Here is a 69,103-nt window from a genome sequence, read left to right on the forward strand (position 1 = left end):
AATTAAATTGGACAATTAATACAAATTAATGTCCATTCATATGCCATTGCCATGCCTCAATTCTGTAGTTTTATATTGTGCAAGAAAGTCTAAGTTTCACAAGTTTTTGTTTGCTTTCTCTATGTATATGTATAGTCGAGTATTAGTAGTTATTCGAGCAAATTGTTTACTTCATTTTCAACTATTTTGTGTAACTAGGACAAGATTATAGATTATGTACAGGAAGTGGTTTATTTTTGGAGTCTTATCGCACGTTAATTCTCGATATCGAATCCAAAAGAAGAATGTTGATTTTTACTTTGCATACTCACTGTATTTTACTCTCTTTTTTCCTTTATAGAATCACAAATTGTCTTGTGAGGTTCATGCATGTGCAGTCTTGCCATCATATTCAAATGGACCATTTCCTTACGATGCAAAGGTATGGCAACGTTTTCGTTGAAAATTTACTTTTGAATTTCATTTTTTTAAGTATTTGCTTAATTTATCATATGTATTGACGAGTCTGGTGCACTTGGAGGTATATACCTTAACGTTGGATGCATTTCTTCTAAGGTAATTATATTCACTCTCTAAATTCATAATTTTTTTACTACTGCTTACTTAAATTTAATTTGTGTTACAAAGCATAATTTATTTTCCTATTAGATCTGTTTGGAAATACGATTAGATCTATTCAGAAATTGACACAGTGTAATTTTGAAAGCTATTTGAAACTTAACGATTCAAAAAATAGAGGTCAAAACTTAAATTTTAACGAGAAATGATGATTTGCCTAGCATTTGCTGTGAAATTAAAATTCATAAATGATGTATTTTCATCGTTGCACCCAACAATCATAGCCAACTTTTTTTTTCATCAGCAAAACATAATTCATAATACGTGTGGCAATTGAAAGATCCAAAAGCATATAATAAAACGAAATTGAAAAAGAAGAAAGTGACTACCAGCAGGAAGAAGACGCGCTTCGGATTAATATTAGGATTTTTTAAAAGAAAATGTTATACTTAAATATTCACTCATAAAAAAAATGTTAAATTAATTTATGAATATTTTGTTGGTTCTTTTCTTATTCTTAATAATTTGTTCTCTTTTCCTGTTCCTGGCTACGTTGATTCTCTTTATATTGTCAAAATAAAATGAATAATTATTGTGTGATAATATATATACTTTTTCATATTCTATAAAGTGCTTTTTGTACTACTTTTTTATATATTCTTTTATAGTTTATGACGAGACTTGAGAATATTATCTTTTTGGTTACTTATCTTTATTATTAGGAAGTTAAAGAAGAAAGAAAAATAAAACTTGAGCGGCTAAGTAAGAAAGGAAAAGAAAGAAAATGAAGAAAGAAAAAAGTTAAAGGTTTAAACAAGTATAGGACAAAAATTAGAAAAAGATGCTTGCAGATAAAAACTTATATAAATGTATTAGATGGATTAGAAATAACTATATTTTAAAATTGTTATATATGTGCCAGAAACAGATCGATTTTTCATAAAATTCTTTCTCTCTTTATATTTTTTTAAAAGAAAATAAAGATAATGTTTCACTTTACATAACACAAGTATTTCTAGAAGACCAAAAATATTTCTTAAGTGACGGAAAATCATAGAAAAACATGTAAACTAACCGTTAGTAATATTTGGTAAAGCTTGAAATATTTGACTTTGAAGACCAATCAAAATTTTGAAAAAGAAAAAAAAAACTATATTTGAAAGTCTAATTAACCCGCGCGAAGCGCGGTTAAATTTACTAGTGTTTAATAAATTTTTACTACATGGACAACCTACTTTTGACTTTAAAGATTTGCTTACGAGGCAAGTGGGGATGAAAAGTTCAAAACCAATTCGAGCTCACTGCTTACTAAGTTCATATACTAGCCACATTTAGGTTTTCAAAAAACCCCCTTTTTAACTATATTTTGAGTTTCTAAGGGATCCAAAAAATGAAACTTCCAAAAATATCATGTACTTTAAAGTATATATCCTCTTAATTAATCTTTATGTGATAATATTTCCTTTTCGAAAGTTAATATGACTAATCTTTAAAATTAAATTAGATTAAATTATCTTAAAATTTAAATATTCAAACATATAAAAGATACTGTAAATTGATGTTAATATGATGGAAAAATATATTTAAATTATTAATTAAAATTTTGCATAATTTAAGTTTCAAAAATAAAAGGCGTCACCTAAATTGAGATTAAGAGCCCATTTGGATTGGCTTATAAGTTGGCTTATAAGCTGTTTTTAGCTTTTTTGAGTGTTTGGCTGACCGGCTTAAAGTCATTTTGTGTTTAAAATAAGCTCAAAAAAATAATTGAGTCAATTTGACTTAACTTATCTAAAGCAGCTTATAAGCTGAAAACAACTTATAAGCCAAAAAAAAATAAGTTGGACTATCCCAACTTATTTTTTTTGACTTATAAGCTGTTTTCAGCTTAAAGCCATAAGCCCATCCAAACAGGCTCTAAGAGACTAACATAAGTTGAATTGGAGTATATAAATATGAGAAAGGTTGACCCAGACCCGCTGGCCCTTAACCGACCCATTCATCTTTGAAGCGGCAACAACTTCTCCTCAATATTCCCTGTTTAGGCGTGTACCAAAATTCTCAAAGTTTCTTCCTTGATTGATTCTTGAAAAGGGTGTTGTTTTTAGTCATTTTGGATCAGTAATGGCGACGTTGGTACGGTCAGTTGCTCGTAGTTTGAGGAGAAAGAATTTGTCCTCAATGTATTCCCCCGCCTCCACATTGCAGTCCCATGCCACCAGTTTTGGTCTGTTTTATCCTTCTTCTTCTTCTTCTGCATAAAGCTTTTAATTTCTCTTTTGGGTTCTGTTTGAATGTACTATTGTTGAATTTTGTGTATGCATATTCACATGATGTCTTACTTTTGGTGTTTGAATGTGTTTGCAAATGAATATAACTACGTGAGCTTGCTTATGCTTGTGTCTCACAATGGCACAGTGGTTATTCAACTTAGATTTGGTAAACTTGTTGTGATACCTAATAAAGAGGACATGGTTTTATCAGTTCTGCTAGTGCTCCCCAAAAAGAAAAGAACCTCCTTTTTGAAGAATTAGTAATTTGAATGTACTGTTTTTGAGCATAAACAAAGCTCTCTTTTCTTGTTCAACCATTTGAACTGGGGATATGAATTTTTGCAGCTTTCTGCTGTTTGAGTTAGCCATTTTCTTGAAGATGATGAATAGTTTCTTTGGTAAAGTATTTACATTTCACTTGTTGGAAACACATTACAGATAATCGTTAAAAGAAGTTGGATGTCAAAAAATTAGTTTTCTTTTACTGATTATTAATGAATAGATGCAAACATTGAACTATTCAAAACACAAGGCATAAATACAAGACAAAGAGCCTCCTTTACTGCCACTCTTCAAGGTGATGTTGCAAAACAAAGTGACTGATGACTGTACTGAAGTTGGGTAGTCCCTCTCCCTATGTCCCTACGAATGATAAGGGGGTATCAGGTTATGGGATTATGTTGCATGGACAAACTTTTTGATCTTTCCGTTGGCTGATTGAAACAAATCCCATGTCGACATTACTTTATTTGAGATTTATATTTGTGTTGTATGGTATAGTTAGGAATTTCATGGTTTGCTTTCCAGGTTTTAAGGACATAGCAGAAGAAGATAAGAGCAAGATGGTTGGGAATGTATTTACAAGTGTTGCTTCAAACTATGATCTCATGAATGATCTAATGAGTGGTGGACTTCATCGTTTGTGGAAGGACAGGTTAGATTCCAACCCACAGACAGGAAAAAGTATCATAGTTGAAATGGCAACCATTTCCTGATTATATTTTGCTTCCTTCATTCCTTGACTCAATTTTCAGATTGGTTTCAAAGTTGAATCCATTTCCAGGAATGAAGCATCTTGATGTCGCTGGTGGAACAGGTAATGTTTTAGAATTGAACATCGGTCTCTACTATGTGATTATGTGAAGTTTGGATTAAAATGATAGTTTTAGCGGATCCAATGAAGGATCTAGAAGTCAAAAAGTTTTGCCTTTGAAATTTTCTATTTTAATGTTCAATGGAGGAGCGTGATGCAATAAAACCTCCACCTAGCTGCTCTTCTTCAGCTAATAAGTCTAATTAGAATTTCTCGTCTTTATAGATGTGAATATCAGAACTATAAAATTTGAACCCTGGACTTATTTGTCCATTTTTCTCGATTCACTCAACCTAAATTAACTTAGACGGTACAATGCTTCTGGAAGTCCTTTTATGTATTTCCTCTATTTTTCTTTTATCTGTTTCATCTATTTGTTCACTAGGTTCTTTTTGTGTGTGTGTTTTGGGGTTTTTTTTGGGGGGGGGGGGGGGGGGGGGGGGTGGGGGTGCGCGGTGCTGGGGTGCTGGAGATAAGGCTTCATAAGCAATTTAACCCAAAAGGTCCTTTGGAACTTTGTTGTCAATGACTGAACTTGTGATTGGTGGGTCATTTGGAAAGAGAGGAACAATAGGGTTTTTAAGAACAAGGAAACAATTGTATATTTTTGCTTAGGCTTTGGTGCAACATGGCTCCATTAGATGTATATGATAGTTCAGCAATTGTTGACCTTATTAGCTCATTACACAACTTGTAATGTTCACATCTTTGTTATTGTAACTCTTCCGAGCATTTCCTTTAGGCTGGTTCTATTAATAAATGTTACACTTAGTGGCGGAGCCACAGCCCGGCAAGGGTGTTCAACCGAACACCCTTCGCCGAAAAATTATACTGTGTAGACATGTCAATTATTACATATTACAGACATATATTACATATTGAACACCCTTAATATATAGATTATATGAATTCGAACACCCTTGACAAAATTCCTAGCTCCGCCACTGGTTACACTTACCACAAAAAATCAACACTGAACATTGTGATTGACTGGACTACGTTGATTTGCATTCGAGCTGTGAGTTACATAAAATACACACTGGGATGCTCTAAAAGATTTGATTTAGCTTGGATGCTTAACTAATGGGATTTAGAATTTTATTGGGTTTTGTATGGTCTTATCCCTCTTTTGTCTTGGACGCTAAATTTTCCTGCCTGTTTTACTTTCAGTATGTTGTCTTCGTGGCAGTGATAATTTATTTATGTGTTTCATATTTTCCACTTGAGTGAAAAATTTCCCTAATTTTACAGGGGATGTTGCTTTCAGGATCCTTGAAAATATAAAAAATGTCAAACGCAGAGCTATACAAGATGCTCTTGATGATGACCTGATTGAAGATACTAGAATTTATGTATGTGACATCAATCCAAACATGTTAGGTGTTGGTAAGAAGAGGGCTGAAGAGAGAGGTAAACGCCTGTATTTTTGCTTTATCTTGTTTGCATTCCGCAGATAGTTGGATGTCAATTTGGGGTTTCTAGTAGCGAAAATCAAAGTGAATAAATAATGCTATTCTATTGTTCGACATCTTTTTAGCTTTTTTCTTAACAATATGCAGGTTTTGGACGGGATAAGTCTCTCGTTTGGGTGGAGGGAGATGCAGAAGCGTTGAGCTTTGAAGATAACTCAATGGATGGTTATACAATTGCTTTTGGTATCAGGAATGTTACACACATAGAGAAAGTTCTTGCAGAAGCATATAGGTAATTTCCCAGAAATATTCCAGTAATTCGTAATTATACTATATGGTTATCGTTGTTTTTTGATAATTTGATAAATTATCTGATGCAAAAGCAAATCTCAAGGTACTTATTTTTGCATTTTTACCATCTCTTGGAGTACTGATGCATAGGATTTAAATGCAACTCATGTGAGTGCTTAGTGACAGTTTATATGGTTGATTGCTGCTATCAAAATAACCTTTTTTCTTGTCTCAAGCACCCATCAAGTGGTTATTATGTTAAACTTGATGGTTTTGGTTTGTTTGTCAGGGTGCTTAAAAAGGGAGGAAGGTTTCTTTGCCTTGAACTAAGCCACGTTGATATCCCGGTTTATAAGGACTTGTAAGTTTTTCTTGTCATAGAATGGTTTATGCCTTCAGTTATCTATTATCACCGTGCAATTGTTCAGCACATCGATAAGAGGTCCATGAATATTGTTTGACCTACTCACTTTTATATTCAACTTTGTCCCTTTTTTACCTTCTTTGTTTGGATAAGTTGTAACTGTGCTCCAAAGATTATTTTTCTTTTAATAGCGTCGCCCAAGACAGCTTAGTGGGATTCCTTTGTTTGCCAAATTGTTGACCGAATATAACCCAAGTACGGGGAAAAGGGAAAAGGGAAAAGAAATAAAGCGTTTCCTCAGGGATATTTTGAAGTTTAATAAGCTATGCATTCTGCATTGCTTTTCAGCGGATGCTGCTTTATATACAAGAACTTCTGCAGCCTGGCACCCCCCTGTGCAACTTAGACAACCAATAGAGTTCTCTTGCTCAAGTGAAACTGAAGTTCTTGTGATATTTTATTTTGAAGTCGAAAGATCTAATCCTTGCTCATACGATCAATATGTAGATAACGCGATTAGCAACAGTTCTCTCTGTCAATGGATTAAAAATCAGGTTGTGCATGAACTTTGTTTGTACTACGCTTGCCTTACTTCCGTAATATATGCTGGTTTTCCTTGGGATTGGTTAATAGAAATTTGAGATTTGTGAGTTCATTACTTATGGTAGCGCTAGTACGAATTTTCTCCTGCAGGCTTCTAATTTGCATGTTCTTGTTTTTTCCCCTTTTTCTTCAGGTATGATGTCTACTCATTCTCAGTCATCCCTGCAGTTGGTGAGCTTGTGACAGGTGATCGAGAGTCTTATCAGTATTTGGTTGAGAGCGTCCGCCGTTTCCCTCCACAGGTATCAAGCATGGAACTTACTTTCATTCGTTGCAGCATCAGATAATTTGTTGACAGTAATTGCCCCATGGTGAATCCCGGCTAATGACCTCTACCTGGGGATTGCTAACTATCACCCTTCTGAGAACTCGTATGCATAATTTTGCTTTTTGTGTACTTTGTCTTCCTAGTACGACGAGACTGTAGTTCTTATGATCATGGATGATGTCTTTTCTAAAAGAAAGTTAAATTCTTAAAAGGTGCTTGGATAAGTGAAAAAGTATGGTCAGCACTTCCACCTGCAATAAAAGGAAATTCTTATATGTTGGAGAACTTTCCTTCTCTGCTACTTCTCTTTGTCCTATTTTTTCTTTTTATTTTTTTAAAATGTTCTGCATAGGATAGATAAGGGCATCCAAAGGAGTATATAAATGAATTGGACGATCCCAACCATTGCCTTAAGGTTCTGGGGTTGGATGATTTTCACGGAGTATATAAATGAATTGGACGATTCCAACCATTGCCTTAAGGTTCTGGGGTTGGATGATTTTCACAGATTCCTTCATATGACATCAAAGCCAGCCTTTGGTGCCTGTACAGATTCTTTCATATGACATCAAAGCCAATCTTTGGTGCCTGTCTCACATTGGCATTTAAGATCATGGGTGACCCACATCATGAGATGTATAAAGGAGAGTACCTAAACTTTTGAATCTCTCCACTCACTGCTTTAAAGTTTTTGAGTTGGTTTTTTTAGGAACATTACCAAAGATTCACGTACAATTTGTGCAACTGCTTCAGCTTTTTCACTACTTTTTGCTTTTAATTGTATGCAGGAGCAATTTGCCAAAATGATTGGAGAAGCTGGATTTCAAAAGGTAGAATACGAGAACCTTGTTGGTGGAGTTGTCGCAATCCATTCAGGGTTGAAGTTTTAGAGTCGTTCTCAAAGTTAATGTGGGACTGACTTGGTTTTGGCCTTTATGGCACCTGGAAGATCTCACAAAGAAATAGTTTTATGGTTCACACTTGATAGGTCTTAGCCACATAGATTCAAATTGAGAAAGATGTATTCAATGTATTTTAACATGTTTCTGGGGATGGCTATGCTTTTCATAAGCAGCTGTAGCATGGCCTTTCTCATGAACTGTTTAGAAGAATATAGTAGCTTACAGCAATATTACTATTATTTGCAAGTTTGTGACTTCATAGGAGTTATTTTCTTCTAGCTTCATTAAGTAGATCTGAAGCTCAGTTGTGAATAAGTTGACTGTTTTAGTCAACAATACTCGGTGTTGTAGCTTGATTACTGAAGTATCAACACAATTTTGAAATCAGTTTACAATGAAAAATAGGTTATTTGGCCCCTCTTGGGGTAGTGTCTTCGTAATTATATGCTAATAATTTCATTCTGGGAACTAGACATAATTTTCTCTATTATGGTTGTTCTTACGTCATAACAAATAGTATCTTCATATTTGCTCAATTTCTTCTTTTGCCTTGCATCTTGTCGTGAAAGAAGTAATGAAAGAGAAGTTCGGGATCAAAGCTCATTCGTTGTTCCCTCATCCCTGTATTACTTTCTAGAGTAGAGACAGCTTATGAAACTATTGGACCTGCAGCTGCTACTCAGAAAAGCTTGCCCAACAAAAAGAAAGGAAAAAAAAACAGCATACCCTTGTAATCCTACAAGTGCAGGTAAAGATAATGTTTTCGATAAATTCTTGGCTCGAGTAAAGCATCAACGCAACAAGAAAAAAAAAATAGCAAGACAAACAAATATAGTTTCAGATTGCAAAACTCAAATTTTATTTTTGCAGGTTCAGTCGTTGAAAATTTTCAAATAAACACCCACACTAAACTTTTGCGAATACCAAAAATGGCATTTTCAATCAACACAACTACATCTAAGTGATACTACAACAATTGTTCCAACAATTTCTTCCTGAATTCCTTTGCTTTTCTCGCGCCACTTCAAAAGTCAAAAGAGAGAATTTTTAGCACTTAAATTCTTGAGGCAAAATAAATACATTTTCTTCCATTAGGCATGGTAAAAATAGCTCATGAAAATAAGATCATGGAGAGTTGAGCTTGCTAAGTCAATTTTGTGACAATTTTTTGTGCGGAGTGCCCTTCAAATGCACTGGTCTTTATTTTTTGCCCCTCAAATTGGTGGTCTTTAATTTTTATTCCTTTCGCCTAATACCATGAGGTTTGTGTTCGAATCTCAGCTCAGTAAAAAAAAGATAATTTCGCAAGATAAAATTTTTAGGCCTTAAGGCAGAGTTTTGCCTTCAGTTGAGGTAGAGTTTTGACATGCCTGAAGACAAAACTCTACCCGACTCAAACTCTGTGTGTGATGTAGAGTTTGATTTGCAAACTCTAGCAAAATTCAGAGTGAAGAAATCTTTGCTATATTTATTTTTACCTTTTTTATTTTATTATTATTTTTATTTCTATATATCTATCTCTCCATCCTTACAATGTAGTAGAAAAAAATAGCATTTGTTGGGGGCTCTCCAGCAGTAGCCATGGCTTACTCGTTATACTGTAGCATACCCAAGAAACCAATAAGCTCAATCGTCATTTCATCTCCCCATATCATGTTCAACTCTGTTCACAAATTCGTCCCTCCGGTAACTCCATCACTTTTTCCCTCTCGGTATTGCACATGGTCGTCCGTTTCATCATCTGTAGCTGAGACAGATGAACACTATCGACAAAGTCCTCGACTTGTTGCCAAAGAATATGCTGACCTTAATCTTGCTGACAAATTTACTGAGGTTTCACAAATTTAAATACTCTACTTTTTTTTTTTTTTTTTTACTTCTTGAATTCCAATGTACTACTATGTCTATGGTGTCTATCATTCATACAACATTATCTTATGACATAATTACATACACTCCATGAAACAATAGTTTAACATAAGTTTTTCTGTATGAATGTGACATAATTTTGCCTAATGTTGGGTCCAATTCAGCTATTATTAATTCATTTTGGATTTAACTTATGTACACGGACAATAATATATAGATTTTTTACTCAGTGTAGTTTAACCTGAAATAACATGTTAGTTACCATTTTTATCGGGTTTCTAATTGATGCTTATATTATAACTTACATGATTGTGTAAGTATGTTTTAAACAGTGGGTGCATAAAACTTAAACTCTTCATTTTTTGTACTCCCATCACATAATTTATGGCAAAATTGTGCTGTTGTCGTCATTCTCATTTTTAATATTCCTATCACATAATTATTGCCAAAAGTTGGTCAAGTTGTGCTATTGGTGTAGTCGTTTATTTGGATTAAATTTCATAATTTAATGACGAGAAGGTAAAATGATGGGTTGACAAAGTTGTGTCATAATGAGATTTGTTGCAATATACTTGTGCATTTTTATACTCACATTCATCAAATAATGTAATAGGATGTTGGCAATCTTCGAATAAGGCAGCATGTCAACCCTCTGCGACGTGCTCTCATGGTACACATTATGACTCTTTATATATGTGAAGCTTTCTCTCTTCTTATTACCCCAGCTATAATTTGTCAAACTTCACTTTAGAAAAAAAAAATAAAAAATCAGGTTGCAATAATAGAACATAAATTTTCAACTCAAATGATTTCTTTTTGTTTTGTTGTATAATTTATGAGAAGATTCCTGCAGAAGCACCGAACTGGATGGAGGTGTTCGGGGATGCAACATTACCTCTGATGGTGGATATTGGGAGTGGTAGGAACCTGTTTGCTTTTTGATTTCTTTTCCATTCTGTTTCTACTTATAGTTTATTTGTTTTAGTTTAAATGTTTTCATTTTAAGCTGCAGTCGTTTATTATGGTCCAACGGTTATCTGTGACAAACTTGCTTCAAACTGCCTGAAAGTAGCTGGCTATACAAATAGAATAGCAATTTATGGCTAAACCTTCAGAGGTGGTTAGCTGTGAGGTATTAGAAAATGTAATCACAGTATGAAACTTTGCATAATTTATTCTTCATTTGTTTGCTGTCTTATTTCCTGCATTAATTATAGCGGCAAAACTTATACGTTAATCTTTGTTTGTACTGGAAACATGGTATAAGAATAAGGCACCTAAAATGACAAATGCACCGTTGACTTCTTGGATATTCTATGTATACGTTTTCTGTTGTGCGTCCGATCACAACTGAAGAGTGAACAGTAATGTCTGTTGTAGCTTTTAAGATCATCCGAACGTTGTTCATTTGTAAAATAATAAGAAAATACAAATATTTGAATAATCATTTATTTGGACATCTTTCATAGAGCAAATTGATATCAAATGTAATCCAAGATGACAAATAAGTGATATATGTGTCTATAATGTTAGAGACGACATTCCCTCTTATCTGATGTCCTTAGTGACCATTCCCAACAAAGTAGTTAAGCAATTAGACAACCCGAGGAAGAACTTTCTGTGGAGAGCAACAGTGATAAGAGAATAGGTTTCTAATCAAATGGGAGACTTTAATGAGAGATGACAGAGGGAGGATTGGGGTTTAGGGAACTGCCTATGCACAGTAGATCTGTAATTGAGATTCAGTAAAAACAGAGAGGAGCTATGCAAAGAAGTCTTGACAAATTCCAGACCTAATGTAGGTGTAACCACAACAATGAAGCATTAATTGCAGCTGGTTGGTATCGACTACATGGATCCTTTACTTCCATTTTTTTATGTTCTTACCTAAAATCTACAATGACTCGATTTAGGCCTTTTTAAACAATATCACCCTTTCATTACCTTCAATCATGTTGCACTTACGTACTAGAGTATCTCAAGGTCTATGTACCATCTGAAACAACCTTCATGTTATCCTCTATGTGTTCTATTTGCATCCATCTGTCAGTTGTATCCATTTTTAATTTGTCCAATCTCATATGGCCACACTTTTATCTAATATCTCTATTACATTCATCTTGTGGATATTAGAGATCCAATATTCACTCCCATAGGATATTGTTAGTCTTTCAGTTTATCTCATATATTTTCTATTTTTTTCTCTTGCGTTGATCCTGTAGATTCCATTGTCCTATGGTCTTGTAATTTCTTAGATCTTAGAAAGGAGATTGCAGGTAGTGGGAGATTTCTTATGTGGCTTGCTAAAAGAAATTCTTCATCCATGAATTATCTGGGATTGGAAATTCGGCCTAAGGTATGTCGACACCAACCTTGTCTTGTTAAATGTACTTTCATTCTGCTTATATATTAGTATTTGTTCTCACTTGGCTTCTGAAAATGCGGTATTGTGGTACTTATGGTTGGGACTATCTTTTCCTTCTGCAGTTGGTCACACGGGCTGAGTACTGGGTAAACGAGCTGGGTCTGAAAAATGTGTAAGCCTTGGAAAAATCCTGATAGTCCACTTAGGAAATGTTCATGAAAAGCTGTTAATGTTTATCTAAATGCAGACATTTCATCTCTACGAATGCCATGGTTTCCTTCCAACGACTTGTATCTACATATCCTGGACCACTGATGCTTGTTTCGATCTTGGTGAGTTCCTTTTATGCTGAAAGTATGCAGAAAAGGTTTTTCTTGTGCCAATGACCCTTTCGTGTATTCTTGAATTTTGGTTGACTTAAAGCCTTATAGTTAGTTGCTCATGTCTGCAGTGCCCAGACCCGCACTTCAAGAAAAAACATCATAAAAGAAGAGTGGTGCAGAAGCCTTTGGTTGATTCCATAGTGAATAATTTAGCACATGGCGGACAGGTACCTGCTCGGAGCTTCTAGAGTGTAGATTAGTTGACCATTCTTCTGTGTGCATAGAGCCATAGATTACTTGCTATACTTGTTGATGCTTGTCTCTGTGCATTGTTCAGTTTGCCAACTTCTATTTTGGCTTTTTAGTGCCTGTTTAGTGTATCATTAGGTAGTGCCATAGTGTTTGAACTTTTAAGTGATTCAAACCTAACTTGTATAGTATAACTGTTTAAACATAATACTATTTGATCTTCTTGTGGAAAAAGAAGTACATGATCTGGGACGTCTTAGAATGTGCTGAGAACTATTTTGCGGATGACTCTGATTCCAAGATCATATACTTGCTCCCAGCTACCAGCTCTATTGGATGTTTGGCCCTAGTTACTTCCATCTAGCACCACTGTTATCAAAAGCGAAAAGCGCAAAAAAGCTCTAGTTCGTTGGGGCTTTAAGCACAAAGCGAGCGTGGGCTTTAATTAAAAAGTCTCAAATGGAAAAAAGAATACAATATGTTTAGTCCAAAAAGGATAACAACAACAACAACAAGCCCAGTATAATCCCACCATGTGGGGTCTGGGGAGGGTAGAGTGTACGCAGACCTAACCCTCACCTTGAAAGGTAGGGCGGTTGTTTCCGAAAGACCCTCGACTCAAGAGAGGAAAACAAGACAAAAGGTCAGATAGGGCCAAGTATATCGAAAACAATATGAAAACAAGGAATAACAAAAGCGAGAAAGTCATGGTAGAACAGTCCGGAAAGAAAGGATCATTAACTATTATAGATAAAGAAGATAATCAAAGTACAACAGCCCAACAAATATAAGCAGCAATCAAATGCAGAAATCAAATGGCAATAAACAAATGAGCAAAACTACAACTACTATGGTGAAAGGATAAGCCACCTAGTTCTATCCTAATCTGAGTCCTCCACAACCTCCTATCTAAGGTCATGTCCTCGGTGAGCTGAAACTGTGCCATATCCTGTCTAATCACCTCTCCCTAATATTTCTTCGGCCTCCCTTTACCTCTCCTGAAACCGTCCATAGCCAACCTCTCACACCTCCGCGCTGGAGCATCTGTGTCTTTTCTCTTCACATGCCCAAACCATCTCAGTCTCGCTTCCCGCATCTTGTCCTCCACCGATGCCACTCCCACTTTGTCTCGGATATCTTCATTCCTAATTCTATCCCTCCTAGTGTGCCCACACATCCACCGTAGCATTCGCATTTCCGCGACTTTCATCTTCTGAACGTGAAATTTCTTGACTGGCCAACACTCCGCCCCGTACATTAAAGTCGGTCTAACCACCACTTTGTAGAACTTGCCTTTAAATTTTGGTGGCACTTTCTTATCACACAGCACTCCGGAGACGAGCCTCCATTTCATCCACCCAGCACCAATACGATGTGAAACATCGTCGTCGATATCCCCATCTCCTTGTATAATAGACCCAAGATACTTGAAACTTCCTTTCTTTTGAATGGTCTGGGTACCAAGCCTCACTTCCTTGTCAGCCTCACGCGGTACGCCACTGAACTTGCACTCCAAGTATTCTGTCTTGGTCCTACTCAATTTAAATCCTTTAGACTCCAACGTCTGTCTCCAGCCCTCCAGCTTATCGTTAACTCCGTTGCGAGTCTCGTCAATCAGGACTATGTCATCCGCGAACAACATACACCAAGGCACCTCACCTTGTATTTGTCGCGTCAATTCATCCATCACCAAGGCGAATAGAAACGGGCTAAGAGCTGATCCCTGATGCAACCCCATCAGAACAGGAAAGTGCTCCGAGTCTCCTCCTACCGTCCTTACCCTGGTCTTAGCTCCATCATACATGTCCTTTATCGCTCTAATGTACACCATAGGTACACCTTTAGCCCAAAAAGGATGAATAACAAATATATGGACAAAAAATTGAAAATAAAATAAAATAAAATAAAGTGAAATATTAATTGTTTAGTGTCAAGGAAAGAATGTTTTAGAGCCTTTTTTTTTTTTGGGTAAAGTAATAAAATTTTATTAGTAAAGCATCAAGAAGATGGAAGGTTATAGATGGGCAAAAAGCTGCTTCAAACAAAACATGAAGCAAACATAGTAAAAACCTGTAGAACAGTCTAAAGATATCCCATCTCTACTGTACTAGAGAAAGGGAGCTAACAAAATCCAGAGAGTTATCCCATCATACATGTCCTTTATCGCTCTAATGTACACCATAGGTACACCTTTAGCCCAAAAAGGATGAATAACAAATATATGGACAAAAAATTGAAAATAAAATAAAATAAAATAAAGTGAAATATTAATTGTTTAGTGTCAAGGAAAGAATGTTTTAGAGCCTTTTTTTTTTTTTTTGGGTAAAGTAATAAAATTTCATTAGTAAAGCATCAAGAAGATGGAAGGTTATAGATGGGCAAAAAGCTGCTTCAAACAAAACATGAAGCAAACATAGTAAAAACCTGTAGAACAGTCTAAAGATATCCCATCTCTACTGTACTAGAGAAAGGGAGCTAACAAAATCCAGAGAGTTATCCACACTGTTTATAGGGGCAAAAAAATGCCAACTGAAAAGACTAACTAAACACCTAGCCTTTAAAATGCAAATAGGAGTTGAGATTCCATCAAAGTATCTATTGTTTCTCTCCTTCCATAGGGTCCAAAAAATTACTGCTGGGATCATTGTCCAGATTCTTTTGATGGATTTGTCAACTCTCCAGAGCCTTGTTGACCACACCAAAGCGCACATTAAGCGAGGCAAAGCTCTCATGTTTTGAGCCTCACGTCAGAGCTTAAGCGTGCCTTTGACAACACTGTCTAGCACATGAGGCACTTTTTATCAACTGACTTGTGATTGCACCGACCCCCCCCCCTCCCCCCCCCCCCCCCACCAAAACCCAAAACAAAAATATGAGCTTTCTTGTGTGCAGGAGTTATGTTCTTACGCATTTGTGGCTGCAGTGCTTCGATCTTTATTTTTTTAAAAAAAAAAAAAGGTTCAAGATGTAGAATTACCCCCAAACCTCCTATTTACAGCTGACTGTAGTTGCTTTAGCTGATGATTGTTTTATTTTAATACAATCAAAGAAGTTGTCGTATTAAAAAACAAGATGAAGAGTTGCCGAGATTTATCATTTCCGGTTGTGAAGTGGGGTTCACCTTGGTCTATTAACAATAATTTGAAGCTAATTGCTACAGTGCTTGAAGATGATATTATTTATCTTGGCTTTAGTGGACCATAAAGATTTTGGCAAAAAGAAAATATTGCTGCAAATGGAAAAAGTCCATAGTCCAAGGAGAGAGATAATGATGGATGATACAGTTCATATTAATTACCTAAAGCACAAATGATATTCTAATTGCTGAGGAACGAGAAGCTATGTTCATTGTTGGCTGTATGTACCTTTGACTGCAATGACATCTATATCAATGTCCATTTAAAAAAAAATGACATATAAATCAATGTCAGTCCAGTTAAAGTTGAAGCATCATCAATTGCCCAACTACACATACATTAGTTCCCATTGGTGTCAGGGACTGGACAAGGGAGAGTGAAGGGATATGCGGCATAAGGACTTGGATCCATGGTTATGCAAAGTAGATGACCCAAAACTTGTACCCAAGGTGTTAGCTTCAACTGTCTCAGATCCTTTTAGGCTTTGACCACTTTCTCCAAACTTGTGATTTACTTTGCTTGACATCACCAATATCATGATGTTAATTTCAGTGGTTTCAGTGGAGTAGCATAACACAATGCTTTAACAGGTCGTTATCTGCTCTATTATATGGATAAAATGGTTGCTTTAACAGGTCGTTATCTACTCTATTACATGGATAAAATGGTCTATCATTACCTAACCTTCATGTCAGGCCCTAAAATAAGTCCATTTTGATTTGAGAGCAGTGTACATGGCACAAAAGTGACACTAAGGCCAGCTATTCATCTGATTATAATAACATATAGGTTGCCTTTTTTTCCCTGAATAAAACATGTTTGTTCCATGAACGTACTGCAAATCCTTTTCATCTTATTCTATGTTTTTAAGAAAATAAAGCCCAAAAGGAGCATGCGCTTGTAATTTCTGCTGAGCATCTCATGCATAATCTTTTGTGTTGTATTATTGCCTGAGCTTTCTAATTGATGGTTGGCAGGTCTTTATACAATCTGATGTGCTTGATGTGGCACTTGACATGAGGGATTATTTTGATACTGTGCCTGATAAACTTGTACATGTAGATAGTGTTGATCCAAGTTTACCTTGTGATGGTGATGGATGGGTCTTGAACAACCCAATGGGGATAAGAACTGAAAGGGAGATCCATGCAGAATTTGAAGGTTGCAAAATCTACAGAAGGGTTTACAAAAAAGTTCAACATTAATTCTCTGGTTCATAACTTGCTATTTTGGAGTTAAGGATCACTCAATTTTGTTCTTAGCCTTCTGCTGGGATTAGAGTTTCTAGGATCTTTGAAATGCCCTTCAATATACAATTCTATCTTTGTACAACTCATTCTAAAGCATCCCACAATACAAAGTTATAACTATGGAGCTTGAAGTTCATCAGTTTGACAGTTGAGGGAGTGGGCTTGATGGCACAATGAGGCCCCTTCAAAAGGAGGGCATGTAACCTACATCTCATATGAACACTAGCTCTCTTTTTTCCTTTCTTCTCATTTTTTCTTCATTATATCATTGTAGTTTGTACGATGGAATGTAGTCTTTAGTTGGAATATTAGAAGTTTCTTGGCTAACTACGCTAAGATACTGGTCAATCTGTCATAGTTCATGTTGTTTTAATTTCGCATCTACAAGAGGAACTGTAGGAGCGGACAAGTTCAATTATCTGATCTTTTGATAGGACAGAATATGAAGCTTTCAACGAAGGAGATTCTAAGACATGGCATTTTGGGGCAAAGAGCCCATGTGGTCCTGATTTTGGTTAAGAGAATATTGTGTTTGCTCTGACCATCTGAAAAAGAGGTGGGATAGTGGTGTTTTTCTTTCATTACGAATGATATGCTTCACGTGATTTGTAATCAGAATCGGGGTCAAAATTTGAAGTTTCTGGGTAATGAACTTGCGACAGCATGGCTTGTTTTAGTTGCTAGGTGCGATAATTCAATGTTTATACATATTTAATGAACTTAATACAAATACAGAATCTAAGTAAAAACTACTACTTATTAGGTTTGTTCAAATTCGTGCCTAATATTGTAGCTCTACTCCTGACTTTATTAGTCAAGTATGTGCCTTCAGGACCAAAAAGCTTAAAGGGCCATGCTATGCCGAACCCATGACGCATCAGTGTCTGAAAAGCCAAAATTGCTACATTTTGGCATCACATTCTATATTTGAAGAGAATTGGGATATATCATTCCTTTCAATTAATCTTCACCTTTTTCTTTTTTCCTCTTTTGAATATGCCACTAAGCCAATTATCACCCTTTTGTTTATGTAGCGTTCTTTCAAAGTTGTGCAACTTTCTAATCAAAGCATACAACTTTTATTTATTCTTAAGTTTTCTATTTTTGCCAGAAAGTGACCACTTGCTCAGTTTCACGAGGGTAAAAAACTAAAAATCATCCCCGTTTGGTCAAAAATATTTAACGATGCCACACAAATGTAAATCGCTTTTTCGTTTACGTACTTCTAGACCACTTATGCTTGTCTAAAAATTTGAACTTAATGCATAATAATATTGTCTTATTATAGTTGACAGTTGAAAGTCAAGTCTCGATACCAAAATTTTGGGACAAGTTGTTATACAAATACATCCATATATATCTACATTTTTTGGCACTTGATGCTTTCGCCTCAAGTAAACTTCAGTTTGCTTTTTTAATTTGAAACTCTTAGTTGAGCTAATGGAGATTAACTTTTTGTAGGAAGTTCAAGAGGAAGGAGAAGAAATATCCTCCAATAATGTTTTTACGAAAGTAAAGTTCTTGGTGATTAATAACTTCTCGAAATTATTATTCTAAAATTTCACTTTTCATTGTTCTTTTTAGGTTGGTATAATATAAAGAGAGTGTCAATAAATATTAGACGAGACTTAGAGGGAAAAATTACTGAGGCTTCTCATTCATACAAATACAATGTACAACTCATATATAATACAAGTAAGAGGAGGAGCTCTAGGTGAAACCAACTCCTAGAAAGTAGTTACAAAGGAGTCCTAACTACAAGAGGTTGCTGGTGATCCCTTATCGAATAGGGTAGGTCCAATACCCCCCTTGCAAACCAAAGGTGGGTTTGTCACTTTGAGTTGTCCCGTAGAAACTGGAATCTGGCAGTAGACAGCGGCTTCGTGAGTATATCAACTACCTGATCTTTAGAGGAAAGAAACTGAATCAGTAAGTCACGTCTGGCAACTTTGTCGCGGACAAAATGAAAGTTGATCTCGACATGCTTGGTGCGAAAGTGAAAAATCGGATTAATAGATAGATATGCAGCACCAATGTTATCGCACCAGAGAATAGGAGCACGAGGCAGTTGAAGTCCAAGCTCAAACATCAGTGATTGAGTCCATGTTAATTCAGCAGCAGCATCTGCCAATGCTTTGTACTAGGACTCTGTTGACGAACGTGCCACTGTCCGTTATTTCCTTGAGGACTAGGAGATTAAATTTGGACCGAAGTATATTGCATAGCCTCCTGTGGACTTCCGATCATCAATGCTACCAGCCCAGTCGGAGTCAGTGAAATCCTGCAATTGAAGAGTGGAAGCTTTCGAAATAAAAAATGCCATAGACTTGGTGTGTTGAAGATACCGAAGGATTCGTTTCACTGCAACCCACTGATTTATCGAAGGATGATGCATGAACTGACACACTTTGTTCACTACAAAGGAGATGTCCGGTCTCGTAAGTGTGAGATATTGAAGAGCACCAACAATTTGTTTGTAAAGACTCAGATCATCAAAGTCGGGGCTATCACCCTTATGAAGCTTCACAGTAGTTGCCATAGGAGAGCTCAGTGGTTTGCAATTAAGCATACAAGCTCTAGTGAGAATACCAATAATATATTGTGATTGAGAGAGCCAGAGACCATGGCTGTTACGTTGCACCTGAACACCAAGAAAATATTGAAGCGGACCGAGATCTCGTATGGAAAAGGCACTGCCAAGTGCTCGAGTAAACGAGTCAAAAAATGAAATGATATTCCCTGTGAGTACAATATCATCTACATAGACCAATAGATAAGCGATAACATTCCCATGAGAGTAGATAAATAAAGAGACATCAGTTTTAGATGTTGTAAAACCAACTGTGATGAGAAATTGATGAAGCTTGTTGTACCATGCTCTTGGGGCTTATTTAAGACCATAAAGAGATTTGTGAAGCTTGCAAACGTAAGTAGGAAATTGAGGATGAACAAAACCTGGAGGTTGAGCCCTGTAGACAACTTCTTGAAGCTCACCATGGAGGAAGGCATTTTGAACATCCAATGATAGAATGATGCGGATGGTGGTGGGTTTAACAACCAGACTGAATGTTTCATGATAATCTTGGCCCTCAACCTGATGAAATCTTTTGGCAACTAAACGAGCTTTATAGCGCTCAATGGTACCAACAGAGTTCCTCTTTATGCGAAAAATCCATTTGCACCCTAATAAGTTCATGGAGGAATTAAAGGGAACCAACGACCATGTTTGATTTTTGAACAAGGCTGTCATCTCGGATGACATAGCATCACGCCATTCTTTGAACCTAGAGGCCTCTGTGAAGGTGGTAGGCTCAGTGGAAGGAGGAGAAGATGTAGTAGTGGCAACTGTGCAAGCAAACGAGATGATGACTTGCGTTTGAACACCGGACGTAGCTGCATAGTGTGAGATCGTTGAGGTGGTTTGGCAGATTTTGGGTTACTTTTGGTCATAAGGTACGGAGTTGTAGGGGAAGGTTATGTGAGAGTCGTAGAGGAATCAATGACTGGAATAGAGAGAGTAGAGGAATCTATACGTGCAGGACTCAAATTATCAATAGGAGAGGTTGAGGGAGAGGAAGGTGAGCTTATAGGCACTAGGGAGTTACCAGACGATAGGTGAGGAGTAGGAACCTAGGTGGTAAAGTGACCGGAGCTGAAGCCCAGGGATGCATAGTGGTATGCGGAGGTGGTCCAAGAATAGACTTGTTGGCAAAGGGAAAGTGAGATTCGTCGAAACGAATATGTCGTGCAATATATAATCTTCCTGTGGCTATGTCAAGACATCGATAACCATGATGTGATGGACTGTACCCTAAAAACACACAAGGTTGACTCCTAAAATCCATTTTGTGGCGATTGTAAGGACGGAGGTACGGGAAACAAAGACATCCAAACGCTTTAAGAAAATAATAATTTGGTGGAGTGTGAAATACAACTTCAAATGGTGATTTCCCATTATTAGTGGGCATGGGAAGTCGATTAATCAAATAAACGGCAGTATCAAAAGCAAAGTGCCAATACTTTGTGGGAGTGTAGCTATGTGCCATGAGACTTAATCCAGTTTCAACAATGTGTCTATGTTTGCGTTCAACCTTGCCTTGTTGTTCATGAGTGTGAGGGCATGAAAGACGATGAATTATGCCTAACTTTGCACAAAGGGTCGATAAAGGACGGAACTCACCACCCCAATCGGTTTGAATGACCATAAGTTTTGTGTTAAATTGCCTTTCAACAAGAATATGAAATTGAGAGAAAATGGACAAGACATCAGATTTTCTAAAAATTGGATAGCACCAAGTATAACCAGAGAAATCATCAACAAATACGAGAAGAAAATGATGACCTTGAGATGATAGAAAAGAGGAAGGTCCCCAAACATCTGCAAAAATAAGTTGCAAAAATGAAGTACTTTTATTAATACGAGACGGAAGAGACAGTTTATGGGACTTGCCAAGTTGGCAAGACGTACATAAATTATGTAATCTAAAACTAGAACTAGAAAGCTTATGCGTGGACAACACTTGACTAAGAACTTTCTAATGCGGATGACCCAATCGAAGATGCCAACAGGAGGATGAGACTTTTGCGGCTGTGAGAGCTTTAGGATGACTTGAGGACGGTGGCTTGATAGACATAGTGTAAAGTCCGCTATCACTCTGACCGGAAAGAAGTGGAATCCTGGTGTCCCGATCCTTAACAAGAAAATGAGCAGGGTGAAATTCAAATAAAGCGTTATTATCTTTAGCAAACCTTTGAACAGAGAGAAGAGGCTTAGTTATAAAAGGAACATGAAGAATCTAATTTAAGAAAAATTTACGATTTGAAAGATTTGAGAAAGAGGCACTACCAGTACTTTGGATCGGCAAACCTTGTCCGTTACCAACACGTAGTTGATCCGGACCTCTGTATTCTCAACATGAGTAAAGCTTGATAGATTAGGTGCAACATGATGAGTAGCGCCAGTATCGGGGAACCAGTTTTGTGTCAACTGAATTGGTGCCTGATAAGTGAGATGAGCCGAAGGATTTATAGTGTGATTGTAGCGTTGGAAACAAGTCGCGACTTGGTGATTTGTACCATTACAGATTTGACACTTGACTCGTCCATCATTGTTGGTATTCCAAGATTGACCCATAGGAGAATAGTTATTGCCATAGTTAGTTCGTTGATATTGATTTCGGCCACCACGACCCCCTCGTCCCCTATGCGATCTGCCGCGACCTCTTTGAGAGTAATTATTAGTGTGTCTAGGGTGTTGTCTATCACCATTGAAGAAGCGTTGAGCAACATGGGCTGCTGGAGTATGGGATGTATCAGTAGAAGCAAGTGATAGGGAGGACATGGAGGAGCCGTGGATAAACTCATGGTTCAATAGTAGGCTATGGAGCTCGGAGTATGAAACTGGTTCAGATCGCGCAGATAATGCAGTAACAATATCCTTGAAATCAGAGCACAACCCTTTAAACACATAAATATTGAAATCAGAAGTATTCAACTGTCTCCCTGCGACCGCTAACTCATCAGACAGAAGTTTTGCTTTTTGTAGAAATTGTGAGACAGTGAGGTCATCTTGTTTGAGGTTTTGCAACTGCATATGGAGGTTAAGGACTCTAGTGTTAGAAGGAGAAGACAAGGCTGCTTCTAATGCATCCCAAATATCTTTGGATGTATTCAGCCAATGATGATGGGTATGGTTTCTTCGGAAAGAGAAGATATGAGGAGACTCATGATTATTTGATCTTGTTGGATCCAAGTGGTATATTCAGGATTGTTTGTAATAGTTGTCGAACCTTCAATTGTAAGAGAAGAAGGTGGGCATGGCATGGATCCATCAATGAAGCCATGAAAGTTTTGACCTCGCAAGAACGACAACAATTGCATTTTCCAGAACAAGTAATTGTTGGAAGTGAGTTTAATGGAGATAAAGTGGTGTGCATGATTAAGAGGATTGAAAGAGGGAGAAGAGGACATGACAGGAACTGTTGAAGAGGGTGAAGCGCCGGAAACAGAGGACGTCGAAGAAGAGTCCAAACTGGCTTCTGATACCATATTAGACGAGACTTAGAGGGAATAATTACTGAGGCTTCTCATTCATACAAATACAATGTACGGCTCATATATAATACAAGTTAGAGGAGGAGTTCTAGGTGAAACCAACTCCTAGAAAGTAGTTACAAAGGAGTCCTAACTACAAGAGGTTGCTGGTGATCCCTTATCGGATAGGGTAGGTCCAATAATAAGCAACACATACCCGTCATACTTGAAAGAAACTTCTCAACATATGGTCCAACAATCTGATATATGTAGGATGTGAAACTATACAAGAAGAAAATCTCATATATCATTATTAGTAACTTTTATTATTTCTTACCTGAATTGTTGACACACATATATATTCACACACACACACACATCTTCTGCTTGATCTTCTGCCCCGTCATGCATATACACATGTTATTTTCTTTGAATCATTGTTAGGCGGGAAAGATTTGGTGAACTAAACCATTGCATGAGTAGTACTAAAAGTTTGAACGTTAAATCAAGTACCTATCTAAATACAATACTAAACAGTTTAATAAGTAATTTTTATGTTAAGATGCATTACGCGTTTATTAATAGTCATAACATAATTTCTTTATTATTTGATAGAAACTAAGAGTCCACCAAATAAACAGTATAGAGAACCAGGTTCTCTATCTGTTCCCTCAAGTAAACGACAGAAAGTAAATAACAAAAGATATTTACGTGGAAAACTCCTTGCTCAAGGGATTAAAAATCACGACCTACCCCAGTAGTATTTCCAATTTCACTAAACTGAGCAACTTCAGATTACAACCTATTGCAACCTAGGAATTAACCTCTTAATCCCTCACCCCTTACAATAAATCTATTGTAAGCCCTTTACAATGACTCTATTGCAAAGCTACAAACCTTGACTAACTCTAGCCAAGAAACCAGAAAAAAAAGGTTGAAAACTGTCCTACAATGGCATTTCTTGAAAATTGTGTAGGATTACAAGTACAAAGCAAAATGACAAAGACTCAACAAACCTAAGGACTTAAGACATCTTCAGTGTCGGGATCTGGTCCTTAATCGTGGCAGCTTTGTTCTTGAATGACCCTTGAGCAGAGGCGGCTAGCACTTGAAAGAATCTGATTTTAGGTTTTGTAAGTGTTAGGTTGATCCTTGTAACATGTTGTGTATATAGGAGGGAGCATGTGAGAAGAGATAAGGACAATTCATCTTTTGGTTTGGCCACTAGCAAGCTGCAGCAGTGCTGCTGCAGTGCTGCTGCAGTGCTGCTAGTCAATACAGTGCAGCAGCAACTTTACAGCTATAGAGTTGATTGTACGACAATCAAGGAAACTGATCAAACCTGATCCCTTATCTGGTTCTTCAGATATGTTTGGCAAATCATCAAAACATGGAATAACATAACATATCATATTCTTTTGTTTTTTAATGTACGTATCAGTCCATTTTAAAGATGGTCATTTTTGTACTACATATTTTTCTTCTTTGTTTGTTTGTTCGTTGTTGTAACTGGTTTTTGGATAAGTGTGTAACCATATATTGCGTGTACCTACCAAACTCGTCATTAAGATGTATTTCTTCCTTTGTTTTATAAAGTGAAAATTCTCATTAAAGTATTAACAATTTACAACTTGGACTAGACTCCTTTATTATTAAGGGGAAGACATCTTTTCTTCTCTTTCGCTATCATTTCTTTTTGCTTTTTTCAACCTTTTGACTTGACTAAATTCGATTTTGTGCTAAGCAATTTACGATAGGTTAGAACGCTCCCTGCCCAAAAAAAATCTGCATTTCTGAAATTTGAGCTCAATGTTTTTTACTAAGAATGGAGGGATGTAATTATTATCTGTCGTGAAAATATTTCATTCAATGATAAGGAGATAAATATAAGTGACAAAATCCTTTTAACCAATTGTCACAAGCTGGTCTTTGTCCAACAAAATCAGTCGATTCTAGTAGCCTGTTTGGCCAAGCTTCTAAAAACAGTTTATTTTAAAAAGTACTTTTGCCTAAAAAACAGTTTGTGTTTGACCAATTAATTTAAAAAGTACTTTTGAGCAGCAATTAGTGTTTGGCCAAACTTTTAAAAAGTGTTTCTATGTGTATTTTTCTCAAAAGTACTTTTCAAAAAAGTGCTTTTGGGCAAAAACTATTTTTTTTAGCTTCTGAAAAACTGCTTCTGCTACTCCCAAAAACACTTATTTACTCCCAAAAGCTTGGTCAAACACCTCACTTTTTTTAAAATAAGCACCTATTAAAAAAATAAGTATTTTTGGGGGAAAAATAAGTTTGACCAAACAGGCTATAAGTCAATTTTGATGTTTTGGAATTTTTTGTTAATTAATTAAAAAAGAATTGTATATTTGTTTAATATTCTATCCATTTAACCAAAACTTTATTTAAGTATAAATTTTAACCAGTAAGATCCGCTTACTTTATTCCTTGGGACACTCCATGCATACGTGTGCAATCTGAATTCTCTAATCAATTACCATTACATAAATATATTAGTATACAAAATTCCACAAATACTCCCCGTTTACTTTTACTTATCCACTTTAAACTTTTTACGCTGTTTAAGAAATAATAGATAAAATATATAATTTACCAAAATACTCATTAATTGGTGCATAGTTTTATTAGATTTCAAAAATGATTTGAAATGAGTAATTAATATTATGGATAAAATAAAAATAAAAAAATTATCTTATCTTGATATGCTAAAAATTATAAGTAAAAATAAAAATTTATTTTTAAAATACTAAACAAGTAAAAGTGAACGAGGGAGTAAATAAATAAACCAATAATAAATGAAAGAAGAAAAAGAAATACCCCATAAAAGGTGACACGCAGAAGTAACGCGTTATAGGAAATTGTGAGAATAAGATTCCTATATATATATTTAGAAAAAAGAAAACGTGTAATTTAAAATTTGATTTGTATAAATTTACAAAAAATTCTGAAATCAATATATTACAAGTTTCAAACTTCAGGTGGTCTCTGTGTTGAACAAGATTGAACTACATACTTTATCACCAAATTTCAACAAGGTGATTCCTTTCTTCTTCTTTCGTTAATTTAATGTATTTTTGGTATTTGGGTTTTGAATATAATCTCTTTGCCAAATTTGTGCTTTATTTTTGTGATAATTTCAAGATTTTTATTTTGTTTCTTGGTGGGGTTTAGCCGTTTAGGTGATAGAATTTGTTTCAGTTTTGATTTGGTAAGGTTTTGTTTTTCCTACTTTTTTTTGGCTTGAAGTATGCAGTATTAATTAATTTCCTGTATATCCATGTTTGTATTTCTGTGTTACAGTATAAGATCTTTCTTTGTGTTCTGCATGTGATCATGTATTTGTTTTGCTGCATTGATCCTTAGTTATGCTTAAGGGATATGCTTATTCTTGTTTTTCAGCATGAAATAGGCCTAAATCTGGTGGTTTTAGATCTTTGGTCCTGTATCCCCTCCAGAGACGGATTCCAGAGCCGGATCGAGGATTTATATTTTATGGGTCCAATCTTAAGATTTTTCGTATTGGGTAAAGTTATAAGTTCATATATACTAGTTATTACAATTTTAATAATCTTTTACACAAATTTATGCTCCGCTTCAAAAATTAGGGGTTCAATTGAATCCCCACTTACAATGGTAGATACGCCGCCACCACCTCTCTCTCCAGAGGTGGATGCAGGATTTAAATTCTATGACTTCAACTTTTAAGGTTCTTAGCATTGAATTCTATTACATTTTTAAACTTATGGGTTCATATATACTCTTTATTGCAGTTTTATGAATTTTTACATATGAATTTATCATCCGCACTGAAGAATTGGGTCCATATGAACCCCGTACTGACAAGCTCCATTCGCCAGTGTCTCTCCCCTAAACTCCCATTAGAAAATTGGGGGAAAAGAACTACCCAAATCTCTGATTTAGCATGGTAGTGTTATAGTTGTACTAGTTTGATGATTGATCTTCTGTCTTGAGGGTGGAAGAGATGGAGCTTTTTCCTCCCAATACCGGGCAAACAATTTGTGTTGGTATAGAAAAAGTTGATCTTGTCCGAGGATGTAGTTTTGTACAGCTTCTTCGTTGTGTTTGTGTAATTATGCTCTCTTTATAAAGATTCAATTAGATATTCAGCTTATCAAGTTGTGACATCCTGAGTTGTTGTATAAAATCAGGTTAGTTATTCATGACCTTTAATAAAAAGTCAAGATACAGTAATGAGTTTAATGATAGCATATAATCCAATTGGCTTCAAGGACAGTCTGAAATTTGTTTGCTGTTCGCCAAAATTTTAGTTTATTTGGTTGAAATACACTCGCAGAAAAAGATTTTTGACTTTCTAAGGGATCTTTCCCCATCTGCGCCAGTTAGATTGATTGACTATAAGGATCATGCTCTACTTGTATTAAATGTTCTCCTTGATGAGTGACTAAGTAAATTCATAGATTAAACATAGATCCGATTGTGAAACAAGGTTATTGAAGTTGCTAGTCGATGGAGGTTGGGTGGTATTCAATTTATGGGAATTAATAATCTCCTTTTTATCTAACTAAATTATCCAGTCTGAATATTTACATCGTTATTGTTCTTGTTACGGTCCAGGCTCTGATAATCGAATTAGAAAAGAAAATGGGGGACAAGCATGATGACAAAGGACTGTTTTCTCATCTTGCTGGATATGCTATGGGTGGTCACCACGGAGGCTATGGCCACGGGGCATATCCACCTCAAGGATATGGATATCCACCACAAGGGTACCCGCCTTCTGGCTATCCTCCTCACGGTGGATATCCACCAGCAGGATATCCTTCTCCTCACGCTGGATACCCACCACCTGCATATCCTCCACATGGTGGATATCCGCCTGCTGGTTATCCTACCGCCCACTATCCTAGTCCATCACCTTCACATCATGGTAAGTCATTGCTTCTCTGCTTTTAAATCTTTTTCAAGATGTAATTTCCTCTGTCTATTTGCATATCCCGTGTTCTCTTTCACGTTGATTTTCTGATTAATTGCATTTTTTTTGTGGTACCTTGACTAAGTTAGTGAATTATATGTAAGGAGTACAACGAGATGATCTGAAATCTCAAGGGTGATAGTCCATACTCCATAGGGGATTGAGAGCGGAGCATTAGACCTGGCCCCTAACATTTAGATCCTTAACTTGCATAATTGCAAGGGGAGGGCAATGTCCCTGGCATGTAGCTTACGAGTGGTTTGCTGCAGATGGGTTTCACATGACCGCAAACGCATGATCTGATGATCAGATTTTAGTTTTAGTTTGGATGTGCTTTTGTATATATGCTTCCTTGTTTTGTTTTCACATGGATCTTCACCATGGAATTGATATTAATTTTACTAGTACTTGACTTATATATATATATATATATGTGTGTGTATATATATATATATATATATATATATAGATATAGATATATATATATATATATATGTATATATATATATACACATATATATATGTATGTTTTCTTATGTTTGATGATCAATTATTAGTTTTGGTTTTTCTCAGCTTTGATAGACTAACATGAACGATACCCCAAAGAGAGTACTGGCATCTCGTGTATATTAGTAATTTGTTTTTCTCCTTCTATCTGTGTATGTCTTTGCATTTTCCTTTTAGAATTCATTATTTGACAAGTGAATCAGTGGCGGAGCCATGATTTTCACTAAGAGGGTGCAAAAATACAAAGAAGTACACGAAGTAGCCAAGGGGGTTCAACATCTACTATATATATATAAAAATAATTTTAACCTTGCATATACAGTATACAATGTAATGAACCCCCTTGCCTTACCTGGCTCCTCCTCCGAAGCGAATGCTTGCTTCTTTTGAGCCACTAATGAGTACATGAACTTGTAGTACTGTAAAAACATATTTTATTAGTACTATCTTTTACGTTACAGTTGTTTAACTCTTCAGAACTTTTACAGGGCATGGACCTCATATGGGTATGGGAGGAATGCTAGCTGGTGGTGCAGCAGCAGCTGCTGCTGCATATGGAGCTCACCATCTCATGCATGGTCATCATCGTCCTTATGGCCATTTCGGCCATCATGGCAAGTTTAAGCACGGAAAATTCAAGCACGGAAAGTTTGGCAAGCGCTGGAAAAGCCATGGCATGTTTGGCAGGCACAAGTTTGGCAAGAGATGGAAGTGATTCATTGCCCAAAGTTACAGGATTGCTGCTATTAGTTAATTCTTGCTTGTTATTTTTCTGTTGACGATAGATTTCTGGTTCATTTTGGGTGTCTATTGACTGATATATGTGTATTATCAACACACTCAATATGGTTTCGTGTATTAATAACTCTCAGTTGAAGTTGATGACTTGCTGCGAGGTGTCATTCATATTATTACATTTTTAAAGTCTAATCTTGATAGTGAGGAAGTCAATGATTTTAGCTTATAAGCTTGTTCTCGTAGCTTAATACATGGGGCATGTCTGAGCATTTGTCATCCATATTGGATTGGAAGAATTAATTGTTTGTTAATTACATCTCAAACCGAAGAAGATATCAATGGAACAAAAATGACTTCTGTTTTATTAGTGATCTTGCATGGCCCGAGATGATTTATTTACCATCTACCCAATTGATTTTACTCTGTATTTGCTGCTTAGTCATTAATAATTTCAAAGGTTAAAGTTATATACATTGACAATTTAAATAAGGGAAAGGGTCAAATATACTCCTTTACTTTACTTTATTGGTTAAATATACCCTCCGTTAGTCAAAGTACCTAAATATACCCCTCTGTTAGCTAAATATATCCCTACATAGATGGAAATGCCCAAATCATATGAAATTAACCATTTAACTTACAAAAAATCATGCCCCCTAATTTTAACCCGACCCGAGCCACAAACCATGCCCTAGATTGGCAGCTTATCTCGGCTTTATTCATTAAATCTTTCGAAAATTTTTATGGACTAACTAAACATTTATGCTTCAAAGAATTTTTCAAGAACAGTGGTTTAAAGATTTTGCAATATATCAAATTCCTTGGAACTATAATAAGATAGACCCATCAGTTTAAATAAAACAGTAACTCAACAATTTTTAATCATTGATTAATTAAGTTATAATAAACGCTCAAACTATTGTTAATTTTTTATGTCATTCATTTAATTCACTTAAAAATTGACATAAAATTCCTTTACAATAGTATTTCCTAGTTCCCGTGCACAATGCATCTTTTCAAAAGAAAAAAAAAATTATCAACTTATGTACAATATAAAAAAATTTAGTCATATTCAATTGACTCTTTATGTCTAATTGCAAAAGCCGAAAGTCATTTTTCATCGTTCTTCATTGTAGCTTTAATATGCGTCAACAACGCTAAAGCTTCACCAAAAAAGAATTCACATATAAGATTCTCACCCAATTAGAAAGTTGATTATTAACGATGTTTTTAGAAATGTTTAAAGAATAAAGTCGATATAAGCTGCCAATCTTGGGCATAATTTGTGGGTCGGGTCGGGTTAAAATTATGGGGCATGATTTTTTTAAGCTAAATGGTTAATTTCATCTGATTTGGTCATTTACATCCATGTAGGGGTATATTTAACAACTTTGATTAACAAAGGGGTATATTTAGGTACTTTGGCTAATGAAAAGTATATTTAACCAATAAAGTAAAGTAGAGGGGTATATTTGACCCTTTGCCCATAATCGTTAGACTCTTATTTACCATCTTTTGGATTACTATATTAGACATGTTGTGAATAGTTACACGTTGTAGGTCTAAAAGAAAAAGAAGATTGTCAGTTTATAGATCAAAGCGTTATAGTCATGCATGAATATATATATCATTTAATTTTTCAGCCTTACCCCTTTTGTGCAACATACAGATTAAAAGGTATCAAATCCCCTTAAATATAAATGTTTCATCATGTCAAAGAATCCTCAACAGTAAAAACCATTTAAAGGAACAGAATTCTTTTGCCTCACAGCGACTAGTGTTGGAATTCATTTTCCCTTAACGTTCTATGTTTCTATCGCTTTAAACCCTAGTATACAGTTTTTTTTTTCTTTCTTTTAAACCTCCATCACAACTTGCCCCAAGGAACATTATGTCAAAGAAGAAAAAGTTACCTAAGAAGAGGCCTCGGCCAGCCCCTTGAAGATGGTACATCATAAATTGTTCCATGTGATATTCTTTTTTTCATCCTTAGTAGGCTACCCATTAAATCTTTGTTACGTTTTCAATCTGTTTCTGCACCATGAAATGCTATAATCTCTGACGAAGTATTCACGAAAGCTTTACCGTGGTCGATCCAGAGCGTTGGGACGTAAAAAGCTCTTGTTACGAAGGAATTTTACTGGCGAGTACGAGTTTGTAGACTTGGAAATTAGTCCCCGAGTTGCCACATAAAGGCCACACTTTCCTCTAAAGACATTTGGACGTGTTGATCATGATCGCTTATGCTCACATGATGACTTGCTATTATTAAGAAAACTTTGGGGTGACAGGACGTTAATTTTGTGGAATTCATCAATCAGAAAACACCAAACTCTCAAAGCTTATGCCTACACACCTCCTCATGCTTGTGGGTTGTATTATGATTCTACTACTCATGATTACAAGATTGTATGGATCTATAACTTGTTTTATGTTGTTTATTCCGTCAATAGAAATTGTTGGACGACAAAACCGACTCTCCCTATACTAAAGCGAAGCCTCCCTAGAATACCACAAGCAACTAATAATTCATGGTCATGTCTATATAGTCCGGGTTTTAACACGGAGGAAGGTTGTGTCAGAAAACTGTGTTCAGAAAGTTAGAAACAGAAATCAGAAATTGGAAAAACTAGAAACCAAAAAAAAAGCAGATCATTTGACCAAATCTGAATCCGAGCCGAGCGACGACGGCGGCGCGAGGAGAGTCCCTCCTCTCAACCCTTTAAGAGCTAGAAGAAGTGCTTTCTAATATAAGCACATAACTTTCCCTTTCTACCACCAATGTGGTACAAAGCTCCTTTTTCAAAGGAACTTTACTTTAAACTTCATTTTCCTTCCATTGTCTTTTTTCCCTCCATTTCTCATTCACACCAACTTAGCTAGCTTCAATCATTAACTAGCTTTAACAATCCCCCACATGAATGGGGAATGGCTATATGATGAAAAACATGCATGACAAAAAACTGTGTGATTCGTAAGCAAGGATTAATCGCATCTGGATAAGTAGATTTCTCTTTGACTTTCCATAGTGAACATATGTCGGATATACTCGGTCAATCGGTAGATTTAATATCTTTGAACCGTCGATCTTTGGTGTATACCTAGACAACCACATGTCACACAATTAACCCTTTAACCATTTTTGGTTCTCATTGTTTTGTTCGTTTCAGCCATGAACACTTACATAGGTGATTCCTAAATGTGTCATCCCGTAGATACACTATTTGATATACCCCGTATCAAACTTAGAAACCATTAAAAAGCCTTAATGCTTTATCCTAGTACTGAACATTGTCTCATCACGAGAATGGACCAAAAAAGTTACTGTGACAATGTTGAACCGTCATCAATGACTTTGTTTGATCTCTTTGAACCTAGATCTTGGGATCTCCAGTCTTCTAGGTAGAGTTACCGCCACGATGACTTGTCCTCATCCATAGTCCCATTCCCCTTGATGATCTTTCAACCACCTCTTTAGTTAGGCCTTTAGTTGGTGGATCCAACACATTATCTCTTGACTTAACGTAGTCAATTTTGATAATTCCACTAGAGAGTGTCTAACGGTATTATGTCTTCGTCATATGGGACGAGACTTTTCGTTGTACATAACGCTCCCGGCCCTTCCTATTGTCGCTTGGCTATCGCAATGTATGCATATAGGAGCCAATAGTTTGGGCCAAAATGGAATGTCTTCTAAGAAATTCCCGAGCCATTCAGCTTCTTCACCGGCTTTGTCTAAAGCTATGAACTCAGACTCCATTGTAGAGCGGGCGATACATATCTGTTTGGATGACTTCCAAGAAACTGCTCCTCCACCAATGGTAAAAACATATCCACTTGTGGATTTTGTTCAGTTGATCCAGTGATCCAATTTGCATCACTGTATCCTTCAATAACTGTAGGATACTTGTTATAATGCAAAGTAAAGTTTTGAGTATGTTTCAAATACCCCAAAACTCGTTTCATTGCTAGCCAATGATTTTGGTCGGGATTACTAGTGTAGTGACTTAGTTTACTTATAGCACATGCAATATCAGGTCGCATACAGTTCATGATATACATCAAACTTCCCAACACTCTGGCATAATCCAATTGAGAATGACTTTCACCTTTATCCTTAGCTAGAGCAAGGTTCACATCAATTGGTGTCTTTACAACTTTAAAGTCCAAATACTCGAACTTTTCAAGTACCTTTTCAATATAATGAGATTGAGACAATGCTAGACCTTGAGGAGTCTTATGGATTTTAATTCCCAAAATTAGATCGGAAACTCCTAAGGCTTTCATATCAAACTTACTAGCAAGCATGCGTTTAGTAGCATTTATGTTAGCAATGTCGTTACTCATTATCAACATGTCATCCACGTACAAACAAACAATGACGACGTGGTTTAAAGTGTTATTAATGTAGAAACATTTATCACACTCATTTATCTTGAATCCATTTGACAGCATCGTATGGTTAAATTTTGCATGCCACTGTTTAGGTGCTTGTTTTAGTCCATAAAGAGACTTAACAAGTCGACACACCTTCTTATCTTTCTCGGGAACTACAAACCCTTCGGGTTGTTCCATGTAAATTTCTTTCTCCAAATCTCCATTTAAGAAAGTTGTTTTCACATTCATTTGATGGATTTCAAGACCGTACACAGTTGCTAACGCTACTAACACCCGAATAGATGTAATCCTCGTTACCGGAGAGTATGTATCAAAATAATCAAGACCTTCTCGTTGTCTAAACCCTTTAACAACTAGTCTTGCCTTATATTTATCAATAGTGCCATCAGCTCTCATTTTCCGTTTGAAAATCCATTTGGAACCTAAAGGTTTGTTCCCTGGAGGAAGATCAACCAATTCCCAAGTATGGTTGTTCAATATAGATTCTATCTCACTATTGATTGCCTCTTTCCAAAATTGAGCTTCCGATGAAGACATAGATTCGTTGAAAGTTCGAGGCTCATTTTCCAACAAAAATGTTAGAAATTTTGGTCCAAAGGAAGTAGACGTCCTTTGATGTTTGCTACGTCTTGAATTTTCCTCATCAGGAACATTTTCCTTTGTTTCTTCCCGAGGTCATTTAGATTCTTTGCTAGACGAATCACATTCCCTTTTATACGGATATATGTTTTCAAATAAGTCAGCTTTATCTGATTCAATTACCGTATTCACTTGAATGTCGGGATTTTCTTATTTGTAAACCAGAAATCGATATGCCTTACTATTTGTGGCATATCCTATGAAAACACAATCAACGATTTTAGGTCCTATTTTTACCCTTTTGGGTTTAGGAACTTCCACATTAGCGAAACACCCCCACACTTTGAAGTATTCCAAATTGAGCTTCCTTCCTTTCCACTTTTCGTATGAAGTAGATTGTGTTTTGCTATGGGGCACTCGATTGAGTATTCGACTAGCTGTTAGGATAGCTTCCCCCCACAAGTTCTGGGGTAAACCAGAACTTATTAACAGGGCATTCATCATCTCTTTTAGTGTTCTATTTTTCCTTTCCACAATTCCGTTGGATTGTGGGGAGTAAGGGGCAGTTGTTTGATGAATAATGCCACAGTCCTAACATATTTGTTCAAAAGGAGATTCATATTTGCCGCCCCTATCACTCCTTATCATTTTAATCTTTTTGTTAAGTTGAGTCTCAACTTCACTTTTGTATTGCCTGAATGCTTCAATTGCTTCATCTATACTATTAAGTAAATAAACGTAGCAATATCGCGTACTATCGTCAATAAGAGCTATGAAATACTTCTTTCCACCACGAGATGGGATTGACTTCATGTCACAAATATTTGTATGGATTAAGTCTAAAGGACGTGAATTCCTTTCAACTGACTTATAAGGATGTTTAACATACTTTGATTCAACACATATTTGACATTTTGATTGATTGCATTCAAACTTAGGCAATACTTCCAAACTAATCATTTTTCGCAAGGTCCTATAATTGACATGTCCTAAACGTGAATGCTATAAATCATTTGACTCAAGCAAGTAAGACGAAGCAGAAACGTTATTATTATCAACGACCATTACATTCAGTTTGAAAAGGCCCTCTGTAAGGTAACCTTTTCCTATGTACATCTCGTTCTTACTTATTACAACCTGGTCAAAAATATAAACACACTTAAAATCGTTCTTCACTAGAAGCCCCGTAAATACTAAATTTTTCCTAATTTCAGGAACATGACAAACGTCGTTGAGAGTCACCACCTTGCCAGAAGTCATCTTCAGCAGTATCTTTCCACAACCTTCAATCTTGGCTGTTGCAGAATTTCCCATAAATATGGTCTCGTCGGGCCCGGCGGGAGCATATGAAGCAAAGGCTTCTCTAACAGCACAAATGTGGCGAGTGGCGCCAGAATCAATCCACCACTCTTTCGAATTTCCCACTAGCTTGCACTCAGAAACATAGCGCACAAGTCATCAACTTCCTCGTTTGTTTCAACCATATTAGCCTGACCCTTCTACTTTTCCTTTTTCGGAGCACGACAATCTACAGCTTTGTGTCCGATTTTCCCACAATTGTGGCAGTTTCCCTTGAATTTCTTCTTGTTGGGATAGTTCCTTGGTCCCGATGCCTTTTTCCTCTTTTTCAAATTCGTTAGATCCGTTTCAATAATATGTGCTCCCCCTATGGCTGATCTCCCATTAGCCTTCTTCTCTGCTGCCTTGTTATCTTCCTCGATTCTCAACCGGACGATGAGATCTTCCAGTATCATCTCCTTTCGTTTGTGTTTCAAGTAATTTTTGAAGTCCTTCCATGAAGGAGGCAACTTCTCTATCACTGCCGCAACTTGAAACGCCCCACTAATCACCAAACCTACAACAAACAATATGTAAGTAATGGCACATTTAATACTTTCTACAGAAGTATTAATTAGACTTATACCTTCAGCGAGGAGATCGTGGATGATAACCTGCAACTCTTAAACTTGAGTAACAACAGACTTGCCATCTACCATTTTGTAGCCCAGGAACTTAGCAGCGATAAACTTCTTCAATCCGGCATCCTCAGTTTTATATTTCTTTTCCAATGCATCACATAGTTCTTTTGAAGTTCCCACATTACTATAGGAATTGTAAAGATCATCCTCCAGTCCGCTAAGAATATAATTCTTACACAAAAAATCTGAGTGCTTCCAAGCCTCAGTTACAACAAAACGTTCATTCTCAGGTGTTGATTCTGGCAGAACCGGCACGACCTCCTTAATAAACTTTTGAAGGCTTAAAGTAGTTAAATAGAAGAACATCTTTTGTTGCCATCGTTTGAAATCGATCCCGGTGAATTTTCCGGGCTTCTCTGCAGGAGCCGGTGCTGGTGCAGCTCAACTGGAGGATGCAGCATTGCTCGTAGAACCAACGGCGGGGGTTGGTGTGGCAGTAGCAGTAGCATTAGCATTCAAATTTGGAGTTAGGTCTCCTAACAAAAAGCTTTAATAAACGGTGAAGTTTTTAAATCTTCAAACCGGATCAGTTTTGATAGCAACAAATTTAATACACAACGGTGAAGATTTTATTTCTTCAAACCGAATAAAGTTTACACAAACCAAATTAAAAACACTTCAAACCGAAAGCCAGAAATTGTATATTGTATACTTGATGAAGTTTTTATATCTTCAATCAGGTAATCAAATGAGTAGAAAGTTATTAAAACTTTAATCTCAACCGGAGTAGAAAATCCGAAGATTTTAGTCTCCAAACAACATACAAGTTTCTTTTTATTTCTAGAAAGCATTGTTATTTGTTTAAGAAAAACCCTTTTTTTTTCCTTTTCTGTTAACGTTCTGTGATGGTTAAACAAAAACAGATGAACACAAAAATAATATAAATTCCTTAAGCTTGTTAGAAAATTGTGTTCAGAAAGTTAGAAACAGAAACCAAAAACTGTGTAAAGTCAAAAAAAAATCAGAAACAAAGAAATATCTGAGACCGCATAATTCACTGTCTGTCCTTAAGGAATTTAATCCCCTCACTATACCCGAGGTTATGGATTACTTCTTTCCAAGATAAAACGGATATACCTGTCGCAAGAGTAGCAGTACCTCAAACGCCTACGACTCGAAGCCGAAGCCGAGCGACGATGACGGCGCAATGAAAGTCCCTCTTCTCAACCCTTTAAGAGCTAGAAGAAGTGCTTTCTAATATAAGCATATAACTTTCCCTTTCTACCACCAATGTGGTACAAAACTCCTTTTTCAAAGGAATTTTGCTTTAAACTTCATTTTCCTTCTATTGTCTTTTTTCCGTCCATTTCTCATTCACACCAACTTAGCTAGCTTCAATCATTAACTAGCTTTGACAGGTTGTGTATTTTGGTCTCTGAATCGAGAACTTGATCAATACTTATGTATAGCTTCTACAATTATATATTTCGACGTCAGACGAACTAAAGGAACTTCCAAGACCACATTTTGTAGGTGAAGATGATTTGTTTGGTTTGACTTCTTTGAAAGGTTTCCTAGGTTTATATGGTGGCAAAATCATGGGTAAAGAACTGGATATCTGGATTATGGAAAAAGATGGCTGGAGATGGTTTAATGAAACTTTACGACGTACCATCAGGATCTTTTGTAAAACAAAATAAGCTTTTGTGTTACACTGAAAATGGTGAAATTATCTTTCAAGAACCAACAAAATACCATCTTTCCATCTATGATGCTAAACAAAAACGATTTATTACAAAGGTATGTATATCCAATAATTTCGAGTATGAGTATCCTGCTGTCGCCGCATGTTTGGATAGTTTATATTTGCCCAGACTCAATGTCATACAGTAAATCTTTTACTATATTTTTAGTTTTGCAATCTTAATAGTATTCATCTTCCGATTCATATATAAACGGTTTGAAAGTTTATATTTTGTTTTCAGTGTTCAGCCATTTTCAATCTACTTTGCAAAAAATTGAAAAGGAAAACATTAGTTAATTATGTCGTTATGCCATAATAATTCATATAAAAATGTTAATTAGTAGTAATTGCTATCCTTTAGATATAGTAGTTTCTATCCAGTGAGAATGAGCTATATATCTATACCAACTCTATCCTAACATTAAAAAATTAAGACAAATTTTCCAGCATCATTTATTACATGAAGGAGTGATCCAACTAATTAGCAACCATGTACGTATAAAAGAAGATGGATGTGGAGAAAAATCATACATGAATTCAGAATTTAAATGGGTAATATGTTTTGTCCTGTTACCGTAAAAAATTGTGTGATGCTAAGAAGTAAGATCCTGGCTACTCCTCTCTCTTCTCTCTCTCCTCTACTCACCCTCTCCAACGGTAAGATCTGCCCTCCCCCCCCACCCCCCTACTCTATCCGTCCTCTCCTCTGTCGCTGACACCGACGACCACCGGCGGTACGTTTTCCGGCCGGCTAGAGCTTCCTCTCCTCTCTTCTCTTTTTTTTTTCCTTTCTCTTTCCTCCTCTACCCTGCACCAGGAAATCCTCCCTCAGTAGGTTTCCGGTCAGGTCTGCGCAGGTACACAAGTATCCGGCAGAATACGGCGACGAACAGTGATTCTCGGCGGTGAACAGTATTTTCCGGTGGTGAACAGTACTTTCCGCGCGTGAACAGTATTTTCGGCAGTGAAAAGGTTTTTTTACCTGGAGCTGGTACCTCCAGTGGGCAGTATCCATTTAGCCTTTCAAATTTTGCCTGCTTTACTTTATTGTATATCTGTTTCACTTTGTTGCCTTAGCTTACCTTGTGCTTTAGTATTGACCTCTATTTGTCTTGGATAAACCTTTGACTAGTGTTTGTTCGCTTTAGTGGCTTTAGTGAGGGATGGTAGACGAGGGTCATGTTCTCGGTCGGGGACGGGGGCTAGGGGTGGGGGGTTAAGGGAGCTTCTAGGTTAAGAGTAGGGTTTTGGAACTTTGGGACTTTAACGGGAAAGTCCATAGAGCTAGTTAAGATTCTTAAGAAGAGAATGATTAATATTGCTTGCGTGCAGGAGACAAAATGGGTAGGACCTAAAGCTAAGGAGGTGGACGGGTATAAGCTTTGGTTCTCGGGTAAGTCGGGAGATAGGAATGGGGTAGGCATCTTAGTTGATAGTGAGCTAAGGGATCAGGTGGTCAAGGTTAGAAGGGTTAATGACAGGATGATGACGATTAAGTTGGTCGTTGGAGGGTTCACCCTGAACATTATTAGTGCTTACGCGTCGTAAGTAGGCTTGGACGAGGAGGTTAAGAGGCATTTTTGGGAGGATTTGGATGAAGTGGTGGGAGGTATACCGCTTACTGAGAAGTTATTCGTAGGAGGATATTTCAATGGGCACATTGGGTCTGTTTCGAGGGGTTATGATGATGTGCATGGGGGTTTTGGCTTCGGAGACAGGAACGGAGGAGGAGTCTCACTCCTGGATTTCGCTAGGGCTTTTGGCTTGGTGGTAGCTAACTCGAGTTTCCCTAAGAAGGAGGAGCACTTGGTAACCTTTCGTAGCTCGGTGGCTGTGATGCAGATAGACTTTTGCTCCTTAGAAAGGATGATAAAGGCCTTTGTAAAGACTGCAAGGTCATTCCGAGTGAGAATCTTGCGACCCAACATAAGCTATTGGTGATGGATTTGGAGATCAAGAGAAAGAAGAAGAAGAAGAGGGTCGCCGATGACCGGCCAAGGATCAGATGGGGGAGTTTGACTTTGTCTAGTGCCCAAGAATTAGGGGAGAAGTTGATGGCTTTGGGGGCGTGGGGGAGCAGGGGAGATGCGAGCAGTATGTGGGATAGGACGTCCAGTTGCATTAGAGAAGCAGCTAGAGAGGTTCTAGGAGTCTCAAGAGGTCGTCGTGGTGGGCACCGAGGGGATTGGTGGTAGAATGGGGAAGTCCAAGGTAAAGTGGAAGCAAAGAAGCAGGCATATGCGAAATTGGTAGACAACAAGGATGACGAAGAGAAGCGGACGAATAGGGAAAAGTATAAGATGGCGAGAAGGGAGGCGAAGTTGGCATTATCGGCAGCGAAAACGGCGGCGTTTGAATGCCTTTATGCAGAACTAGAGGACAGAGGCGGGGATAAGAAGTTATTCAGGCTTGCCAAGGCCAGAGATAGGAAGGTACGTGACCTGGATCAAGTGAAGTGCATCAAGGACGAGGATGGCAAAGTGTTGGTGGTGGAAGCTCTCATTAGACGGAGATGGCAGTCGTACTTCCATAAACTCTTGAACGAAGAAGGGGACAGAGACTTTGTGTTGGGAGATTTGGAGTACTCTGAGAGGCATCGCGATTTTGGTTATTGTAGGAGTATAAGGGTCGACGAGGTTAAGGGTGTTGTCCGTAGGATGTGCAGGGGAAGAGCGACCAGACCTGACGAGATTCCTGTAGAATTTTGGAAGAGTGCAGGAAGGGAAGGCTTGGAGTGGCTGACTGGGTTGTTTAATGTCATTTTCAAGACGGCGAAGATGCCCGAAGAATGAAGGTGGAGTACAATGATCCCTTTGTACAAGAACAAGGGCGACATTCAAAGTTGTAACAACTATAGAGGTATCAAGCTGCTAAGCTACACTATGAAAGTGTGGGAAAGGGTGGTAGAGATGAGGGTGAGGAGAGACGTGTCTATTTCAGAGAACCATTTCGGATTCATGCCAGGGCGTTCTACTACTGAAGCCATTCATATTGTTAGGAGATTGGTGGAGCAGTATAGGGAGTGGAAAAGGGTCTTGCACATGGTATTCATCGACCTAGAGAAAGCTTACGATAAAGTGACAAGAGAGGTTCTGTGGAGATGCATGGAGGCTAAAGGTGTACCTGTGGCGTACATTAGAGCGATCAAGGACATGTATCATGGAGCCAAGACCAGAGTGAGGACTATAGGAGGAGACTCGGAGCACTTCCCTGTTCTGATGGGTTTGCATCAGGGATTAGCCCTTAGCCCATTTCTATTTGCCTTGGTGATGGGTGGATTGACGCGACAAATTCAAGGTGAGGTGCCATGGTGTATGTTGTTCGCGGATGACATAGTCTTGATAGACGTGACTCGCAGCGGAGTCAACTCTAAGCTAGAGGATTGGAGACAAACGTTAGAGTCTAAAGGATTCAAGTTGAGTAGGACTAAAACAGAGTACTTGGAGTGCAGGTTCAGTGGTGTACCTCAGGAGGCTGATGTGGAAGTGAAGCTTGGTACCCAGGTCATTCAAAAGAAAGAAAGTTTCAAGTATCTTGGGTCTATTTTACAAGAAAATGGGGATATTGACGATGATATCATATAGGTGTAGGATGGTTGAAATGGAGGCTCGCTTCCGGAGTGCTGTGTGAAAAGAAAGTGCCACCAAAACTTAAGGGCAAGTTCTACAAAGTGGTGGTTAGACCGACTCTGTTGTACGGGGCAGAGTGTTGGCCAGTCAAGAACTCTCACGTGCAGAAGATGAAAGTCGCGGAAATGAGAATGCTGCGGTGGATGTGTGGGCGTACTAGGAGAGATAGGATCAGGAATGAGAACATCAGGGACAAGGTGGGAGTGGCATCGGTGGAGGACAAGATGTGGGAAGCGAGGTTGAGATGGTTTGGGCATGTGAAGAGGAGAGACATAGATGCCCCAGGGCGGAAGTGTGAGAGTTTGGCTTTGGACGGTTTTAGGAGATGTAGAGGAAGGCCAAAGAAATATTAGGGAGAGGTGATTAGGTAGGACTTGGCGTTGTTTCAGAATACCGAGGACATGACCTTAGATAGGAGGTTATGGAGGGCTCAGATTAGGGTAGAAGGCTAGTAGGTAGTCTCGCTTTTCTGTCGCACTAGTAGGCGTAGCTTTGCTCTACTTTTTATTGCCCTATGTTTCCTGCTTTTATGTGTTGGGTCTTGTCTCTCCATGCTGTTTTATCATGACTTCTTTGCCCTTGTTTTTTCTCATTTTCGCATTGCTTTGATTTGCCTGTCGGTATCTGACTTTTCTCCTCTTGTTTTCTTGTTTTCTTTTGAGCCGAGGGTCTTTCGGAAACAGCCTCCCTACCAAGGTGGGGGTAAGGTCTGCGTACATTTAACCCTCCCCAGACCCCACACTGTAGGATTCAACTGGGTATGTTGTTGTTGTTGTTGGAATAGGTAAAAAGATACAGAAAAAGTAATTTTCTTAATGAGTGCATGCCTAAAACTTTAAATGATATTTAATTTAGACTGAAGATATTACTACGTATATACTACTCCCTCTGGATCAAAAAAAGTGTACGCTTAGTCATTTTTTTGGGTAAAAAAGGGTGTTCGCTTATCAAATCAAGAAAGAATTAACTTTATCTTTCAAGATTTTCCCCTATTAAGTGATATGTAATCAAATCCAATACTTATTCAATTAGGGGCAGTTTAATCAAATTACCTATTTTTGTCTAGAAGCTAGTATTTTCTTAAGGGGTGTGCAAATGGCTAAGTGAACACTCTTTTTTATCCGGAGGGAGTATATAATATTCATGATGGCACTTAATTCAACTATAAGAGCTTATGAAGTTAATTTTTTGGAGTCCCAAAGGTGGGCTCATTAATTGCTACAGCGAATTAACAACAATGTCTAAGTAGTATACTACATGAGTATGTGGTTTGTCACACATATAGTCTGTCTTTGTGGTTTTGTCCCTCTCACCAAACTTCGACATATGCCTTCATTTACTCTGCGAAGGAGGTTAGGTACTAGTCTCTCCGTTTTACTTTGAGAAAATACATCAGAATTCTCCTGAAGTTCACATTTTTTCAAATAAGACATTTAAACTTTGCGGGGCTCCTATGACCCCCCTGGACTTGTTCGAACTAAAATAAATACAATCTTTTGACCCATTTTCGCACCAGGCGTGTGTGCACATAAGTAGAGTGCGTGAAGGCTTAATAAAACTTCTACAAACCAATCAAAAAATGCCACATGCCTTCCCAATTTAAAAAAAATACCTAAATCAACCAACTTTTCTTGCACATTAAAACCCAACGGTAAAACCACCATTGAAGCCCCCACCTTCTTCTCAATTTGTGTCATCTCAGCAAAATTAGATTCAAAAGGTGTGAAATTTCCTTATTTTATTAGCTTTCCTAACTAGTAATCTTTGTTATTTTGCCCAAAAGTTCTGACACCAAGTTCTCCATACTGGTTAGGGTTTGAGGAAAATCATGTCAAGGGCAAGCTTGAATCGCATTTGTAAAGATGAGAATGACCCAATGTTGCGTGCGACAGTGCGATGCAAACATGGAGACTTGCTGACAATGCAGACTTCATGGTCGAAGGATAATCGAGGAAGAAGATTTTGGTCTTACCCATGCCACGGTGTACGTTTGATACCTAGTCATTTAATATTTTTGTTTGTTTTTTTAGTTAAATTGCCTTGTTTATGACCCATTTTAGGAAGACTTATGCAAGTTCTTTAGGTGGAGGGATTGTGATGAGATTGATATGTGATCCAAGTTTGTTATTTCAAGATTGGTAAATAGAGTTAAGGAGTTGGAAAAATCATTAGCATATCATCAAAGTATGGAGAAGGAGATGAAATGGGTGGAGAATGAGTGTCATGATGAGGTGATGACGGAGGGGAGTTCTTGTCAAGATCAAGTGATCTCGGAGAAGAAAGATGTTCATGATCCGATGATCAAAGAGGAGATACATGTTCATGATGACATAATCAGAGAGGAAAAAAATGCTATTGCTGAGGTGATCAAAGAGGACAAAGACGAGGTGATCATTGAGAAAAAGAAGATGAAGAAGAAGAAGAAGAAGAAGAAGAAGAAGAAGAAGAAGAAGAAGAAGAAGAAGAAGAAGAAGAAGAAGAAGAAGAAGGAGGAGGAGGAGGAAGCCAATTGTTCTATCTTCAATTAGAAGCTTATCATTGTATTTGTTGTTATGGTTTTTCTGTTATTATGCTTCATCATTGTATTTAGTTGAAATTGCCATAGTCGTATCAAAGTTCCATCTGTAATTAGTTTTGTTTTTTTGTTGATGTTGTTGGAATAGATTTAGGTGGAACTTTATTTGTTTTGTGTAAGGGGTTCAATTATGTGTATGGAACCTGCTTTGTTTTATATTCTCTTTGAATCTTGTCAATGAATTTTGTTCTAGTTTGTGTAATATTGCTGACTGTTTGTAGCCAAAACCATTCCATTGATCATGTTAAACGAAAGAAATGCAACATATCATGTAAAGGGAACTGACCATTTCATTCAATAAATTGTTTGCTACTTAATACATCAACCTAATAGTACCAATAAAATAACAGTTGTAAATTTACATCAACAACACCAAAATATCAGTAGAAACTAATAGTAGCAAATTTACATCAACAACACCAAAAGAAACTTGTAGCAAAATGACATCAGTATTCAAAATAACAGCAGCAACAACACCAAAAAACCAACAGAAGACCAACTATTTTCGTGGCACAGAGGGCTTTCTAGATGTATTGCATTGGCTCTGATTGTTAGAAGCAGCTTTAGACCTTGTTTGGATTATTTTCTCACCCCTTATTTGGTCAAGTCAATTACTAATAATGGTTTGTTGCCCCCTCCATTCGAATCCTTTGCGTGGTGTGTAACCAATATCTCCAGTAACCACATCACAGCTCATTGGAGCTCTTCTACAGTTTCAATGACCTTTCTACTTGGCATTACAGGCTGTATAAATAAAGCACATAGGTCAGTAACTAATTTTACCAATTAACTAGCAAAAAAAAACATACCTTAAGAGTTTAATGCATTTATATTAAATCAGCAACCAATAATCCAACCCCCACCATCCTTGGCCTTTTATAAGGTCTTGAAGCATGTCCACTACTTATGCCTTCAATCTCTTGATTTTGTTGTTGCATCCCTCCTCCACTGCCTCTTTCACCACCCCTTCCGCTACTTTCAGTTTAATTTTCCATTCTTCTCATATTTTCCCTTCCATTACTTTCAATTTCTTAATCCATCCTTCTCATATTTGCCCTTCCATAACTTTCAGCTTCATGTTCTATCCTTCTCTTGTTTGGCCTCCCCTTATTTGTTCTAGCCTAGTTATTGTAATACAAAATGTTAGATTATATTCAAACTAATGTAAAAATAATTTGATACACTTATCTGTGATTGACTAGCTGTTTGTGCAGTTTGATTTTGAACAGTTGGACATCCTCTTTTGTTGTGGCCTTTGTTATGACAAAGGCTACAAGTCATAACAACACCACTTCTGCTAAGCTTTCTAGTTTTTTTGCTCTCATGAGCCTTCTTCCTTCTAGATTTCTTTGGTTTTCCAGGCATCTGTCTGATTACTGGTGGTTCTACTCTTGGATTATTTGCTATTGGCCACATATTTATGTTGTTCATTGGCTGAATCAAATGGGCATATGTGCTCAGATAGGTATCCCTGTTATAGCAGCTGGCCACATAATGAATTGGCTCTAATATCTTGTAATGTAGGCCAGCAACTGCATGAGGACAAGGTATATCCTTCAGCTTCCAAGATCTGCAACTACAGGTTTGCCTAACAATGTCAACACAGTGTGTTCAGCCTCAAGGATCTTTAATTTCAAAATCCCTTTCACTATTCCAAGACAAGCTACACTTCATTGACTTGTTAATGTTTTCTTGTAGAGTCTTAAAAGACATGAGAGATATATCAGTGATCCATGTAATTGAGAACTCTCTTAACTGAGCAATTCTTCTCATCATCTTCACCCTAATCTCTTCTAGTATTGTGATAATTGTTTTTTTATCTTGCAGCCAATATCTAGTTGTTAAAACTGCCAGCCATGTTGTTGTCCACTGAATCACACTTTCTGTGCTCTTTGAAGAACCTTTTGCACCGTTTATCTAAGTTGTAATACATGAGATCATCCAAGCAGTCTCTTCCCAATTTCTTCATAGCATTAATATGGCCCCTCAGTTCAGATTCAAAAATGGACTTTGCAATCATCCAAAACAATTTTCTTCATTATATCTCCTTATGATCTTTGGACCAGTTTGCAAGGATATGTCTTCCACACCTCCTGTGTTCGACAACTGGGAGTAAATCCTCTACTACATTTTGGAGTCCCTACCAAAAGCAAAAAGACATAATAAGTAGCAGGGACAAACAAGAGAAAAAAAAATTTAATAACAGTTGAGGAAATACAATTTTGTGTACCTTTTGCATGTCACTAATTAGTGTTAGTTCATATCCATCTCCAAGATCAAGGTCATTCTTCAGGAGAGACACAATCCATTTCCAAGTAAATCGATTCTCATATTCAACAACTGCCCAAAGCAATAGGCCACATTTGGTTGTTTCCATCCTTGCAAATTACCACCAATAGCTGACCTTTGCACACACCTTTCGGAAAACATCCATCTAGACCAATGCACCTCCTTGTACCTCCAAATAATGCTTTCTTTAAAGCATCAAAGCACACATAAAACCCCTCAAAGATTTTATTTCCAGTTTCAAAATTATCTCCAACTTTAACAACACAAGTGCTACCTGGATTGGATCTTAATATCTCATCTCTATAATCAAAGATTTTGCTATACTCAGCAACATGATCACCTCTAATATCTTGTAATATTCTATCCCTAGCTCTTCTCACTGTTGTCTTTCCGACATAGATACCCAGTTCCTTCCTAATGATATCCTGAAAATCTATTATCCTAATGTTTGGCTGCTCAGTAACTCTGTTTTTATATCTAGCAACACTATATCTAGAATTGCATAAATGTTTATGGGTTGAAGTCATGCATTTGTAGATAGGGATGTATGTTTGTTGCAGGCTATGCGCTCACCAAACAGTATATGAGGGACCTGGATGTGTACCAGTTCCTTTATGCAATGCAGTATGTACAGGACATAGGATGTTATCATGGAAAACTCCTTCATCAAGGGATTAAAAACCACGACCTACCCCAGTAGGATTTCAACTCCACTACACCGAGCAACTTTAGGTTACAACTTTATCATAAGCTAGGAATTAACTCCCATAATCCCTCACCCTTACAATAACACTTATGCAACCTAGGAACTAACCTCGCATTCCTTCTACACTTGAAATACTCTAATTGAAAGCACCTTCACTTGACTAACTCTATCCAAGTACCACTAATACACCTAGACTAACTCTTGCTTAGTATACCACTCAAAAGCTTAAGGAAACATACTTCCAACAAGCACACTTTGAGAATTTAAGATACCTACAACAAGCTTCTAAATAAGAAGAGTAGGTTTTCAGTTTAAGCACAAATGAACAAAGATTTACAACAACCTAAAAAACAGAGACTAAACTCATATCAGGATCTGGTTCTTCCGCTTGAAAGTAACTTTGTTCTTGAGAGATCTTGAGAACTTGTGTTGGCAGCTTTGTACGATTTAGATTAGATTTTCAGATCTACCAAATATGTTGCCATCATGTTAAATATATATATAGCGGGAGCATGTGGGGTGAAAAGAGACCACTCTTCAATTTTGACCTAATGCATGGGTCAACTCGCTGTACTTGTGTGCAGCAAGTGGCTCAGCTTTACAGCTTCTCTGCCGACAGTGCAAGGTGCACATAGAGCAGTTATGAATCAGATCTCTATTTGGTTCTGAAACAGTTTGACAATTATCAAAACACGAGTGCACTTGAAACTATCAATTTCCTCTTTTTTGATAATAACAAACTCATAGACTGATGTTCCCCCTGAGAATCAGCTTACCACTTGTTTCCCCTGCGAAGCAGACCATCATTGTCATAGCACTTGTAACATGTTAGCAATATAATACCAATTTCAACTGGAAGACAAAATTGTCTCAATATCATCACATATCAATCTTTCAGTTCTTCCCTCTTGTTCAACACATCTTCTCTCTTAATCACCACATGTTCAGTTCAGTTCAATTATATCTTCCCCCTTTTGGCATCATCAAAAATATTAAATCATAGCCAACAAAAAGCTCAGATATATTTAGTACAAGAAGCCACGATCTGATAGATATACATCAAAATCTACAATCTACAACATATAATATAGACATATAATCTAGATAGAAATTAATATATAATATAGATGAAATTCATATTTGATCTGGGATCAAAGAAAGATAATAAATGGCTCTTATGGTGTGACTTGGAAGAAAGGTTTCTCTGTAGAGGAAAGGAATAAGAATTTTCGCCTATAATTTATCCTATAGAAAATCTAAACTCAGAGCCACAAGGGTAACATAATCATGAGTAAGATATAGGAAAGCAAGCTAGCAATAATGCACATGAACACAACAATATACCACTAGAAAGATCAGCACAAGTGCCGATAGTAAACAATTCACTATACACAAATGATAGTTAAACTGCAAATCTGGCAAAATTTAGGAAAAGGTGACTTTAATTTTATGCAAAAGGGATAGGGGCTAGGAAGGATTTTCTGGATAGTGTAGAGACTTGAAGGGGCTAAGCAAGTATAGGTCAATTTCTGTGGGCTTGACGATCCTTTATCATCTCATCTCTGAGTGTGTCCACTTGAGTTCTCAATTGATCCCTCTCTGCCTATAGCTTTTCAAATTCTTCTTCTACTTCTCGCCCGGAATGTAGTTCTTTCAGTCGTTCAGCTAGTTAGGCTTTTAGAAGGGCATTTTCCTCTTTGAGTTATTTGATCTCTGTATTTGCCGCTTCTCGAGCTTCAATTAGAATTGAAAGAGTGGATGGATTTTCAGTACTTGGTCCCTGTGGCACAAACTCACACTCTTTCAGGGTAGCCAAAGAGAACACATGGTCCCTAATTCCCAAGGAGGCTCGACCAGTTCTTACATTAAAGTGCATAAGGACTTTCATTAAGAAAAATCCATACGGATACCAGGTCCTCTTTGCACAATTCGCGCCACCTTACTCATTCTCTCCATCATGATGGCAGGAAAATTGATTGGTTCAAAAGATGTAAGAGCTTCCATTAGCACCAGGTCTGCCACCGTGACGGTAGATTCTCCCTCCATCCTTGGCAAAAGCACTTTGCCAACAAACTGGAAGATTAGTTGATGCTCAGGCTTAAGCTCATTCTTACAGAGACTAAATTTTACTGCTGACCTTGCAACTTTGACAATGACCTTTTTGAAATTTCGAGATCTCTTGTCTGCTACAGCTCTCTCTTTACTCTTAAGATTTCCCCAAGTATCGACTCAGTGAGCACAAACTCTGTTAGATCCACTGTAGGGCCAGAGCATTATCATTTATTCAGAGCAAATTCTCATAGAATTCAACTACTTCGCCTTCATATACACATGGTGGTGGTTGAGTAAAAAGATGGCTCCATTCCTGGAACTCCACCATTTCCATCAAGTCTTTCATGCCAAGCTCCTCTTTCAGATTGACATCAATGACTCTTCCAAAGAGAACCTTTTGTTTTTGTAGGTTCTCTTTATTCTTTCTTCCTTTTACTTCACTGTTTTCCTCTTAGAGGAACCTGGTCTCTCACTTGTACTCATCTTTCTTTTCTTGAGTAACAATAGGACACTTGGTTCTTCTCCTCTCTTCTCTTCTCTTCTTGACTTTGAAGGCCCATATTTTCACTCAAATCACCTTCCAACTTTGGGTTAGGCAAATTCTTATTTTCACTCACCATTTCTTTCTTTAAATTTTACCGTATCAAATGTGTCTCCTCTTCATCATCAGAGTCCTCAACGCTTGGCATTTCTACTGTACAACAAGAACTTGAGTCATCATATTTTCCATCCTAGCCACCCATGTGATCATATGTTCCTTTTTGACCAAAGATCGCCGACAGGGATGAAAATTTCCTAGTCATTCTACGCTTGCTGGGTTTTGAAGGAACGGGTATAGGGAAGGCTGAAGTTGCTTCATTTATGCCATGATCAGAGGAAGTTGAGTACTTTGACGGGATGATTTGGACTCCATTTGCTCAGGCTTGACGAGGATTGGTGATGTTTGATAAGCACTTGGTGACAAGACAAAAAATAGAAGAGTTTAGGCGAGTATTTTACAAAAGATTTGTTCAAATAAAGTCCTGAAGTTCAAAGTTTGGAAAAGTAAAGAGAGAGAAGGATGAGGAGAAATGCCCTTCAAAGAGGTAGAGGTGGCCCTTTAGGATAGGTGCAAAAGAGAACAACTGATTTGTTCAAGAAAGAAGTGACAATTTGGCACGAACATTCTTTTGAATTTTCTTGGAAGAGGAAAGGACACATGACATATCTAGCAATTTTTGCAGTTCAAATACATTTATGAGTACTGAAAGAATTACTGACCTGAGATACAGAGACCTGGTTTCTGATCAGAATTTTTGAAATATCAGGCCATCACTGTGAACTATGTAGAATTTCTTATGCTTGAATTCTCCTTATCCTTCCATGCATGTATACCTGTGATGGTATATAAGTGTGTTAGACATAGCAAAATAACACTTGTCAGCAGTGTACCTTTTTACTTATTGTAGCCATTTTGGGGGATGCCTCTCTGCAGCATTGTTCATAAGAGATCCTTCCTTTTATCATCACACCACACACATCCTTCTATAAGGGATTCGAGGGGAGACTTCTTAACCATAGTTGCACCTTGGAGCTGTCACAGTTCATTAGTTTATGCTGGCTGCTCCTTCTTTCTCCCACCTTGTTAAGCGATGCTAGTGATTGGTTTTGGGAATATAAACTAGCTTGGTTCCTTTGTAGTTATAGAAGTGGTGAATCAGACTCTTTTTAGCCCATACTGGTAGCATATTTCTTCTCTTCTTCAAATGTTCTTTCTTTTTAGGACCTGCTCCTTTCACTTTGGTTTTTTTCTCGACAACACTTCTATTCTTTTGAACAATGTCAGCCTTTATCTTGTAGGGCTCTTGGTGACTACTTGCTTGCCCAGAAGGAGGAGGTGGCTGATATTTAGTTGTGGGAACATGTTTGCTGTTGAGATCATAAGGCATTTTTTCCTCCTTAAAGCCAAGTCCTCTCCTGCCATTACCATTTTTCACATTTTTGGAGGAGATTGCATCAGAAGACCAAGTCCACTTGAGATTTTTGTTAAGGTCGAACTTAGCCCTTTCCAGATCTTTTCTTAGCAGTTCGTTTTTCTCAATTTTAGCAGTAAGACTTGACTTTACTCTCTTTAGTTCAGTTTCAAGCTCTAAGGAAGTCTCATTTAGTGCTCCTCTTCTTTTGGATGAGGTTTCCATCTCTTTTCTCACTACACATTCCAACAAGATATTTTGTTGGTTTGTCTCAAACACCTGTTTCTTCATTTCTTTTGTTATCATACAGGTCCTCCTTATCCAATTTTATTTCATCAAGATCAAGATTCAACTTATTTCTCTCAGTAACCAGAGCATGGTAAGCATCAATTGACACACTTGATAGTGATATGAGTTTTTTCTTAGAGCAATCTCTCTTGTTTTTCTTTACATCGAAGAAATTTACCTCTTTGTTCTCATCATAACCATCACTTGTGTCAGATTCAGCCGTGAGTGCAAGGTCTGACTTGCGCGCAGTTGCTCCATCGTCAAATGCCATCATGGACAAGTCTCATTTGTCATTTTCATCCTCAGACTCACTTGAGGAGTCTCTTAATGCAGTAAGTGCCTACTTTACTATTTCATCAGCAGCTTCCTTTCTTCTGAGCCTTTTGTCAGGGAGCTGGTTTCTTCTTACAGTTCTTTCATGTCGGTCATGTATATTCAGAGAACGGTCTTTAGCTAAGTGACCAAGTCTACCACACCTATGGCATAGATGGTCATTTCTTTTGGAGTTTCTGCTAGAGCTTTCTGCCTTCGGGATTCTACCACTTCTTCGTATCATTTTAAAAAATCTTTGTGTGAGATATGCCAGCTCAGATTCATCATCACTTGAGTCTTCTCTGGCATCTTTGAGACCAAGACTCTTTTCCCTTTTTACTTCATTATGTTCATCCTTCTTCAAGGTCATCTTCATCTCATTGGCTTTAAGGTTTCCAATGAGTTCATTGACCATCAGCTTGGTGAGGTCTTGGGCTTCAGAAATGACATTTACCATGCTTTCCCAAGAATCCGACAAAACAACAAGCAACTTGCTCACCAGTTTAGTAGTTGTGATGTCCTCTCCTAGAGAATGAAGCTCATTGATGATAGAGGTGAATCTAGTGTGCATATCATGAATAGATTCTTCCACATTCATTTTGAACATTTCATACTCTGTGGTGAGCATGTTTATCTTGGAGTTCTTCACCTGTGTTGTTCCTTTATGGGCAGTTTAAAGAGCTTCTCAGATCTCTTTAGCAATTGAGCACGCTGATACTCGATTCTATTCATCTCTTTAGCAGTTGAGCACGCTGATACTCGATTGTATTCATCAGGTCCTATTCCACACATTAGGATCTTCTTGGTTTATAATTTTTCTCTACTGCCTTCCTGTCAGCATCATTGTACTCTTTCCTTATTTTGGCAGTGGTTTTTACACCATCATAACATGTGTGTACTGGAATATAAGGGCCATCACAGATGATTTCCCACAGCTATGAATCTTCAGCCATAATGAAGTCATGCATTCTAGTCTTCCACCACCCATAGTATTTTCCGTTAAATGTAGGTGGCCTGGTGAAAGATTGACCTTCTTCCATATTGGGTGGAGCAGCCATTTTACATATGCTTTCTAGGTGTTAACCTTTTAGAAAGTACCAGCTCTGATACCAATTATTGCAGGCTATGCACTCACCAAACAGTATATGAGGGACCTGATTGTATACCAGTTCCCTTTTGCAATGCAGTATGTAAAGGACACAGGATGTTACCATGGAAAAATCCTCCATCAAAGGATTAAAAATCACGACCTACCCCGGTAGGATTTCAACTCCACTACACCGAGCAACTTTAAGTTACAACTCTATTGTAAGCTAGGAATTAACTCCCATAATCCCTCACCTTTACAATAACACTTATGCAACCTAGAAAGTAGCCCCCGTAGTCCTTCCACACTTGCAATACTCCAATTGCAAGCACCTCCACTTGACTAACTCTAGCCAAGGACCAATAATACACCTAGACTAACTCTAGCTTAGTGTAGCACTCAAAAGCTTGAGGAAACATACTTCCAACAAGCACACTTTGAGAATTTAAGAAACCTACAAGCAGCTTCTAAACAAGAAGAGTAGGTTTTCAGTTTAAGCACAAATGACAAAGAATTACAACAACCTAAAGAACAGAGACTAAACTCATACCAGGATCTGGTTTTTCAGCTTGAAAGTAACTTTGTTCTTGAGAGATCTTGAGAACTTGTGTTAATAGCTTTGCACGATTAAGATTAGGTTTTCAAGTCTACCAAATATGTTGTCATCATGTTGTATATATAGTGGGAGCACGTGGAGTGAAAAGAGACCACTCTTTAATTTTGACCTAAGGCATGGGCCAACTCACTGTACTTGTGTCACGTCCCGAACTATGGCCTGGGCGAAACACGGCACTCGGTGCCTTTCTGTATGTGACCGAGCGAACCACATGGCTTGTTAAATCAACATGCGGCGTACGTTAGTGGAATATAACATGAAAACATGATGAGCCTTTATAAAACAAGAATAGTCCTAATATTAATAAAACACTCGTTTAAATCGTGAATACGAAAATATCAAAACTGAGTCGAATGTGACTACTCAGCTCTAACAATATGACACAACTGACAGCATAGTCTATGAAACCTCTAACATGAACATGAATCTGATAAACATACTTGTTGGGACAAGGCCCCCCAGCATACCTTTAATGCATAACTAATCATGAAAGTAATTAACTGACTAAACCCCAAAGAGAATGGGGCTCACCCAAAAGCTGATACAAATGTTGTCCTACTGAGCATATGTGTCATCTTGTAAATCTGTACCTGCATCGTGAACTGGCCCTTGGGAATTAAAAGGGGACGTCATCACATTGAATGTACTGTTATGTAAAGCAACTGAATGAAATAGACATGGCACATGAAATAACATGGTAAGGGCTGAAACTGAAATTGAAACCTGATAATGACCATGAACGTAATACATACATATATATATATATATATATATATATATATATATATAGATAGATAGATAGATAGATAGATATAGTATATGTGGGAGAGCATTAGTAAAACCGACATGTAACTACTACATTATATATATATATATATATATATATATATATATATATATATATAGATAGATAGATAGATAGATATAGTATATGTGGGAGAGCATTAGTAAACCGACATGTAACTACTACATTAGTACGTGGCGTCTGCTCTCTGCCCGACCAGCTAAGTCATCTTGTACCTTGTCGGGGTACAACATATGAACATGAACATGAATGGATCCGAATCCCTCAATAGGGGAAAATATTAAGTAAATCTATTTCAAAGTCAATCCCGCTGTCAGGAGGGACTGCGGGAAGAGCTCTAGAAATTCATTTACGACTGGTACGGACTGGAGAGTTGGAGTCTGGGTATCTAAATCCCTAGCTCGAACTAAGTGACAGATATACCCCTTGGAAATCATCTTTCTGGCTTTAATATAGGAGATAAATCTACCCTTGGGTACTACTGAATTACCCTTACACTCTATGACTGGTTTGTTAGGAAACTCAAATCTCACTATTTTGGTTCTACAACTGTTACACCTTGGAACTTTGTGACGTTTGCTTTATGAGTGAACCCACGAAAGCCTAAAGTGGACATGAATCCCTTATAAGTAGGAAGGGTATTTGGTGAGTTTGAGTGTATAACTTTAGCTTTTGAAGTTATATGAAGCGGTGGAAGTAAGCTTGTTGGAGAAATTGGAGTTGGAGTCATGTTTGGAAAGATTTCTGTTATATCTCGTGTTTACACACGTTTGAAAAAAACTTGAATTATATTGGATTCTTGAGATATAAGGTCAAATTTGATATTTTGTTGGACATAGGAGTTATGCATGAAAGAATAGAGTCATGAAAGTGTGAGACAAGGCTAAGGGTAATTTTGGAATTTTGGAAATTAGTTTCGGGAATTACAAAATGTGAATTATAAGTTATTGGGCTCAAAAATTTAATTGGAGTTGAGGCCCAAAATAGGGGTCATGGCCGGCCATACAAGGCCTTGACCCAAGCCCAATTTTAGTTGGTCATGTGCTTGGTCATGTGACCAAGCACTTCAATTACATATATCATAGAAGACTTAAGGAATTAGAAGATAAGAACAACAAAGAAAAAAAAAAAGAAGAGAGAGCAAGAGGTTTCGGGTTTGCCTTGGAAATTTAGGTACCAAAAATATTGCTTCAAAAATTCATTTCTTGTTGATTTCCTACTAAGTCAAGGTTCCTTTGTAACTTGGTATAGTTGGATTGGAGTGGGGAGCATTAGAATCACCAAAGTGATCATATTTCCAAGTGAAGAAGACTTGAAGAAAAGGTAAGAATTTCTACCTTTTTATTGTGTTATGAAGTTTTGATTGTGTTGTAGTATGTAGAAATGTGTTGATTGTATGGAAAAATGGAAGTTTGTAATGTGGGTTTGGAATTGGAGGTGTAGCCGTGTGTATATATATGTTGTATAGCCAAAATGTATAGAATTCATGTTATATTCTAGTTGTGATTGTGATGAAATGCATATGGGAATTGAAAGTTGGATGAATTTAGTTGATATGGGAAAATAAGCATATGGCCGTGTGGTATATTGCATTTGGAATAGAAATGAATTAAGTTGTTTAATGTATTGGAGTGTTGTTGTAATGCTTGATATGTAAATGAAGTTAGAATGATATAAGTTTGTATTGAATTGGAATGTAGAAACTTATGTCGTTTTAGTATGATTTTCCGACATTAAGGAAATGAAGTTGTTTGGTTGCTAATAGTGATGATCATTGATGAACTTGGAAGTTGGAAACTTGTTATGAAGTTGCATGCCAAAGATTTGATGTGTTGCATAAGTTATGACTTTGGCGGAAAGTTGTATATTATGTATATCAAGTGTATATCTTGAGGAAAACAATATGAAATGTTTCTAGAACTATATGGTGATGATCATGATTGTTGTTGAATGTGAAATTATTGATCTTAGTTGAAAGTTGGGTTGAATTGAAGATTATGTCAACTTGTGAGAAAAATGACTAGTTGAAGGATATTTATGTTTTTAATGTTCATTGTTGATATTGTTGTTGTCGTTGGGTTGTTGTTGATGATTTATAGCCGAGTTGAATTCTCGGGGTGCTATATGTATAGGGGAAGTGCTGCCGAAATTTCGGTAGCCAAATATGCATTAAGTTGGAACTTTGGTATTCATAGCTTACAATTGGTAAACTTGACCAATTGCAGTTTTTCGACGAAACGGGAAGTGAATTTGGAAAGGCTTAAGGAGCGTGAAAGGTATGTAAAGCAACCCCTATTCTTCCCTTGGCATGCCCTTAGTGTGTTAGGGTCGGATCCGAGCCTCGAAGGACCTCTTGGCCCTCGGAATCCGCAAGAGAAAATTTCAGTTTTTTCTTCAGTAGAATTGAACCATTTTAATACGCTATTTCTTGGAATTATGCAATTTTGTTCTAAACTACTTGGAAAGTCATAGAATGTTTGTAGAACCTTTTTAGGTGATACCATAAGCTTAGAGGGCATAATTTGAGCCCGCCGCCTTATTTGTCCCGAGGCGGGCCCACTATTTCCGGTTTTGCCCCTAATATGCTAAAGCTCACTTTTTAAGCGATTTTTGAAAGAAATGTTTTGATTACCCTACTAATCACTTAAAGAATATTATTTTAAATATTCTATTAAATCTTATAAATTATTTTGACACTCGGAATGACTTCAGGAAGGTTATATTTCTGTAAATTATTATGATATCCGAATTGTATTAGTTCTGATTCCGTCCGACTCCATTGGATTTGTTTGGCTTTGATACGCTTCATCGAGTCTTTGAAACCATTTATGATATTTTTAAATTGCATTAGTCTCTCACTACTCCATTCGTGGATGTCCCAATGTTTCCCACACTGAGCCCGGGCCAGGATATGTTGTCAAGCGTGATTCTCTGCATTGTTCGCCGCGCCCCGATGTGAGGGGGCAGGTATACGCGTACATGGGTCTGTGGAGTATGATGTGCCATGTCCACCTATTCTGATCTGATCTGTTATGGCCATTCGGATATGACATTTTATGATACGGGGCCACGCCCCTTTTCCTGATTCCTCTGTATTGTGGCACCAGTGTCGGGAGGGTGACCACGTTCTGTCTACCGAGTCCCGTGGCAGGGGCCGGATATGATATGACATATGTTTCTGTACACATGCTGTCTGTTTTGGGAAATATGCATTTGACACTCTGGATTTTGTACTCATTTTCTGTAACCATTATGATTTGACTTCTGTGATTCCGCTTTACATATTCAGTACATATTTCGTACTGACCCCCTTCCTTCGGGGGCTGCGTTTTCATGTCGCGCAGGTACAGACGACAGGTTCGTTGATCCATCTGTTTAGGATCCCACTTCTGCTATCTTGGGGCGCTCTCTTCTTCAGAGCCCATCTTTTGGTACAGTCTGTCACTGCTATCTGGATATGTACTTTGTTCTGGGTATGACGGGGCCCTGTCCCATCTTATGATTATGATATGTTCTGTAGAGGTCTGTGGATATATCTGTGTGGGTTCTGTACATATGTTTGGGATACTTTGTTCTATGATGGCCTTATCGGCCTATGTGTGCTAAGTCTGCTTTTTATGCTAAATTCTGTAGCGTCCACTAATATTATTATTATATTATTTTGTTAATATGCTAATTTGGGTATCGGGTACGTATAGGTGCCCATCTAGGGCACTGGTCGCGGCCCACGGGGTTGGGTCGTGACAATTTCATATCATGTGAGTTACACATTTCTTAGCATCACTTTGAGGGAGATATATAGAGCTTCTTGGATGGTTAATGAAGTTCTAGACAAGTGCCAAGAAGGTTCCATAAGGATTAGAGGCTGAACGAATCGAAAAGAACGCATTTCCGCAAAATCGGGAAAAACGGGTAATGTGCGGTCATACACTCAGTGTGCTGAGCCGCATACTGGTCACCAACTTTCCAAATTGGCTGGAATCACTGCCAAAAATTATCCCCAAGCTGAGGATGGAGTGTGTGGCCGCACACTCAGTGTGCTAGGCCGCATACTCATCGCAAAAGTGAGATAGGGGGTGATTTTGCCCCCTTTTTAAATCCCAAACGACCCCAACCTTATTTCTAATTTTCCACACTTATTTCTCCACCTCTCTAGAGACTTCCTAAGAGTTATTGACGGTTCCCAAACACTACACACCTTTCCATATCATCTAAAGAGAGAATCAACATCAAAACCTCAAGGTAAATCCATGGAGAGTGATGGTTCTTGATTCTTTTCAAAGTTGCGGTGAAATTGGTTTTGGAGAGAGAGTCGAGTAAGGTGAAATCCTACTACTACAAGGTATTTTCTTCATCCTATTCTTATGGTTGAGTTGATGTAAAGGTTTAATACCTCTTAGAAAAGAAAAGAATTAAAGTGGAGAAGCCATGAGTGTTGTAATCAAGAAGATGACTATGAGGTGAACTCGAAAAGGGGATTTTGGTTAAATTTGAGATTAAATTGAATATAGTTCCTTGATTATGATATTTTGATGTTGTTATTGTTGGTTGGGAGCTGTTTTACCATCGGATGGAAGTTGATGAAATAGGGGAAGTGCTGCCCAAATGTCACACCCCGATTCCGATAGGGCATGATGGGCACCCAACTCTTACTTAGAGCTGAGCGAACCCACTGACATTCACATAATGAAACTGGACATATAAAAAAAATTGGAAATATAATAAAGTACTTTCCATAATCAAAAATCAAAATCTCAACATACTAACCACAGGACATTGTCAGCAAAGTCTCTAAGAGTAAACACCTGAATCATATGAGTCGGGACAGGGCCCCGACATGCCCATACACACATATGATAACCATAATGACTCGACACTGCTCCAGGAAGAAAATAGAGTTTGCCAATCCCAGCTGATAGCCAATCATCCTAGCTGAATACTTTTACCTGCAAAACAATCTGGCCCGAAGGCAGAGAATAACCATGTAAGTAGCCCCAAAGGCAATGACTAGAAATGTAAATATATACCATAATCGGCCCTCTAGTGAGGGACTCGGTGAAATATAAATATATACCGTACCCGGCCCTCTAGTGAGGGACTCGGTGAAGTAATCATATATATACCGTACCCGGCCCTCTAGTGAGGGACTCGGTGAAATAATCATATATATACAATACTCGGCCCTCTAGTGACGGTCTCGGTGAACAATGTAATGAAACTGTGCACGAATATGTACCCGGCCCCGGACTCGGTGTAATAATGTTATGCACGAATAGAATACCAGGAGAAACCATTTACAAATTAAATCATCATCTGAGACTCAATAGAATAATTATAATGAACCAACACTTGAGAATCAAAGACAACTGTCATGTCAAGTACCGCTGAGAACTAGAATTCATTGGAGCCATGTATGTTCATCGTTCGCTCGTTTTATGTAATTCATGCCAAAAAGAAGGAAGGGATAGCCTTAACATACCTGGTCTTAGCTCAACGGCTCAAGAACTCAACTCGTATTTGCTCCACGATCTATATCTAACAACAATGATACTATCGTTAATTATGCAAACGATTCTCTTAATCGTATAATGAAACTTTAACTTATCCTAAAATAAAATGGGCAGCACCTCCCCCGTTCTTCTCATTATCCCAAACTCCATATATCAACAACAACAACCAAAACAATCTAGCAAGTATATACATCAATAACAAGGTACCATGTAGCAACAACAAGTCACAGCATTTCACGACGAGCGACAAGCCCGGATACGATTATTAAATACACTTCTCCAATTTTTCCTTCCTTCAAAATACTTATCAATGGCAAAAACAATATGCTTAAGTTACTCTAACAATTTCTAACCACAACACAACCCAAAAATATACCTCAAATCAGTCCACACAAAACAATGACATATCCGATTTCCTGCAATTAATTTCGTATGTCTCATCCAACAATTTAACTATGACCTAGACAAATTTAAATATATAAGGAAATTTTTTTACCTTATATGCCAAGAACTAATCTTCTTCCACCTTACTTCACTTAGAAGAAATCTCCAATTTGTTATCACCCGGAGAAAGCCGATGTGGGTAGAACCTCAACATTGTCCTTCGTATTTCTTGCGTAGAATATGGTTCTCTTTTTTCCTACGTACAATGGCCTTTATATTCCTTGATATAGAATAGAAAGTTGCTGCATATACTTCTTTGGTAAAAATAATCTAATTCAAAGAGATACTTCAAACGTAAACATTATTTATGGACCACGGGTCAACCTGAAGTCATTACATCTAATACAATGATATCCTAGTGATGCCACCTCATATCTATATATGGTACTAGTCACTAGTTTGCTGCCCTTTCATCAACCACGTGGATGCTATCCATATAATCATTTATCCCTTTTTCCACTTATCTTTACAAGCACATTATTTAATTCCCGGTCTTCCACTATAATTCCACATTTAACCAATTATACACCAAATTAATTTTTTGATCCCAGTTAACTCAATATTGGTCACTTCTAACACACTCCATATGTTCATTACCATGACCATGTGATATAACACTAGTCCATAGCTTCATTTGCCACACATAAAAATATTATTTTCAATCATCGCCATCACATTTTTTTGTCTTAAATCATTTTGGGACTTCATTCCTCATATACACCGAGTTCTTGATTTTCATGCTTGAATATGACCAAATTTCTGGGCTCAGCTAAATTTGCTCCTATTGGACGGTTCAATTTCCTAGTCCAAAATACGGGATATTATAGCTTGGACCGTATTTCATTCTAATAAATTTCAAACCTCGACGAAATTTATTTTCTTCGATTTGTTTAACTTCTAATATTTACAAGTTTTCCAACGCATTAAAACACGCTTTTACCATCACTCTAACCACCTATAAGCTTGGGGGATAACCTCATTTCCGTTACTAATGTCATTTAACTCGCACGCTTTCCAACGCATTGAAACACGGGATGTAACACAAAATTTTGTTAGCTCGTTAAACTATGCTAGTTGAACTTAAGCATGTTTCCAAGACTTAACCTAGTTATGAATCCTCTTGAATGTAGATTTTTGCAGGCTTGGGAGGAAACGTTAGTAGCTAAGAAGACGTGAAGGTATGTAAGGCTAACCCTTTCTTTCAAAAGGCATGATTCCTATATTATGTTCCCATACATGTTATCCATATTACCCTTACTCCTAAAATGCTAGAAGTCCATCATTCTCAAGATTCTTATATGACTTCACGTCTAGTAATACCAAAGCCTAAAGTCTTAGATGCTCTCATGATATGATTGAGCTTATTATATAATCCTTGATTACATTCATTATAATTGGCCTCATCTTATGTTATTTTTCCTTCAAGGTGAGACATGATAGTGATGATAATGGTTTCAATTCTAGAAATGCCAAAGCGTGAAGTTCTTAATGTTCTAATGATACTATTGAGTTTGTCACATGATTATCGGTTGTATTCCTTGTTGTTGATCCCATCTTATAATAGTTGTTCTTCCAAGGTGGGATATGGTGATGATGATAATTCCATAACAGAAATCAGAGGGTTACCGACCTTACGCCACTCCGATAGAGTAGTAACACTTTAATTGGACTCTCATGCATGCTTATTATATATGTACTTATTTTCTCACACCGCGCCATGCTATAGCCGGCCGAGCAGACATACAGATATACACACCATTGCAATGGGCAGCTTATGATATCATCCCGGACGCGGGATGTCGGGACAGCGGGGTATATGGATCGGGCTGCACGTTCCGTAGCAATATATATATATAAGTATGAAAATGTTTATTTTTCTAAAGTTAAGCATGTACGGTATCCGCACAGAGAGTTAATCAGATATCCAGGTTATCTCTCTATCTCATGCTTCTTTATTTCTTGATGATGTTGTTATTCATGCCTTACATACTCAGTACACTATTTGTACTGACGTCCTTTCTTGTGGACGCTGCGTTCATGCCCGCAGGTAGGCAGAGAGACGGATCTGGTCCCTGGGAGCTTCATCAGCGAAGTCTCAAGAACGCTCCACTTATTTCGGAGCCGCAGTCTATTAGTAATTACCTTTTGTGTATATATTTGGGCATGGCGGGGTCTTGTCCCATCCTTATGATTTTCAATACTCTATATAGAGGCTCGTAGACATGTGTGGATAGTTAGAAGTTTCATAACCCTACCAGTGTATATTTTGTATATCATTTTTGTAGCCTTGCCGGCTTGTGTATATATAATTGGGCATAATTGTTGATGATCTCATTGATGAGTTGTTTTCAAGAACTTATGCACGCACAGATTATGATAGTTTTGAGTTAGCCAAGTGGTCTATCAAGATATGGTTATATGAAGCAGATTAAGTGGTGCTCGGTAGGTTAGCCCCGACTACCCGTCATGGCCCTCCGGTTGGTTCGTGACAACAACCACTGTAGCATAACATGAAGATAGCCAATCTATACCCATGATTACATCAGAGTCTACTATTTTTAATTCCGCTAGATCAGGTATGGTTCTGCGGTGATAGACTAAGATTGGGCAACCCCTATAAATACGTCTAGCTATAACTAATTCCTCACCTGGGGTGGACACCTCAAAGGGTTCATGCAACTTTTCTGGTTCAATTCCAAATTTCTTAGCAACAAATGGGATTACATAAGATAAGGTGGATCCTGGGTTAATAAGGGCATAGACGTCAAAAGTGAAAACTGTTAGTGTACCTGTGACAACATCTGTACGTGCTTCTGTATCCTGCCGACCTAACAGCGTATACAAACGGTTTTGACCACCGCCCGTATTGCTGGACTTTGCTGCTCCACGCTCTTGCTGGGCCTGATTATTACGAGGAGTTGCTGAGTTTGTGAACTGAGCCATATTACCTCTGGTACTTTGTCTAGCTGACGGAAAATCTCTCTGAAAATGACCCCTTTGGCCATAACCATAGCATACATCCATACCCATATGACACTCACCTGGGTGTCTCTTACCACATTTGCCACAAGCCGGGTTAGTATAGGCCTGCTGGCCCACACTAGCCTGAGAATAGGAACCTGCTGGTCTGAAATTTTATTTCTTCTGATCATTCCTGAACTTTGGGACTGGGGTACTGGCTGTTGATGGAGTGGGTCCTGATAACCTGCTCTTAAAGCATTTTCTGCCTCCACCTCTCCCATGCCTGAAATTACCTGCAGACTTAGCTCTTTTATTGATTTCCCTCTCTTTCTCCTTCTGAAGAGCTTTTTATTCTTTCATTTGGTCTTCATTACCGTTCACAAAAGCAACCATCTTGGCTATAGTCATGTTGTTGTTCTGAGCAGTCGTATTTGCATCACCGTGCAAGTCATATTTGAGTCCAAGCACAAATCTACTAACTATAACCCTCATGTCGGGAACCATATGGGGAGCATGCTTGGCCAGAGAAATGAACTTGTGATTATATTCTTGGATTGTCATGTTATTCTGCCTCAGTCTCTCGAATTCGACAGCCTTTGCTTCCCTGACCTCAATTGTCATCAAGTGGTCAAGAAAAGCATCTGCAAACTCATCCCATGTAGCAGGAAGTGCATCCTCCTTTCGGGATTTTTCCCATGACTCATACCAGTTATGGGCCACATCCTGTAACTGAAAAGCACTAAACTCTGCTGCTTCTGTCTCAGTAGTATGCATAATGTGGAATAACTTCTGCAGCCTATCTATAAAGTTTTGCGAATCCTACTCTGCCTTAGTCCCTGTGAATGCTCGAGGTTTCATCTGTATGAATTCCTGAGTCCTGGAACTAGTCGATCCTCCACTAACATTGACGCTAGGAGTCGTTTCCTGTCGCTACGCCTGGTTAGCAACGATCTGAGTGAGCAACTGAATTTCTCCCCTAACATCCATGTCCGAAGCATTAAGAGGAGTAGCCGTAGGAGCGGTTGGGGATGTTAGGCATGTAGCAGCCGTCTGAGTCTGAACGGTTTCTTCCTGAGCTGCATCAGCGGCAGCCCTTTGGCTGGTAGCTGAGTTCCTCTTTGTGTACTTTCTTTTTTGAGCCATTTTCTGAAATACATAAATCGCACGAGTTAGAAGAATTCCTGAAATTACTGCTCTAACAGCACGATCTAGTGTATGAAAGAAGTGAGACAATCCTGAATGTGGGGCCCTCACGCATATAAAAGTGACCCCACTGGACACGTTTTCATAGACTCCCTAAGACACTTGAACCTGGTGCTCTGATACCAAGCTTTGTCACGCTCCGAATCATGGCCAGGGTGAAACACGGCACTCGGTACCTTACTGCATGTGACCGAGCGAACTACATGGCTTACTGAATCATCATGAGGCATACATAAGCGGAATATAACATGAAAATATGATGAGCCTTTATAAAACAAGAATAGTCATAATATTAAATAAAACACTTGTTTAAATCATGAATGCGAAAATATCAAAACTAAGCCGAATGTGGCTACTCAACTCTAACAATCTGACACAACTGACTGCATAGTCTATGAAACCTCTAACATGAACATGAATATGCTAAACATACTTGTTGGGACAAGGCCCCCAGCATACCTTTAATGCATAACTAATCATGAAAGTTATTAACTAACTAAACCCCGAAGAGAGTGGGGCTCACCTAAAATCTGATACGAATGCTGTCCTATTGAGCAAATGCGTCGTCCTATAAATCTTTACCTGCATCGTGAAATGCAGGCCTCAGGCAATAAAAAGGGACGTTAGCACATTAAATGTACTGGTATGTAAAGCAACTGAAAGAAATAGACATGGCACATGAAATAACATGGTAAGGGCTGAAACTGAAGCCTGATATATATATATATATATATATATATATATATATATATATATATATATATATATATATATATATATATATAGGAGAGCATTAGTATAACCGACATGTAACCACATGTTAGTACGTGGCGTCTGATCTCTGCCCGACCAGCTAAGCCATCATGTACCTTGCTAGGGTACAAGACATGAACATGAACATGAACATAAATGGATCCAAATCCCTCAATGGGGGGAAATATGAAGGAATCGTCCTACTGGGCGGAGCGATCCTTATCCTACGTTGGCATACGTAGCTTCATGTATGAAACCATCTCGGTAATTTGTGCAACTCTCAAATTACATGAATATGGATATATTTGACTTAGTAGCCCATGAATTATATACTTGCTTGTAGACATGATTCTTGCTTGTATTATAACATGAAGGTAATATATATAATATAACTTGTATGAAACCATGGAGACATGTAGGATTTTCATGGAGATAACCATAATATTTCATAACTTGCATGTAAGAACTCATGGAATGCAAAGTATGGGTTTTCATGGATTACAAACAAATTCTCAATAACCAAAAGAGACTATTAAGAACACAATAACGAAGTAATCATACAAACATAGTATATCATGGTACATGTACTTAGGGTTATCATGAAATTGGCTAAAACCCTAGTTTTGGTGTAACTTGTATAATCATGGAAGAACGTGTCGTGGAGAAGAAGAAAGATGTTCCCACACGTGGATAGAAACCCGACATACCTGGTAATGCTCCAAAACTTGTAGTAGAATTCCAAAAGGTTAAACCTTGAGCCTTGAGATGGGTTTTCTTGAAAACCCTAGGTTAAGAATGATGAACTCTTATTTAGAGATCATGGATACATGTTAGAATTCACTTGGAATAGGTTTAGCTTGTTGTTTTGGATTGTTGGGAGAAGAAAACCTTCATGATAGGGCTTGGAGAATGTGAAAAAAGTGGAAAAAGAACTGAACATGACGTATTTATACTTAACTGAGTCGAAAAATTATACGGTCAACTTATACGGTCCGTATAAAGTTATACGGTCAGTATAACTTGGCCGTATATGACAATGATTAAAATTCCAGAAACTGAAATTTCCCAAATGAGTTTCACGGACTGAATATACAGTTTGTCTAATATTATACGGATAGAAGTACGGTCTGTATAATGTTTTTTAGAACTTTGGCAGAAACTGAAGTTTTTCCACCTGCGTGACACGAACTGAAAATACGAGTTGTATGATAATATACGGTCCATATAACTGATCGTATAACAGGGACTTTGCTGAACTGAGATGAATTTATTTCCCACACTTCTCATCTGGTCTTTTAAGTCTCAAATCATGAACATAACCTAGTTTAAAGGTACGGGGCGTTACAACTTATGTGCAATAAGTGGCTCAGCTTTACAGTTGTCTCTACTGACAGTGCAAGGTGTAGAGAGAGCAGATTATAGACCAGGTCTCTAGCTGGTTCTGAAACAGTTTGACAATCATCAAAACACGAGTGCACTTAGAACTATGAACGTTTTAACAACAAAATTTGTATTTGGTGTGTCCAAACTTGCAAACAGTAACCAGGGACAACCCTCTTTGCAGCATCTCACCCTAACTCTTTTGCGCTCATTCACATATTTTTCAATTTGGATTTTTCTTGAACTGCATATTAGTAATTGCTAGCTTAAATTCTTTTACATTTGCAAACACCAACTCTGTTTCCCAAACAATCTTCTCACAAGTAGGATCAAACACTGTTTTTGGTCTTTTTTCTTCTAACAGGTTTATGCACTACTTGTTCAACCTCTTCCTCATCTCCCCAGCTTGTTTCATCATCTAATTCAAAGCTAGGAGTTTCATCACTTGGATAGTAAGGTTCATCAGCCCCAAGCTTACCATCTAAGTTATCCTTGTCACCAACAGTCTTATCATACCATATATCTGGTCCTTTTTCAGTAACATGAACCTGTTCAGCAGTAGTTACTCTAGCTCTCCTATTTGCTCTGTTGAAATGCTTTCTATTTGCCCTAAAATCTCTATACTCTTTATGAACATCACTATCTTCTAAAACCTCTTGATCAATTATGCTATTTATGCTATCTTCACTATCCCGTTCAGATCCATCCTCTAAATCCTCTCCACTTAAATCGTCATTTATTTCAGACTTACAAGTAGGATTAGAGGGCTGGCCAGCACCAGATAAAGGTTCGTCAGTTGGATAAGGAGGTTCAGGAGTAATTGATGGTTCAGCAGTAGGGTTAGAAGGTTCAAAGTAGGGTTAGGAGGGTCTGAAGGCTCAACAGTTAGGTTTGGAGACTCAACAATAGTGTTTGGAGGATCAGCAATAGTATTTGGAGGCTCAACAATAGGGTTTGGTGGGTTTAGAAGGTTTGGATACTTAGCAACATCATTTAAAGGGGTTGAAGATTCCTCACCTTACCCACCACCAACATTTTAGGGGACATACTCTAAAGCCAATGCAACATATGGTTCATTCACCTCGTGGCACACAAAAATATACAGTGTATCACCGTTTTTTAACAAAGATGAAATGTCACAAATGACCCTATCATTCACAACTTCAACCAAATAACCATTGACAGGAGACTTAACATAAAAAGAACAGTCTGTTGTATATCCTAAATACTTTATGTAGTCTCTCAATTCAAAGTAGGACATTCTATCAGTGTCACAGTCCAGAAATTCAGTAATAGACCCACCAACATATTTTGGTCCGGCACCAAACACAATACGACCCCCATGGTACTATCTCAAAGTGACTAGAACAAAAGACATATTATTGCACACCCTGAAATGTAGTAGGAGCAAAAATATTTCAAACACACTAAATCGATGAAGAAAAATCCTAAATAAATAAGCGAATGTGGATGCAATCAAGCACAAAAAGGGTAGCAGTGAGTGTAAAACAATATATTTTGTAGCAAAAAATACAAAAACATTAAGTATCTAACAAAAATTAAGTACATGCAAGATAAAAAATCGACTTTTCGAACAAGAATAAGAAACCCTAACCTATGACCCTTCATTTCTTCAATTAGATGCTTATTTTGTACACACAAACTCAGATTTCCCTTTAATTCTCCGATAGGAAGCATCAATAACACATTTAGCTATAAGATGGGTTAAGATCGATGAGGGGAAACTGAAAAGTCGTTGGGTGTGTTTTAAAGAGAGATAAGAGAAATGGGGGGAAATATAAGGGTAAACGGGTCAAACCCCATGGGTCGCATATAATTTAGTTTATAATTATTTTAATTGAGGGTGGATTACACGCACTCAATTTTATTCCACGCCTGGTGCGAAAATGGGTCAAAAGAGTGTATTTATTTTAGTTCGAACAGGTCCAGGAGGTAAACGTGTCAACCGGGTCAAACCGGACCGGACCGGTAACTGGTTAAGGAATCGGCCGGTTTCCGGTTTAAAAACCGAAACCGGTCACCGGTTCCGGTTTAACCGGTTCCGGTTTACCGGTTACAAATCCAAAACCGGAACCGGTCAGGTTCAAACAGTCCAAAACCCTCTTCTTTTTTTTTTGTATAGTATATATATATATATTATAGTATTTATTAGTATATTGTAGGTATATTTACATATGTTATATAAGTTTATAAGTAAAGTTTAAATATTTACTAACTAACAGGCTAACAGCAAGTCAACAATACAACATATACGTGTATATATATATATATACATAATTACATATTAAGTTATATGCTTAAGTTATACTACATATACCTAAAATATAGTAAGAATATACTTTTTTATATATATATATGTTTAAGTTATATGTATACTATATATTATAAGTATATTCCAAATATATTTTATGTATACTATATATTCTTAATATATATTATATGTATACTTAATATATATTATATGTATACTATAAGTATAAGTATATTCCAAATATATTTTATTTATACTATATATTCTTAATATATATTATATGTATACTTAATAAATATTATATGTATACTATACTTATACTATATATTATAAGTATATTCTTAGTATATTTTGTTATTTTTCAAGTATATAACTTTCTAGTTTTTAATTTAAGTAGATGTATATCATAAGTATATTCTTAGTAT

General features: G+C 37.4%; 4 protein-coding genes and 1 long non-coding RNA gene across 7 annotated transcripts; 3 read left to right on the plus strand and 2 right to left on the minus strand.

The window, feature by feature from the left end:
• Positions 1-2,529: 2,529 nt before the first annotated feature.
• Positions 2,530-8,197, plus strand: LOC132645106 (2-methoxy-6-polyprenyl-1,4-benzoquinol methylase, mitochondrial). The gene is made up of 8 exons (XM_060361881.1): positions 2,530-2,785; positions 3,639-3,765; positions 3,866-3,927; positions 5,176-5,334; positions 5,484-5,628; positions 5,917-5,988; positions 6,728-6,836; positions 7,651-8,197. Exons 1-8 carry the CDS (start codon positions 2,683-2,685, stop codon positions 7,750-7,752), a joined length of 879 nt encoding a protein of 292 aa, XP_060217864.1. The 5' UTR covers positions 2,530-2,682; the 3' UTR covers positions 7,753-8,197.
• A 1,085-nt stretch (positions 8,198-9,282) lies between these two features.
• Positions 9,283-17,305, plus strand: LOC132645107 (uncharacterized). Of its 3 annotated transcripts, none has more exons than XM_060361882.1 (8): positions 9,283-9,597; positions 10,247-10,303; positions 10,477-10,552; positions 11,856-11,989; positions 12,121-12,170; positions 12,246-12,330; positions 12,450-12,548; positions 16,685-17,305. In XM_060361882.1, exons 1-8 carry the CDS (start codon positions 9,346-9,348, stop codon positions 16,910-16,912), a joined length of 981 nt encoding a protein of 326 aa, XP_060217865.1. In that variant the 5' UTR covers positions 9,283-9,345; the 3' UTR covers positions 16,913-17,305. The 3 variants fall into 3 exon arrangements, with proteins under 3 accessions (XP_060217865.1, XP_060217866.1, XP_060217867.1); XM_060361883.1 differs by having other exon boundaries at positions 11,889-11,989; XM_060361884.1 differs by having other exon boundaries at positions 9,284-9,597; positions 11,910-11,989.
• An 8,570-nt stretch (positions 17,306-25,875) lies between these two features.
• LOC132645108 (glycine-rich protein A3) lies at positions 25,876-29,394 on the plus strand. Its single transcript, XM_060361885.1, has 3 exons — positions 25,876-26,040; positions 27,602-27,914; positions 28,955-29,394. Exons 2-3 carry the CDS (start codon positions 27,629-27,631, stop codon positions 29,179-29,181), a joined length of 513 nt encoding a protein of 170 aa, XP_060217868.1. The 5' UTR covers positions 25,876-26,040; positions 27,602-27,628; the 3' UTR covers positions 29,182-29,394.
• Positions 29,395-35,183: 5,789 nt separating this feature from the next.
• LOC132644286 (uncharacterized) lies at positions 35,184-36,466 on the minus strand. The gene is made up of 3 exons (XM_060360877.1): positions 36,169-36,466; positions 35,714-36,036; positions 35,184-35,609 (listed from the first exon to the last, which is right to left on the minus strand). The coding sequence occupies exons 1-3, from the start codon at positions 36,464-36,466 to the stop codon at positions 35,184-35,186; spliced, it is 1,047 nt and encodes a 348-aa protein (XP_060216860.1).
• A 22,408-nt stretch (positions 36,467-58,874) lies between these two features.
• On the minus strand, positions 58,875-60,493 carry LOC132599897 (uncharacterized). The gene is made up of 3 exons (XR_009567064.1): positions 60,162-60,493; positions 59,635-59,690; positions 58,875-59,113 (listed from the first exon to the last, which is right to left on the minus strand). It is a non-coding gene; the product is annotated as an uncharacterized LOC132599897 (long non-coding RNA).
• Positions 60,494-69,103: the final 8,610 nt, after the last annotated feature.

This window comes from Lycium barbarum, chromosome 6 (genome assembly GCF_019175385.1).
Source record: "Lycium barbarum isolate Lr01 chromosome 6, ASM1917538v2, whole genome shotgun sequence".
NCBI lineage: Eukaryota > Viridiplantae > Streptophyta > Magnoliopsida > Solanales > Solanaceae > Lycium > Lycium barbarum.

Bases quoted from the DNA above. Each gene is read 5' to 3' on its own strand.
- LOC132645106 (XM_060361881.1), top strand. From the start codon at position 2,683: ATGGCGACGTTGGTACGGTCAGTTGCTCGTAGTTTGAGGAGAAAGAAT. The intron at 3,928-5,175 runs GTAATGTTTTAG...CTAATTTTACAG, and splicing joins TGATGTCGCTGGTGGAACAG to GGGATGTTGCTTTCAGGATC. The intron at 5,335-5,483 runs GTAAACGCCTGT...AACAATATGCAG, and splicing joins GAAGAGGGCTGAAGAGAGAG to GTTTTGGACGGGATAAGTCT.
- LOC132645107 (XM_060361882.1), top strand. From the start codon at position 9,346: ATGGCTTACTCGTTATACTGTAGCATACCCAAGAAACCAATAAGCTCA. The intron at 12,171-12,245 runs GTAAGCCTTGGA...ATCTAAATGCAG, and splicing joins GAGCTGGGTCTGAAAAATGT to ACATTTCATCTCTACGAATG. The intron at 12,331-12,449 runs GTGAGTTCCTTT...TCATGTCTGCAG, and splicing joins TGATGCTTGTTTCGATCTTG to TGCCCAGACCCGCACTTCAA.
- LOC132645108 (XM_060361885.1), top strand. From the start codon at position 27,629: ATGGGGGACAAGCATGATGACAAAGGACTGTTTTCTCATCTTGCTGGA. The intron at 27,915-28,954 runs GTAAGTCATTGC...GAACTTTTACAG, and splicing joins TCCATCACCTTCACATCATG to GGCATGGACCTCATATGGGT.
- LOC132644286 (XM_060360877.1), bottom strand. From the start codon at position 36,466: ATGTTCTTCTATTTAACTACTTTAAGCCTTCAAAAGTTTATTAAGGAG. The intron at 36,037-36,168 runs GCAAGTCTGTTG...TGTTTGTTGTAG, and splicing joins GGGCTACAAAATGGTAGATG to GTTTGGTGATTAGTGGGGCG. The intron at 35,610-35,713 runs GTAGATTGTCGT...TCTGAGTGCAAG, and splicing joins GGAAAATCGGACACAAAGCT to CTAGTGGGAAATTCGAAAGA.